Source organism: Triticum aestivum, chromosome 1A (genome assembly GCF_018294505.1).
Source record: "Triticum aestivum cultivar Chinese Spring chromosome 1A, IWGSC CS RefSeq v2.1, whole genome shotgun sequence".
NCBI classification, from domain to species: Eukaryota; Viridiplantae; Streptophyta; class Magnoliopsida; order Poales; family Poaceae; genus Triticum; species Triticum aestivum.
The window spans coordinates 129853032-129925120 of NC_057794.1; the positions used below are offsets into that span (position 1 = coordinate 129853032).

At 44.0% G+C, this 72089-nt stretch overlaps 1 protein-coding gene across 2 annotated transcripts; it reads left to right on the top strand.

The window, feature by feature from the left end:
- The first annotated feature begins 25220 nt into the window (after positions 1-25220).
- On the top strand, positions 25221-29424 carry LOC123040663 (E3 ubiquitin-protein ligase At1g12760). 2 transcript variants are annotated; one of them, XM_044463450.1, is made up of 7 exons: positions 25221-25472; positions 25547-25678; positions 25748-25807; positions 27201-27996; positions 28356-28481; positions 28562-28838; positions 29066-29424. In XM_044463450.1, the coding sequence occupies exons 4-7, from the start codon at positions 27365-27367 to the stop codon at positions 29291-29293; spliced, it is 1263 nt and encodes a 420-aa protein (XP_044319385.1). In that variant the 5' UTR covers positions 25221-25472; positions 25547-25678; positions 25748-25807; positions 27201-27364; the 3' UTR covers positions 29294-29424. The 2 variants fall into 2 exon arrangements, with proteins under 2 accessions (XP_044319385.1, XP_044319379.1); XM_044463444.1 differs by having other exon boundaries at positions 25754-25807.
- Positions 29425-72089: the final 42665 nt, after the last annotated feature.

Genomic DNA, 72089 nt, shown 5'->3' on the forward strand with positions numbered 1-72089 from the left:
ACACTCTCTCTCAGCTCACGGCTGGTCACAAATCCGGCCGGACAACCTCGACCGGGGCAGGGGTGTAGGTGCATCGTTCACGCTGTCGTCGGCGGCAAGGGAGGAGACCAACGGCTGCCCACGCATCTCGATCGGCGGACGTGTCGTTCTCTCCAAGAGAGCGCCGGCTCGGGAGGGCCTCGGACCCCTTCTTCCTCCCTGCGGTATTGTGGCCAAGATGCGGCCTCCCGACGCCGTCTTTGCCACATGCCGACGACCCTCAGGTATATATTCCTTCGAAACCTGCCTTGCTCTACTGCCCCAGCTCCCTTCGTGTGGATCCTTTTCAACTTCCGTCCATTGTTCCAAAGCCACCTAGACTTCTACTATTATTAGAAGTAAAGCTAGTTCATATAGTCGACTCAAAGCGTTGGTTCAAACAGGGAAGAAAGTGGGAAAGCTATAGCATGAATCTAGGACTTGGTTCTAAGAGGAAACGGGGGAAGTAGTAATATCTGTCACTGTTTAAATAACCGTATTTCGTATTTGCGCAAACAGGGATGTCTGTCTCCATATCGTTTCGGGATGTCTGTCTCCGTATCGTTTCTATCCGAGCAATCAAAAGCACACACCTCAGTTTTAGTACAACTGCGCAAAATGAGATGGCTATCCCTCGTTGCCGTCGTCTAACCTCCCGTCCTCAAGGTATCCCTACATTGGTAGTAACTAAGGTAGAATGACCAACGCAATCTAAAAGAAGCCGATTCGTACGTTGTACTTCCTGATTGCAGTGCAGGGACGAGCGAAAACAACTGCATCCTAGTCCGGAATGCACTTTCTACCGGTTCATCCATGGACCGAGGACTAGCTGGCACGGCTGCACGGCGGTTTTTTGGACAGGTGCGCGGACAAGAGGCATTGTGGTCTGCTTATTTCTGCAAATAGCGGTGCTTAAATTTAGTGAAATGCACAAGCATTTTAGCTGGTCAGTACACTGCATGGTTTAGTTCAACATTCCAGCTGAGACCACAATTATAATTGGTTATTCTAGAATGAGAGAACCTCACCCTGAATGGTGGCAACAAGAAAAAACCAGAGTGAACTCCAGGAAATTTAAGCCTGACGGGAGGCCCTTTGCTCAGAGAAGCCTTGCTTGTTTTTTCCTGATTTGTAAACCTTCTCACAACTTTGTCTTTTGTTGTGAACTAGTATATGTTTGTTATGTTCTATGAATCATTGAGATGTATAAAATTGCTGAACTTATGCTTTTCAAGTTTTTTATGAAGACGAGTTTAATGTGAGTGTTCCACATGAGCGCTGGACTAGTGTGTGAACGTTTGGAATTTATTACATTGTGGCCTCAATTAACTGCATGAACCACTGTAACAAGATACATAGTTGCTTATATGCCAGACAGCAAATTGTTGATTGTTAGCTGGTCGATAGCCTAGTGTTGAAGCGAGCTGAGCCAATGTGTCGTGTTTTGCACAACTGCTTACAAGTGGGGTAGCACCAACAGTGTTTACAAGTACTTGTGTATACGTCGGTGCACGGTTCTCGAATGAGTGCTCTATTTCATCAAAACACACACTGCTCGTATGATAAACCGTGACAACTTATGTCTTACCATGCCATATTCATGAAAAAACTAGTGAGGACGCATCTGTTTCGGCAACAATTACGATGGTTCTCACATGATTCACAGGCACACAAAAGTAGCAGCAGTTCCCATAGACGGATTCAAACAGAGTACTAGCCCCAGAGGGGTCGATAACAGGCAAGGTTCGGATAATTAGACACAATCCAAACTACTATTAAACACTAGCTGGGCAACTATTTCATGCCTCGATCTAATTTGGGCTGGACACAAGACGGACCTTGCCATGAACATCATCGAGGACGTCCTGCAGTAGCTCAATTCTGTGAACCTTCATGAAGACAACCTTGTGGCCTTGCCACTGATAAACTTGTTTATGGAGGCATGCCACATCATCTTCCTGCATAAGCTTGACAAGAACAGTATGCCTCACAAACGAAGGAGTAGCTTTGAACTTCTTGTGCTTCAGTACACCCTGGACAACACGCGTGACAACAATGAGGCTGGAATACAACTCTCCATTGGTATAACCGCAAATGGCTTCCAAGATCCAACAGCCTAAGAACTCTGTTTTCCTAGTGTGTATATTCAGGCCGCCCGCCTCATAGCGAGTGACATGTACAACCACACAATCCTTGTCTGCATCAGGGCTCTAATTGAAACAGAAACAAATTCTGAATTACTTTTCAGTATAAGAAACACAAGTTATTTAAACCACTATGTATAGCATGGCATCGAAGCTAATAAAATTTTGCATTATTAATCACCACATACTTCCTTTTCTAAAAAAATCACCACATACTTAGATGAAAAACCACAATCGAGATCGGCAAAGAAGGAAATCACCTTGGGCAGCTCAGTGGGGGGGGACACATCCTCGAAGGGGGAAAACTGCTCCTGTAGTGCCACGGGGGTTGTAACCTCAAACGGGGCGTTGACCATCTCAGTAGTGGCTGTGAGCGTACCTGGGGTCGGCTCGGTGGTTGCCTCCATCTTCTTGGAGCTCTCTGTCTCGTGGGGATCAGCCTCCCGCGTCTGCTCCAATATCAGCAGATCTTTGCCTGGTTCTCCTTGGTCCATCATGAAACTGATGAATACTAGGAGACCACTGAAAGGAGAACACAATCGCAATGACAATGAAACAAAAAAGAGAGTGAGGATCGGTTACTGGTTTGCAAAAGTTCTTTTTTTTCTCTGAACGGAAATATACCAACATCACGGATCCGCTTACCTTCCCTTCGTTCGGAGAGAAGAATAGTGGCAGATGTGAGTGTTGCCTTTCTTGAAGATGGTGAGGGAGAAGGGGATTCAGCGAAGAGTGGAATGATGGTTGCTTTGTCCGTCAAACTTAGACTGCGGGGAGGTGGGGTTTTGTGATACGACGGCTCGTTACTGCCGCGCTACGACCGGGGTGACTCTCTGCTTGCATACTGCCTTCTAATTTAGTGGATGGCATTTGGGCCCGCGTGCTGCATGGCCCGCATGTCGGTGAACAAAACTATAACGACATTCAGTAGAGGGAGATGTTTCAATGACCTAGGAGGAGCCAGAAGCAGTAGAGTGTCTCCACTGTACTAGTAGTAATTGTCTTTCTGGGTAGCTGTAGAGTGTCTCCACTCTACTAGTAGTAATTGTTTCTATGGGCTCAAGACAAAACAGCCCATCCACACTAGTAAATAGTAAAATCAATTCAAAAGCCCATATATTTACTGAATTGACGGATGGGTATGTCGAAGAGCAAAAAAAGGAGTTTCAGGTGGGCAAAAGAGCTTCTGAACGTGTCGGGCTTCTATTTACAACATATTGTGGTCATAATCCAGTAAATTTTACGACCCAGGATGTTCATTCTATGGACCTGACTAATCCATTTGACTATGACTGCCGAAAACAGTGCTAGAGTTAGATGTTGTTGCCCTTTTCAATTTGTTTTTTTATAAACCTGATGAATAATTAACCCTCGTGCTTTTGGACAGTTTGTAAGCTGGAGTTAGATGTTCCTACCCTTTTCAACTCGGCTGTGACTGTCATATTTTCTTTGAAACAAGGCAAATGGCTTGCCATTCGTTTAATTTAGAGTGAAATATTGTAACAAATCCCAACCAAGGGAAATAACATCACTCTCGCCGGCTGCTTGAGCTCACTGTGCATTACAAAAGCCAAGTGATTAGCCCCCACCAGCACCCACAAACTTATTTTGAACTAGCACATCAAATGGGCTGTAAATTTTCATAGGAAAGGTTGCATGACCGTGACAGATTTGGATTCTGACATTTGGGACCCGTGAGGAAATAGCCTATCCAAGGTGGTGTCAAATTACTAGCTAGTCAACAAACGATTCTGTCTACCAGCCGTTGCATTGACATCCAACATCTGTCGTGTATCTTCTATCTCTTGTCTTCTTCTTCCTCCAGCCGCCCAAACCAAACCACCCCGTCGGCTCCGCCTGCTCCCGCCTCCCATGGATGGCTGCGTCTCCGCCTCCCTACCGTACGTACCCTCCAATGTTGGCCAGTCCCTCCCTCTATTCCCCCACACGTCCTATTATTCTCCGGTGATGTCAGCCCCAACACGCACCCGCGCCCGAACCAGTCAACCCTCGTACTCCCCTCCGCCTGCGACTGGACCGGCGCATCTTCAACAGCTCCTATTTGTTCCGTATGAGGCCTCGCCGTCGTCCTCCGCCTTGCGGCCTTGGTTCGCTCGCCGTGCGCGGTGCGCCGCCCTCTTGCGTTGTCAACATCGTCAACAACCGAGAGGAACAAGGAGATGACTGGATGTGGAGAGGATGACAGTAGGGACCCACCAGCGTCATGGCAGTACGCAAGCAAGTGCCTTTATAGTACAAGCCAAAAATATGGTTCCTCCTAATGGTTGGACATCTGGGGCTCATGCCATTGTCAACGTAGTCAATAAACGAGAGAATTACACTACGAGCGGCTGACACCAGGGACCCAGCAAGTCGCGCATTTTTTTAGGAACAAGCAATTGTTATTTATACTAGTTTTAGCGACGGATCAGGGTAACAACGGGGCTGTGCGGGGGCTGTGGCCCGTCTAGCCAGGGTTTTATTTATGTTTACCATATCATGAGTCCAGTTGTGTTTTTTTCTTGCTGAAAATGGCTAGCTCAGTTCTATTTTGTTAAAAGAAATACCCAAACAAGGCCTACTTGCTTTATCGGCCCTGCTGGGCTACAAATCTTTCAAGACGAGGAGAGTTTCATTCGGTTTGCCCAGAAATGGGTTGTACATTTTTAAAACACATCAAACCGGGAATTAGTTTCAATTTTTTTCATTACAAGATCTTAAATTCCATTGATTTTATGTGTGGACAATTATTTGGATTTTATATTTATATAAATTATTTTCAAAATAGTTTAAATGTGAATCGATATTTCTGGATTAAAAACAGTTGACTGCACCGAAATATGCAAAATTTCGTATAATTTTTAACCGTGGCCACAATATGAGGTGTAATGCTAACAAAAAGAAGATGGGCTCCAAAAAAATTCTTGAGAATTAGCAAATGGGCCGTACATTATTAGAAATAATGGCAGATGGGTTGTATGTTGTTTTCCACGGATTTGAGGCTAACTTGTGCGCCTACTACAGGTTGACGCGTATGCTTTCATAAAAAAAAGGTTGATGCACATGCAACGCCCTGTCAACTTAGTCAACACACAAGAGTAGTGACTATTGGATGTCCATCCAACGGCCGTCGTGCTTCTTCAATCTCTGCTCTTCATGCTCCAGCCGCTCAACCAAGTGCCGACGGGACTTCCTGCTCCCTCCTCCCGCGGCCGGCTATGCTACCGCGCAGGCCTCACGACCCCACCGTACTCCCATCGCTGGCCTAGCCATCCCTCTACTCACCCACACATGTTGTTATTCTCCGGCGACGGCAGATGAACCAGTAAACCCTCGTACTCCTCCGCGTGGGAAACAACTGCTGAGTATTCCCTGGCTCCGTGTCATTCCCTTCCTAGGCCTCGCCGTCGTCCACCGCCCTGGTGCTCTCGGCGCGCCCTGGTCAACGTGGTCAATGAACGACATCCATCGGAAGTGGACTGTATATGGAGAGGCTGACAGCTGGGTCCACGGCCGCACGCAAGGAAATGCCTCCTTATTACGCACAAAATAATGATTCCTCCACCTGACAGCTAGGACCCACAGGAAGGGCCTCTGTATTTCACGAAAAAAACGTTCCCCCCGCTGATAGGTCGGACCCACCAGCTATATCTTCACACGGGAAGTGCCTCCTTATTACGCCCAAAAAAATGAATACCCCCTGCTAGCTGGGACCCACCATATTGTTGGGCTGACTTGTGGGCCTACTAAGTTGACGGGGACGGAGGGATTTGTCAACTTAGTCAATACTCCAGTGACCGTATGATGTCCATCCAACGGCCTTAGTGCTTCTTCAACCTCTGGTCTTCTTGCTCCAGCCGCCCAAAGCAGCGCCGGTCGTGCCGCCAGCTCCTGCCTCCCGTGGCCGGCTATTCTACCGCGGAGGCCTCACCGCCCCCATACTACTCCCACCACTGGCCAGGCCATCCCTCCACTCACCCACACCCCCTATTATTCTGCGGCGACGGCAGCCTCACACCGCAGCCGAACCAGTGAACGCTCATACTCCTCTCCGCGTGGGCATCCACTGTCGCGTCTTGCCCGGCTCCGCATCGTCCCCTTCCTAGGCCTCGCCGTCGTCCACCGTCGTGGTGCTCTCGGCGCGGCGTGGTCAATGTGGTCAACGACCGACTTCCATCGGAAGAGTACTGTACGTGGAGAGGCTGACAGCTGGGTCCACGGCAGCCGCAAGGAAGTGCCTCCTTATTATGCAGAAAATAATTATTCCTCCACCTGACAACGGGGACCCACTGGACGGGCCACAAGTATTTTGCGAAAAAAATAGTTTCCCCTGACTGCTGGGACCCACCGGACGGGCCACCGTATTTTGCGAAAAAACGTTCCCCCTGCTGTCAGCTCGAACCCACCGGAAGTGCGTCCTTATTACGCACAAAAAAATGAATACTCCCCCGGCTAGCTGGGACCCACCTTGGTGGGAGGCTGACTTGTGGGCCTACTAAGTTGACGGGGACAAAGGGCTTTGTTAACTTAGTCAATATGAACGATTCTAGCTCCAGTGACCGTACGATGTCCATCCAACGGCCGTAGTGCTTCTTCAACCTCTGGTCTTCTTGCTCCAGCCGCCCAAAGCAGCACCGGTCGTGCTGCATGCTCCTGCCTCCCGTGGCCGGCTGTGCTGCCGCAGAGGCCTCACCGCCCCTACTATTCCCACTGCTGGCCAGGCCCTGCGACGACGGCAGCCTCACACCACAGCCGAACCAGTGAACCCTCGTACTCCTCTCTACGCGGGCTTCCACTGCCACGTCTTCCCCGGCTCCGCGTCGTCCCCTTCCTAGGCCTCGCCGTCGTCCACCGCCATGGTACTCTCTGTGCGGCGTGGTCAACGTGGTCAAGGAACGACTTCCATCGGAAGAGTACTATACGTGGAGAGGCTGACAGCTGGGTCCACGGCCACAGCCCAGTTTTTTTATGATTTGCCAAGTAAGTCGCTTTGTCAGGCCTGTTGGGCTGCAAATCTTTCAAGACGAGGAGAGATATCATTCGGCTGGCTGAGAAAATGGCCCATCAGTAATGAGAAATGGAATGTACATTTTTAAAACACATCAAACTGGCAATTAGTTTCAAATATCTTTTTTTCATTTCAAGATTTTAAATTACATTAATTTTTATGCGTCGAGAATTTGTTGGATTTTATATTGATATACATTTATTTTTAAAATCAGTTTGAATATGAGACAAAATTTCCGGATTAAAAACGGTACAGACCGCACCGAAATATGCAAAATTTTGCATAATTTTTTAACCGTGGCCACAATATGGGCTGTAGTGCTAACAAAAAGAATATGGGCTCCAAAAAAACCTTAAGCATTAGCAAATGGGCTGTAAATTATTAGAAATAATGGCGGATGGGTTGTATGCTATTTTCCACGGATTTGAGGCTTTCCTAAAAAAAAGGTTGACGCACAAGCACCGACTGTTGGATGTCCATCCAACGGCCGTCGTGCTTCTTCAATCTCCGCTCTTCCTGCTCCAGCCGCTCAAACAAGCGCCGGTGGGACTGCCTGCTCCCTCCTTCCCGCGGCCGGCTGTGCTGCCACGTAGGCCTCACCGCCTCACCGTACTCTCATCGCTGGCCTAGCCATCCCTCTACTCACCCACACCTGCTGTTATTCTCCGGCGATGGCAGACGAACCAGTAAACACTTGTACAGTCGTACTCCCCTCCGCGTGGGAAACAACTACTGAGTCTTCCCTGCCTTCGTATCGTCCCCTTCCTAGGCCTCGCCGTCATCCACCGCTGTGGTGCTCTCGGCGCAGCGTGGTCAATGTGGTCAACGACCGACTTCCATCGGAAAAGTACTGTGCGTGGAGACGCTGACAGCTGGGTCCGCGGCCGCAGCAACGAAGTGCCTCCTTATTACGCGCAAAATAATTATTCCTCCACCTGACAGCGGGGACCCACCGGACGGGCCATCGTATTTCACGAAAAAAACGTTTCCCTCCTGACTTCTGGGACCCACCAGCTACACCTTCGCACGCAAGGAAGTGCGTCCGGGCAAAAAAACAAAACGGTTCGCCCCCCTGACTGTTGGGACACACCAGCTACATCTTCGCACGCAAGGAAGTGCCTGACAGTCGGGACCCACCTGGTCGAAACGTACGTAGCGTTGTCATTCTGGTCGTGAACGTGTACGTACATATATACTGGTGGATATAGAGGCGCGCACGTGTCGTAGTAGAGGCGCGCATGTAGCATGTACACGTACGTACAGCGGCCAGGGTGCAAGAAAAAATGCGGCCACGTATGTGTACATACAGGCGGGGTCTCGAACGCCTACTCGCGCATACATACGGCCAGGGCTCGTTGACATGGCTGGGTCGGAACAGAGAAACAGTGTCGTCGTCGTCGTGTTCATGGGGAGGCAACGGAATGTGTCGTGTTTATGAGGAGGTAACGAAATGTGTCGTGTTCATCGGGAGGCAACGGAACGCGTGGGAGACAACCGGCTGGGTCGGAATGGAATGCGTGGTCGTGTTCATCGGGAGGGCTTGGACGGAACAGGCGATGAAAACGAGGCCTGGCGTACCGCACAACGGAGGAAACGGCCTTGTGTTCGACCGACCATGTTTGAAACGGGATCCTGTTCATCGGGAGGAGTCTGGCATACCGCAAAACGGATGAAACGGACCTCCTACGGTCGAAACGGGGGTCCTGTTGATCGGGAGGGGTGTGGTGTACCGCAAAACGGACGAAACGGACTTGTGTTGGAGTGCTACGGTCGAAACAGGGGTCCTGTTCATCGGGAGGGGTGTGGCGTACCGCAAACGGGACTCCACGGGATATTGTTCATCTCCACCATCGACCTCCTCCAGCCTCCACGTGCTACCGTCGACCTCCTCCAGCCTCCACGGGCTCCTGTTCATCCAGCCTCCACCGCCCACTACTCTACTGGCTACTGTTCAACCACCCCTCCATGGGCACCCCTCCACAGGCACCCCTCCACCGTCTACTGTTCATTCAGCCCTCCACCACACCACGGGGTCCTGTTCATCCAGAGGCAACGCCACCGCTCACTGTTCATCCAACCCCCCCCCCCTCCCGTGCAACACTCACTATTCATCTAATCGATCGACTTTAGTTAGCAGCAGTAGCGAAGGAATCACTTGATCGGGTTCAGTTAACAGCCATCGATCGATCGCTCGGGTTCAGTTAGAGCCCAACGCCTCGCTCGGGTTCAGTTATAGCCAACGCCTCGCACACACGCGCGTACGTGTACGAGAGGAACGCACATCGCTCGGCCCCCGACCTCCCACCGTAACCGGGAACTCCCTGAAATTTTCCTCGCCCTCGCTTCTATCACGGTTTTTTCCGTCATGGACGGCCCAAAGAATGTCATGCAGTTGCATCTCCCGCCCGCCTAGGACGAAAAGCCCATTTTCAGTCATGATTTTTTGTCATAGAAGTAGGAGCCCACCACATCTATGATGATACCGGGTTTTGTCACAATTATCGTCATAAAAGTGTCATATGTATGACAGAAAAAAAATCATTCGGCCCAAAATGTCACGGATGTGTCTTTTTTTGTAGTGCAAGAGTGACATGTATGAAATAATTATGAACGATGGCTTTGCCACAAATACGATGTCAACTACATGAGCATGCAAAGTAATATGACAATAATGAAGCGTGTCATAATAAACGGACCGGTGGAAGTTGCATGGCAATATATCTCGGAATGTCTATGGAAATTCCATAATAGGTAAGTATGGTGGCTATTTTGAGGAAGGTATATGGTGGGTTTATGGTACTGGCGAAAATTGCATGGTACTAGAGAGGCAAGCAATGGTGGAAGGGTGCGAGTGCATATAATCCATGGACTCAACATTAGTCATAAAGAACTCACATACTTATTGCAAAAATCTATTGGTCATAGAAACAAAGTACTACGCGCATGCTCCTAGGGGGATAGATTGGTAGGAAAAAACCATCGCTCGTCCTCGATCGCCACTCATAAGTAAGGCAATCAAAAAATATCTCATGCTCCAACTTCGTTACATAATGGTTCACCATACGTGCATGCTACAGGACTCACAAACCATAACACAAGTATTTCTCTAATTCAAAATTACTCACTAGCATGACTCTAATATCATCATCTTTATATCTCAAAACAATCATAAGGAATCAAACTTCTCATAGTATTCAATGCACTTTATATGAAAGTTTTTATTATATCCCTCTTGGATGCCTATCATATTAGGACTAAATTTATAACCAAAGCAAATTATCATGTTGTTTAAAGACTCTCAAAATGATATAAATGAAGCATGAGAGTTCAACAATTTCTTTAAAATAAAACAACCACCAAGCTCTAAAAAGATATAAGTGAAGCACTAGAGCAAATGACAAACTACTCCAAAAGATATAAGTGAAGATCAATGAGTAGTTGAATGATTATGTAACTATGTGAAGACTCCTTCTAAATAAAATTTTAGATCTTAATTACTTTATTCAAATAGCAAACAAAGCAAAATAAATTGACATTGCAAGGATAGCACATATCATGTGAAGAAGCAAAAACTTAGGCTCAACCAAAACTGACCGATAATTGTTGAAGAAGAAAGGCAGGATGCCTATTGGGGAACCCCCAAGCTTAGATGCTTGAGACTTCTTGGAATATGAACTAGGGATGCCTTGGGCATCCCCAAGCTTGAGCTTTTGTGTCTCCTTAATTCCTTTCATACCGCAGTTTCCCTAATTCTTAAAAACTTCATCCACACAAAACACAACAGGAACTCGTGAGATAAGTTGGTATAAATCCATGCAAAACCTTATCATTCTCTACTGTAGAAAATCACTAAAATTATAATTTGACATTGCATACTAAGTGCCTCAGCATATTTAACACTCCTATCATCAACTAGAATCATTAAACAAGCAAACAGATGCAAACAATGCAATCATAACAGCAATCTGTCTAAACAGGATAGTCTGTAAAGAATGCAAGAGGAATCATACTTTTTAACTCCAAAAATTCTGAAAAATTACCACGCTGTAGATAATTTGTTGTTACTAATTGTGTAAAAATTTCAAGATTTTATCATGTTCTGATTACTCACAAATATTCAAAACATAACAGCAAACTTTTTGTTTTTAAAACAACAACATATGGACTTGCAAAATAAGCATGGTAAACGCTATGCTTGACCTTTTTATGGAATTAAAAGATGCAAAACATTACTCTAAATAACAGCAAGAAAATCCTAATAAAATAAAATGATGCTCAAGCAAAACACATATTATGTGGTGAATAAAAATATAGCTCCAAGTAAGGTTACCGATGAACGAAGACGAAAGAGGGGATGCCATCCGGGGCTGCCCCAAGCTTAGGCTCTTGGTTGTCCTTGAATATTACCTTGGGGTGCCTTGGTAATCCCCAAACTTAGGCTCTTATCACTCCTTATTCCGTAGTCCATTGAATCTTTACTCAAAACTTGAAACCTTCACAACACAAAACTTAACAGAAAACTCGTGAGCTCCGTTAGTATAATAAAGCAAATCACCGCTTAGGTACTGTCAAGACAAGATTCATAATTTTTTATCGCATGATGCCTACTGTAACCTATCATTTATACAATTTATATTAAGCAATATAAGCCATAGAAACTAGAAAACAAGCAAAGTATGCATCGAAAACAGAATCTGTCAAAAACAGAACAGTCTGTAGTAATCTGTAACTCTTGAATACTTCTGTAACTGCAAAAGTTCTGAAAAAATAGAAAAACCTAAGAAATTTTTTTATTAATCTTCTGCAAAGAGAATCAATATTTTATCATGATTATGTTAAAAATGAGAATTGTTTTCCTGAGAGCACAAGTTTCTGTTTTTCAGCAAGATCAAATCAACTATCACCGTAAGTCATCCCAAAGGTCTTACTTGGCACTTTATTGAAACAAAAATTATAAAACATGATTACTACATTAGGTTAATCATGTGAACACACAAAAACATTAGGTATAAATATTGGGTTGTCTCTCAACAAGCATTTTTCTTTAATGCCTTTCTACCTAGGCATGATAATTTCAATGATGCTCATATAAAAGATAAGAATTGAAACATAAAGAGAGCATCACGAAGCATATGAATAGCACATTTAAGTCTAACCCACTTCCTATGCATAGGGATTTTGTGAGCAAGCAACTTATGGGAGCAAGAATCAACTAGCATAGGAAGGTACAACAAGCATAACTTCAGTATTTTCAACACATAAAGAGGAAACTTGATATTATTGCAACTCCTACAAGCATATATTCCTCCCTCATAATAATTTTCAGTAGCACCATGAATGAATTCGACAATATAACCATCACATAAAGCATTACTTTCATGATCTACAAGCATAGAAATTTTACTACTCTCCACATAAGCAAAATTCTTCTCATTCGGAATAGTGGGAGTATTATACGAAACATGAATACTATAAATTGTTTCCACATTGAAAGAATAATATTAAGAAAAAGGGTAATCATAATTATGACAAGCTTTATAAATATAATCATCACTACTTTTTATAACATAAGTGACATCACAATAATCATCATAAGTAGCAACTTTGTTCTCATCATAATCAATTGAAACCTCTTCCAAGATAGTGGAATCATTACTAAATAAATTCATGACCTCTCCAAATCCACTTTCATAATTATCACAATAAGATTCAACACCTTCCAAAATAGTGGGATCATTAATTTCTAAAGTTGACACTCTTCCAAACCCACTTTCATCAATATAATCATCATAAATAGGAGGCATGCTATCATCATAATAACTTTGCTCATCAAAACTTGGGGGACAAAAAATATCATCTTCATCAAACATAGCATCCCCAAGCTTGTGGCTTTGCATATCATTAGCATCAGGGATATTCAAGAAATTCATACTAACAACATTGCAATCATGCTCATCATTCAAAGATTTAGTGACAAACATTTTAATGCATTCTTTTTCTAACACTTTGGCACAATTATCGGAATCCTTATTTTCATGAAAGACATTAAAAAGATGAAGCATATGAGGCAACCTCAATTCCATTTTTTATAGTTTTCTTTTATAGGCTAAACTAGTGATAAAACAAGAAACTAAAAGATTCGATTGCAAGATCTAAATATATACCGTCAAGCACTAATCTCCCCGGCAATGGCGCTAGAAAAGGGCTTGATGTCTACTACGCAACTTTATCCTTATAGACATTGTTGGGCCTCCAAGTGCAGAGTTTTGTAGGGCAGCAACAAATTCCCTCAAATGGATGACCTAAGGTTTATCAATCCATGGGAAACTGATACGTCTCCGTCGTATCTACTTTTCCAAACACTTTTGCCCTTGTTTTGGACTCTAACTTGTATGATTTGAATGGAACTAACCCAGACTAACGCTGTTTTCAGCAGAATTGCCATGGTGTTGTTTTATGTGCGGAAAACAAATATTCTCGGAATGACCTGAAACTCCACGGAACATCTTAGAAAAAATAAAAAAAATCCTCGCCAAAGATGAAGACGAGGGGCACACACCCTGTCCACGAGGGTGGGCCCCTCCCTCTAGGGCGCGCCCCCTACCTCATGGGCCCCCTAGATGCCCTCCGATGCCAACTCCAACTCTATATATTTGCTTTTGGAGAGAAAAATCAGAGAGAAGAAATCATCGCGTTTTACGATACGGAGCCGCCGCCAAGCCCTAAAACCTCTCGGGAGGGCTGATCTGGAGTCCGTTCGGGGCTCCGGAGAGGGGGGTTCGTCGCCGTCATCATCATCAACCATCCTCCATCACCAATTTCATGATGCTCATCACCGTGCGTGAGTAATTCCATCGTAGGCTTGCTGGACGGTGATGGGTTAGATGAGATTTATCATGTAATCGAGTTAGTTTTGTTAGGGTTTGATCCCTAGTATCCATTATGTTCTGAGATTGATGTTGCTATGACTTTGCTATGCTTAATGCTTGTCACTAGGGCCCGAGTGCCATGATTTCAGATCTGAACCTATTATGTTTTCATGAATATATGTGAGTTCTTGATCCTATCTTGCAAGTCTATAGTCACCTACTATGTGTTATGATCCGGCAACCCCGAAGTGACAATAATCAAGACCACTCCCGGTGATGACCATAGTTTGAGGAGTTCATGTATTCACTATGTGCTAATGCTTTGTTCCAGTTCTCTATTAAAAGGAGGCCTTAATATCCCTTAGTTTCCAATAGGACCCCGCTGCCACGGGAGGGTAGGACAAAAGATGTCATGCAAGTTCTTTTCCATAAGCACGTATGACTATATACGGAATACATTCCTACATTACATTGATAAATTGGAGCTAGTTCTGTGTCACCTTATGTTATGACTGATACATGATGAACCGCATCCGACATAATTATCCATCACTGATCCGGTGCCTACGAGTTTTCCATATACTGGTTTACGCTTATTCACTTTCCCGCTGCTACTGTTACAATCACTACAAATTACCAAAACATTACTTTTGTTGTCTTTACTTTTGTTGCCGCTACCACCACTATCATATTACTTTGCTACTAAACACTTTGCTGCAGATACTAAGTTTCCAGGTGTGGTTGAATTGACAACTCAGCTGCTAATACTTGAGAATATTCTTTGGCTCCCCTTGTGTCGAATCAATAAATTTGGGTTGAATACTCTACCCTCGAAAGCTGTTGCGATCCCCTATACTTGTGGGTTATCAAGACTAATTTCTGGCACCGTTGCCGGGGAGCATAGCTCTATTCTTTGAGTCACTTGGGATTTATATCTGCTGGACACTATGAAGAACTTGAAAGACGCTAAGACAACAATTTATCCCTCAACTACAAGGGGAGGTAAGGAACTGCCATCTAGCTCTGCACTTGATTCACCTTCTGTTATGAGTAAGCTAGCGGCACCTAAACCTGCTTCTGCTATTTGTTCCGATATGTCGCATGTTATTGATGATGCCACTTCTGCTACGCATGATACTTATGATGAAACTGCTTCTATGCCTGATACTAATGTGCCCCTTAGTGAATTTCTTGATGAATAAATTGCTAGGGCTGGAGAAAAAGAAATTATTGAATCTGAATACGATGATGAAAGTGATGATGAAAATATGCCTGTTATTCCTGAGGGCTATCTTTTTGATATCGAATCTTCTGCCGCTATTTTAGCTTGCAGGGATAGATATGAGCTTAAGAGGTTATTAGTTAAATGGAACAAAGAATCACTTAGAGATAAAATGAAACCCAACCCTGCTTTTGCTACTTCACATATATGTGTTCCTGATAAGGATTATGAATTCTCTATTGATCCTGATATAATTACTTTGGTTGAATCTGATCCGTTTTATGGCTATGATTCTAAAACTGTTGAGGCACATCTTACTAAGTTAAATGATATAGCCGCCCTGTTTACTAATGATGAGAGATCGCGTTACTTTTATATACTCAAAATATTTCCGTTCTCATTAAAGGGTGATGCTAAGATATGGTTTAATTCTCTTGATCCTGGTTGTGTGCGTAGTCCCCGGGATATGATTTATTACTTCTCTGCTAAATATTTCCCTGCTCATAAGAAACAAGTTGCTTTGAGGGAAATATACAACTTCGTGCAAATTAAAGAAGAGAGTCTCCCACAAGCTTGGGGGAGGCTTCTTAAGTTACTTAATGCTTTGCTTGATCATCCTCTTAAGAAACCCAAAATACTTGATATCTTTTATAATGGACTAACCGATGCTTCCAGAGATTACCTGGATAGTTGTGCTGGTTCTCTTTTCAGGGAAAGAACATCGGATGAAGCTGAAATTCTATTGAATAATATGTTGACAAATGAAAATAATTGGGCACCTCCTGAGCCAGCTCCTGAGCCAACTCCTGCTCCAATTACTGAGCCTATTCTTAAACCAACTCCGAAGAAGAGAGGTGTTCTATTCCTCAGTCCCGAAAATATGCAAGAGGCAAAGAAATCTATGAAAGAAAAAGGTATTAAAGCTGAAGATGTTAAGAATTTACCTCCTATTGAAGAAATACATGGTCTTAATATACCGCCTGTTGAAGAAACATATGATCTCAATTCTTTATTTACTGAAGAACCTCCTAATCCCGATATCCCGACACAGGTAGTAAAGGTAAATCCTCTCTATAGATATGATAAAGCTGAAGTCCCTCCTACTAAAATTGCTAGTCAGTGCTTGGATGAGTTTGATAACTTTATGTTTAAGCAAGACGACTTCAATGCTTATTTTGGTAGACAATTAAAAGAAAATGCTTATATGATTAGACGCTTGGGTGATTATATGGCTAATATTAAAGGTGAACTTAAACTTGTTAGCAAACATGCTTCTATGGTTACCACTCAAGTAGAACAAGTACTTAAGGCTCAAAAAGAAGTGCTTGATGAAATGAATAGTAAGAAAAATGATTATGCTGTTAGAGTGGCTACTAGAACTGGTAGAATGACTCAGGAACCTTTGTATCCTGAAGGCCACCCTAAGAGAATCGAGCAAGATTCTCAAAGAAATAATATTGATGTTCCTAGTTCTTCTAAAAAGAAGAAGAAGAAAAATGATAGAACTGTGCAAACTTCTAGTGAACCTATTGCTGAACCACCTGATAATCCAAATGATATATCTATGTCTGATGCTGAAACACAATCTGGTAATGAACATGAACCTAATAAAAATATTAATGATGATGTTCATGATGATGCTCAACCTAGTAATGACAATGATGTAGGAATTGAACCTGCTGTTGATCTTGATAACCCACAATCAAAGAATCAACGTTATGATAAAAGAGACTTTGTTGCTAGGAAACATGGTAAAGAAAGGGAACCTTGGGTTCAGAAACCCATGCCTTTTCCTCCAAAACCATCCAAGAAAAAGGATGATGAGGATTTTGAGCGCTTTGCTGAAATGATTAGGCCTATCTTTTTGTGTATGCGATTAACTGATGTGCTCAAAACAAATCCTTATGCTAAATATATGAAGGATATCATTACTAATAAAAGAAAGATACCGGAAGCTGAGATTTCCACCATGCTTGCTAATTATACTTTTATGGGTGGAATACCAAAGAAACTTGGAGATCCCGGAGTACCTACTATACCTTGCTCCATTAAAAGAAATTATATTAAAACTGCTTTATGTGATCTTGGAGCCGGTGTTAGTGTTATGCCTCTCTCTTTATATCGTAGACTTGACTTGAATAAGCTGACACCTACCGAAATATCTTTGCAAATGGCTGATAAATCAACTGATATACCTGTCGGTATTTGTGAGGATGTGCCTGTTGTGGTTGCAAACGTTACTATTTTAATAGACTTTGTTATACTTGATATTCCCGAGGATGATAGTATGTCTATTATTCTTGGAAGACCTTTTCTTAATACCGCAGGGGCTGTTATTGATTGCAACAAAGGCAATGTCACTTTTCATGTTAATGGTAATGAGTATACGGTACACTTTCCGAGGAAACAACCTCAAGTTCATAGTATCAACTCCATTGGAAAAATTCCATCGATTATAATTGGAGGTTTTGAATTTCCTCTTCCTACTGTCAAAAAGAAATATGATATACTTATTATAGGGGATGTGCATATCCCCGTTGAGGTAACTTAGTGTTATTCGAAATTTCTCTGGTTTCATGATTATCGGAATGAGTTTGTTAACAAGACTTGATCAACCTTGTTAGTGGATTCTTTTTGATGAGCATGATATGGATGAAACTAGAAGCACAACCTTTTGTACCCTCTCTATATTTTCTATTAATTAGTAGAAATAAAGTAAAAATAGTATTTTCTGTCTGTTTCCTGACTTATCCGTGCAATATAAAAATATCCTGAAAATAAAAGTCCTTAGAACGACATGCCAATTTAATATGATTTTTTGGGAATATTTGAGGATTTACTGTGCAAAAATTACCGCGGGAGGAGCTGCCACCTGGTCACGAGGATGGTGGGCGCGACCCCCCCTCTAGGGCGCGCCCCCTGCCTCGTGGGCCCATGGTGGCCCTCCTCCACTTATCCCAGCACCCATCTTCTTCCTCTGTCTCGCACAAACCCGAAAAACCAACTCAAGCACGAGTTCTAGCCACTTTTGCTGTGATTTTCGATCTCCTTGCTCAAAGCACCTCTCGCAAAACTGCTTGGGTAGATTGTTCCTTGGTATGTGACTCCTCCATTGGTCCAATTAGTTTTTGTTCTAGTGCTTTATTCTTTGCAAATTTGTGCTGCATAGGTGACCATGTTATTGAGCTTGCATGTCAAATTTATATGGTTCCAAGTAGTTCTAATGCTTGATTTAGGCTCTAGGCACTTGTAGGAGTAGTTGCTATCAGTTTTATTGAAGTTGGTTCACTTTTGTTTGAAGTTACTAAAAATTTCAGAATTTTTTAGAGAAAAACAATATGCTTAGGAAGATGTTCCAAGGTGGTTCTTCTAAGAAGCAAGGACCCAGGATTGCTATGCGCGATACTGACGAGGATCCACCAAGAGACGCTCCAGTACGGCCTTGCGAATGGCCGTCGGAAAATTTTATGGACCGTGCAGGAATTAAAGAAGAATTCAAAGCATATTTGCGCAATGCCAGTTTTGAGGATTTTGAGGCTAACAAATGCCCCCAGTATCATGATCTCACAAGTTCATTTGTGAGGAGGTTTGAGTATTCATCTTCGCGTAATTCTCCTTCAGTCATGTTTGATCTCTATGACAAATCTTATACCATGGACTTAGAGGATTTCACTTCTGCTTGCAAACTTCCATCATGGGGTAGTGTTAGGGATCCCCCTAAATCTGAATTTAGAAACTTTCTTGCTAGTATAACTGTGGGGGAATCTAGAGATATAACGCAGGCTACCATAGGGAGCATTCACTTTCCTGCTATACATTATTTTGCTCTCTTCATCGGTAGATGCATAAATGCTAAGGATGAAGCATGTCATATGTGTGTCCCTGATCTTAGCATTCTTAGAAGTGCTGTGTTAGGAGACCAATCTTATCATATGGGAGCCATTGCAGCTCGTAGGTTGCATCATAATAGACATAATGGAGATTTCTTTGGAGGAATTTATGCAACCCGCTTAGCTCACTTTCTTGAGATAGACATTCGTGAGGGTGATACGGAGTTGCCTCCTGCATATTTAGATTATAACTCTATGGCTTTGCACCAGTTTGTCGAGAGGCCTGAATCACCTCTCTTATATCGTTCAATTTTTGATAAACGACGTGTTTTCCGTATTACTCTCCCTGCTCCTGCCTTCTTTGATTCACAGACAAAAAGAAGATATGTTATTACCAGAGAGGAGGCAGAAGAGTACGAGAGGAGAGCGGAGGCAACTCGACTCCATGCTGCAGCTCAGCAGGGGATAACCGCTGCACATCAGTATGCTCCCAACTATTCTTCATCACAGTACGACCCCAACTACACCTATGGGTATCCGCCAGGCTATCCCTGGCAATAGACCAACTTAGGCCAAAAGCCTAAGCTTGGGGGAATACGTATTTCTCACCGACATTACATTTATGTCCACACACACTCGTTGCTAGATGTCGGTGCTCATACTCTTTCACTATAATATCCATGCTAGTTTATTTTCTTTTTCCTGCTTTCTTCTTGTGTGTTTGTTAAACCTTAAGAAAAACCAAAAAAATTAGTAGTAGTTTATTTTTCTGCTGTAGTAGTAATAATTAAAAAGAAAACCCAAAAATATTTCCCGTTCTTCTTTTGCTTGTTGGGAGCTTTCTCGTGTAAATAGTTTTATTTCTTTTCTTTTCTTTGGGGATCACTAGGAGAAGACCATAATTAAATTGTTGAAGTGGCTCTTATATGCATTATTGTTGATTTAACCAAGAGCCCATATTGCCTTGTCTTCTCCTGTTTATTGAATGCCTGCAGATTCCAGCTTAGTCCAATGCACGTACACTCTTATTATTATTCACACCGTTCGGTCATGCAAGTGAAAGGCAATTATGATGATATATGATGGACTGACTGAGATGAGAAAAGCTGGTATGAACTCGACCTCTTTTGTTTTTGTAAATATGATGAGCCCCTCGTTCTTGATTCAGCTTATTATGAATAAACATGTTTGCAATGACAATTAGAGATCGTAGTTGCTTGTGCCATGCTTGATTAGCTATGAGTTATAATGGTTTACCTTGTGTGCCAACATGCTATTGAGATGATTATGATGTGGTATGATGGGGTGGTATCCTCCTTTGAATGATTTAAGTGACTTGACTTGGCACATGTTCACGCATGTAGTTGAAACAAAATCAACATAGCCTTCACGATATTTATGTTCATGGTGGATTATATCCTACTCATGCTTGCATCCAATATTTATTAATCTTAATGCATGTACATGGTTGTTGTCGCTCTCTAGTTGGTCGCTTCCCAGTCTTTTGCTAGCCTTCACTTGTACTAAGCGGGAATACTGCTTGTGCATCCAATCCCTTAAACCCCAAAGTTATTCCAGATGAGTCCACTATACCCTCCTATATGTGGTATCTACCTGCCGTTCCAAGTAAATTTGTATGTGCCAAACTCTAAACCTTCAAATAAACATTCTGTTTCGTATGCTCGAATAGCTCATGTATCAACCAAGGTTGTCCTTATCTTTCGTGTTAGGCGGGTTATTCTCAAGAGGAGTGGACTCCGCTCCTCACTCACGAGAAAATGGCTGGTCACCGGGATGCCCAGTCCCATGCTTTATGCAAACCAAATCAACATTAATTGCAAACAAAACTCCCCTTGGGACCTGATGTATGTTCGAGACACTCGTTGTTTCGAGCAAGTCATGGACTGATGCTTGTTGGTGGAGGGGGAGTATAAACTTTACCATTCTGTTTGGGAACCGCCTATAATGTGTTTAGCATGGAAGATATCGCCATCTCTTAGTTGCTACGTTGACAATGAAAGTATACCGCTCAAAATACAATTTATCTCTATTGCAAAACCAAGCTCTAGCACCTCTACAAATCCCTGCTTCCCTCTGCGAAGGGCCTATTCATTTACTTTTATGTTGAGTCATCACCCTCTTATTAAAAAGCACTAGCTGGAGAGCACAACTGTCATTTGCATTCATCACTGTTAATTTATATTGGGTATGACTATGATTGGATCTCTTTTACCATGAATTACAATGTCTAGTCAGTCCTTGATCTTTAAAGGTGCTCTGCATTTATGTTTTGCGGTCTCAGAAAGGGCTAGCGAGATACCATCTTGTTATATCATATTATGATTGTTTTGAGAAAGTGTTGTCATCCGAGATTTATTATTATGGCTTGCTAGTTGATTATGCTATTGATATGAGTAATTATGAGACCTGAGCATTATTGCAAATGTGGTTAGTTATGATCTATGCTGAAAACTTGAATGTTGGCTTGACATAGTTACAACAACAAGAGCAAACGGAGTTTATAAAAGTTTTTCTTTCTTTCTTTCAGTTTGTCAACTAAATTGCTTGAGGACAAGCAAGGGTTTAAGCTTGGGGGAGTTGATACATCTCCGTCGTATCTACTTTTCCAAACACTTTTGCCCTTGTTTTGAACTCTAACTTGTATGATTTGAATGGAACTAACCCGGACTGACGATGTTTTCAGCAGAATTATCGTGGTGTTGTTTTATGTGCGGAAAACAAATATTCTCGGAATGACCTGAAACTCCACGGAAAATCTTAGAAAAAATAATAAAAAATCCTCGCCAAAGATGAAGACCAGGGGGCCCACACCCTGTCCACGAGGGTGGGGGCGCCCCCCCTCTAGGGCGCGCCCCCTACCTCGTGGCCCCCCTGGATGCCCTCCGACGCCAACTCCAACTCTATATATTTGCTTTCGGAGAGAAAAAAAATCAGAGAGAAGAAATCATCGCGTTTTACGATACGGAGCCGCCGCCAAGCCCTAAAACCTCTCGGGAGGGCTGATCTGGAGTCCGTTCGGGGCTCCGGAGAGGGGGATTCGTCATCGTCATCATCATCAACCATCCTCCATCACCAATTTCATGATGCTCAACGCCGTGCGTGAGTAATTCCATCATAGGCTTGCTGGACGGTGATGGGTCGGATGAGATTTATCATGTAATCGAGTTAATTTTGTTAGGGTTTGATCCCTAGTATCCATTATGTTCTGAGATTGATGTTGCTATGACATTGCTATGCTTAATGTTTGTCACTAGGGCCCGGCAACCCCGAAGTGACAATAATCGGGACCACTCCCGGTGATGACCATAGTTTGAGGAGTTCATGTATTCACTATGTGCTAATGCTTTGTTCCGGTTCTCTATTAAAAGGAGGCCTTAATATCCCTTAGTTTCCAATAGGACCCCACTGCCACGGGAGGGTAGGACAAAAGATGTCATGCAAGTTCTTTTCCATAAGCATGTATGACTATATACGGAATACATGCCTACATTACATTGATGAATTGGAGCTAGTTCTGTGTCACCTTATGTTATGACTGATACATGATGAACCGCATCCTGCATAATTATCCATCACTGATCCGGTGCCTACGAGTTTTCCATATGCTGGTTTACGCTTATTTACTTTCCCGCTGCTACTGTTACAATCACTACAAAATATCAAAAACATTACTTTTGTTGTCTTTACTTTTGTTGCCGCTACCACCACTATCATATTACTTTGCTACTAAACACTTTGCTGCAGATACGAAGTTTCCAGGTGTGGTTGAATTGACAACTCAGCTGCTAATACTTGAGAATATTTTTTGGCTCCCCTTGTGTCGAATCAATAAATTTGGGTTGAATACTCTACCCTCGAAAGCTGTTGCGATCCCCTATACTTGTGGGTTATCAAAGGCATAGGATGAAGATGGTCTCTCTCTCTAACAACCCTGCAACCAAATAAGAAAGAGTCTCTTGTGTCCCCAACACACCCAATACAATGGTAAATTGTATAGGTGCACTAGTTCGATGAAGAGATGGTGATACAAGTGCAATATGGATGGTAGATATAAGTTTTTGTAATCTGAAAATATAAAAACAGCAAGGTAGCAAGTAGTAAAAGTGAGCGAAAACGGTATTGCAATGCTTGGAAACAAGGCCTAGGGTTCATACTTCCACTAGTGCAAGTTCTCTCAACAATGATAACATAATTAGATCATATAACAATCCCTCAACGCGCAACAAAGAGTCACTCCAAAGTCACTAATAGCGGAGAACAAACGAAGAGATTATTGTAGGGTACGAAACCACTCCAAAGTTATTCTTTCTGATCAATCTATTGGGCTATTCCTATAAGTGCCATAAACAGCCCCAGAGTTTGTACTAAAATAACACCTTAAGACACACATCAACCAAAACCCTAATGTCACCTAGATACTTCAATGTCACCACAAGTATCCGCGGGTTTGATTATACGATATGCATCACACAATCTCAGATTCATCTATTCAAACCAACACAAAGAATTTCAAAGAGTGCCCCAAAGTTTCTACCGGAGAGTCAAGACGAAAACGTGTACCAACCCTATGCATAAGTTCACAAGTTCACAGAACCTGCAAGTTGATCACCAAAACATACATCAAGTAGATCACGTGAATATCCCATTGTCGCCATAGATAAGCACATGCAAGACATACATCAAGTGTTCTCAAATCCTTAAAAACTCAATCCGGTAAGATAACTTCAAAGGAAAAGCTCAATCCATTACAAGAAGGTAGAGGGGGAGAAACATCATAAGATCCAACTATAATAGCAAAGCTCGCAGTACATCAAGATCGTGCCAAATCAAGAACACGAGAGAGAGAGGGAGAGAGAAAGAGAGAGAGAGATCAAACACATAGCTACTGGTACATACCCTCAGCCCCGAGGGTGAACTACTCCCTCCTCCTCATGAAGAGCGCCGGGATGATGAAGATAGTCACCGGTGATGATTCCCGCCTCCGCCAGGGTGCCGGAACAGGGTCCCGATTAGTTTTTAGTGGCTACAGAGGCTTGCGACGGCGGAACTCCCGATCTAAGTTCTGTTCTAGGGTTTTGGGGATTTATAAGAGGCGTTGGCGTCGGGAATAAGTCAGGAGGGCCCACGAGGCGACGACAAGGACGGGGGAGGGCACCCTAGGGGGTGGGGCGCCCTCTGTCCATGTGGATGCCTCGTGGCTCTTCTCCGATATCTTTTCGTTCTAGTATTTTTTTATATTTTTCAAAAATAATCTCCGTAAATTTTCAGGTCAATTGGATTCCGTTTGATATTCCTTTTCTGCGAAACTCAAAAATAAGGAAAAAACAGAAACTGGCACTGGGCTTTAGGTCAATAGGTTAGTCCCAAAAATCATATAAAATGACATATAAATGCATATTAAACATTCGAGATAGATAATACAATAGCGTGGAACAATTAAAAATTATAGATACGTTGGAGACGTATCACGATCCTCAGGTGCATGGCATCGCTTCTTCTTTGAATTTGTATTCCAGACTTCAATTCTCCTCAAGTTTAAAGGAGCTCCGGTGTAGATTCCTACCGTCTTCTTGAGACCGTGACGTTAGGATTTCTCATCATGCGGTGAGACTTGTGTGAGTTGCTTTAGATCCATGTAAGGGTTCAACGACGACAACTGCGAGTGGTCCTTAGAGGCACGTGCACGAAGACTTCTTGGTTGTCATCGACAAGGTCAAGTCGGCTCCAGCAGTGCAGCGGCGACAACGGCTCGTTCCGACGACAGTAGTGGTCGTTATGTGGTCTCAGAATCTCGACGTAATTTTTATTAGGTTTGTACTGTTGATCCTTTTAAAGTTATTATCAACAATGGGTGTTTTTTTTTTCGTTTCACTAAAGAACAAGAAAGACCAACCTAATCCTGCATCTCACAGTACATTATTACCCACTCTCCCGTTGATGAAGTCATCGATCCAACTGCCATCTCGGCTCTCTTGCGCCAAACACCGATCCTCCGTTTGAAACCACTCACCATCTCCCACGTGGCCCATCGCCCATCCCAGCAATTCCGGTGAAGCGGCCACGTGCGGTTCTCACGCCGCTCACCACCTCGCCGTGCGATCCCTAACGCGCATCCAGCCAACGGCCACGATGTACACAGCTCGCCCTTCTCCTTCCCCCACCTCGAGCGGCCAAAAGATTCCTCCAAAATAATTACTCTACTTATTAGAAACAAAATCACCACAACAAAACACAATTGTTTTTCCCTTCCAAATATACGTCGTCACTCAACTTGGAGAAAGGGGAAGAGAAGTAGAGGAGGAGGAGGAGGACTGAGGAAGGAAGACGAATTCGACTCGGAGTTTTGGACTTGGCCATTTGGTATATTCCCATCTTCCCCTTCCCCGCCAGCTGGGTGCTTTCCGTTTAACTAATGGAGTTTGCTTTGGTCCAAGGGTTTGGCACCTGTTCCTTCCCCTAAGGCCCAATCTTGCCGTCCGGCGATTTTTCTTTGGATTTCTTTGGTGAAACCCTCGGCGGATGGTCGCTTGGGAGCCAAGCATTTGATTCGATCTTAAGTGGTCCAGGTACGCGTCTGGCGTTATTCCTCTGCTTTCTTCCGCCTTCTTCTCTCATGGATTCTTGAATCTGTCAAGTTTCAGGCGATTGGAGGAGCTGCTGGCTGCTGCTGTTCCCGGGGAGTGGATTTTCTTGAGGTATGTGGTGTTTCTGGTTCGGCTTGATCTTTTGTATGCGGCGGACTTGGTCCCTTTTTTTAGTCTCTGAATAACTGATGGAGAAAATGTGAGGGGAAATAGGCGAAAATCAGTTTAGTGTTTGATTAAGGCTGTATGGAACAAGAATATAGCTGTTAACTAGAGTACTTCTTTACTACACTAGAACATCGAACTTCAAAGAGCTTATAATTGGTGTTTGGATAATATAATTAGACGAATAGAGCGCCAGAAGATGCCACAGGCCCACAGCCTCGAATATACCTAAATCTGGAAAAAGTTTTTGGTTAGTTTGGAGGTCTGTTGTCATGATTTACAAGTTTTTAGTACAAGATGAACTCAGTTTGGGGTTCTTCATCTATTCTCAGTGAGATGTAGAGAATGCTCATGCTGATGATAGACTAGACTCACCCGTCTTTTGTTCCTGTGCTTTGTTCATCATTTAATTGAATTATCATTATTTGATTTGCTCTCTAAATCAACCCGGGAGATACAGATCGGCTTAATGTTGGTAGTATGCTATCATGAAAATCTTTGCATGTCTTCGCTGAACACCTCTTTACATTTCCCCATGTGATTACCTTGAACCCATGATGTTCTTTAGTCAGAAGTATTTTTATGTGTAAATGATTGTATACTCTGCTCAATTAAATAGAATGATTCACAAGTACCATCTCTGTTTCTAAATTAAACTGCCAAAACGTCTTATATTCAGGAGCATAGGGTGTAGTTCCTACTTTAAGTATATTATAAGCATTCCGTTTTAAGTTGTTAGAGAATGTTGTTCATCCATACGAGGTTTCAAACTTGGCCTCCATTTGTTACAAGTTTTGAGCATGATACTGAACCTGTATATATATGTATTGGTGAGCAATCCACTAAGGACATTCTACAATGATGATGTAATCCTTTCTCTGTTTCTGAGCAGAACATGCACAGTAACTGTGATGCTAGGGTTCACATCTATACACGGACTTGCAGGTCCCCAGGTCAAATTATGCAGTTAGGTTGAATTCCCATCAGAAACTGGTAGGATGGGATATAGGCCTCTGAAAATCTTTCAGAGAAACATCCTTTGTGCTATACTAGCTATTCATTCCTGCTTATCTGACAAGTGACAACTATGTATCATTATGCCAGTCAAACCGCTAAAATTACTGAAGTATTGTTTTCCTCGTATTATGGTGTCTGTACACAACTTAACCAGAGACAGTAAATAAATGCAGATTGAGCTCCCTGTTATAGATCAGTTGAATTGACCACAGCAAATATATGTAGATTGTTATTAATGTTAGTCAATTCTGTTTAGAGCTTCTTGCTTAAAGAGAGCTAGTTAAATATAGCTAATTGGCATCTGTTGTTCATCTTCTTTCAGGTGCAGTGAATCTGTCCTGCTGTCATAGGTTTAAAAAAAACAATTCAAATTGCCTGGCCTTGGATCAAGTCCATTTTCCTATAGAGATTGCCATCTGTCTTAAGTCAAAGCAGCTGTATTTCTGGCAAACACAACGAGCTAGTTTCATATGCAGCGTTCAGTTGATGGCTGCTCATCCTGTTGAATCAGAAGCAAGCAGTGAAACAGACAATCACCCTTTACTGATAGACCACATGGAAAATACTGCTCATCTTGAGATTGCAATTGAGAGCCCAAGGGATGATGTTGCTTCATCGTCAACCACTCGTCGGGAGGATAATGATGGTTTGGATCGATTGCCTCACATCTCAGAAAGTTCTTCGGAGACAACTACTGCATCTAACTCTCAAAGTGCTCCTCTAGCAAGAAGAGATGCTAATCGTGCTCGTCATCGGCAAAGTCCGTTGAATTCTAGTTGCTGGATCTCCATTGAGCTTGTTGTAACAGTTAGCCAGATTATAGCGGCCATTTGTGTTCTGTCATTGTCAAGGAAGGAACGTCCGCATTCTCCATTATTTGAGTGGGTCATTGGTTATACGGTAGGTTGTGTTGCTACTCTTCCTCTTCTCTACTGGCGCTATCTCCATCGCAACCGCCCAACAACTGGGCAAGAACCAGCAAGTCAGAACTTCCCTCCGAACAGCATACCTGAGTCCAATTCTCACACAACAAATTCGGCCCCTGGCATGTCTGAAGCTGGTTTTGTAACTGACACAAATGGAGTCTCGCAAAACAACGTGCTTACCAGAAATCCCAGGTAACATTGTCTTCAGTTCCATGATTACTTCAGCCCCTTTTAAATTTATATGCCTGTAGTCTAATTCATCTACTGTCTCTCTCTGTAAGACATGTGGAGAAATTGCGTTAAACCTCTATTTGTTGTGCTATTATGATTGCACAGTAGGATAACATAAATGGGGTAATGTGGACACAATCTGATGACAAAAATATACATGACTATTATTCTGCCAACGTTTTGTTAAAGTAAAGCTATCGTCCTGTGTGGAGGGCATTAGTATTCTCAGCACTTCTTTGGCTAGCTTTCTTTAGAGTGCAGCCTCTGAGTTGCTATGTTTTAAGTTTTAAACTGAGGTGCACCCGGACTCTTTCTTACAGGGCCCAAGCTTATGCCGATCACTTCAGGATGGCCCTTGACTGTTTCTTCGCCGTGTGGTTTGTTGTGGGGAATGTGTGGGTATTTGGTGGACATTCCTCTGCCCATGACGCTCCCAACTTATACAGGTGAGCTGCTAGCTTCCCGTGCTGCAGTATCTTTGCAACTCATTTATGTGTTCCATAAGTGTAAATCTTTTCTTTTTCAGGTTGTGTATAGCCTTCCTCACATTTAGCTGCATCGGCTATGCTATGCCTTTCATTCTGTGCGCACTGATATGTTGCTGCCTGCCCTGCATAATCTCCCTAATGAGCTTTCGTGAAGATCTAAACCAAAACAAAGGTGCTACTGCAGAAGCAATCAATGCCTTGAGAACATACAAGTTCAAAACGAAGAAGTCCCGTAACGGCGAGGGGATTGAAGTCGGCGGCGGAGTTGTTGCTGCTGGAACAGACAAGGAGCGGATTGTTTCTGCTGAAGATGCTGTGAGTTTTTCTCCCACACTCCTATCTACTCCCCTCATTCACTATTACAAGATGTTCTGGATATTTCAATATAGACTGAAATGAGCGAACAAACACACTAAAACGTGTCTACATATATCCCATTTAGAAAAAAGTTGGAACATCTTATAGTAGTGGGAGGGAGTATTACACAACTTTCTTACCTATACTCTTGATTTAAAGCCTGAGGTGCGTCCTTTGATATGCAGATTTGCTGTATCTGCCTAGCAAGATACTCGAACAATGATGATCTCCGAGAGCTTCCTTGCACCCACTTCTTCCACAAAGAATGCGTAGACAAATGGCTCAAGATAAACGCACTGTGCCCCCTCTGCAAAGCTGAGATAGACAGTGGCCCGACAACTGCTCCTGCCATTGGCTTTGGGCGTCGCCACAGTGACAACAGGGTAGGAAATGACATCGAATCGCAGCTGTAACTCTGCATTATCCATTGAGGGTGCAACATGTCCCTGATGTGGCTTCGACAGAGCAATTTGTAAATTATAAAATGAAATAGTTGACACAATGTACGGGCCCCCTTATATTATCGAACCGGCTCTTCACGGTCTGATTAGTGTCTCATTGTCAAAATATGTTCCGAAGATGGTAATTCAGGTTACCGGACATGAATTACGAGCCTTTGTTGGTTACTGATGGCAATCCTCCCGGTTTTAGCAGACTGGCTAGAGATGGTTAATAGCCATTTGTTTTTCCTTTGTCTAAATACCAGATGCTGATCAGAGCCCATAATAGACAGAAGAAGTTTGCTAACTTTGACTCTTGCAGATTACGTTAATGTACTATTTATGTTGCTACGTACTCCTTGCAGAAAGAAACCATAAATTACATTGTAGTCCCTCTGTTTCTAAATATTTGTCTTTCTAGAGATTTCAAATGGATTACCACATACAGATGTATATAGACATATTTTAGATCACTTATTTTGCTCCGTACGTAGTCACTTGTTGAAATATCTAGAAAGACAAATATTTAGAAACGGAGGGACTACAATGTATTTTATGGTTTTTGCAAGGAGATGGTAATATGATCGATGGCTGCAATCCATAGTTGATTGATGGTGCTGGCGAAAACAGCATCAAGAGAAGATGGCCGATCATTCCCTGAACTATTTTACTTCTGCTGTTGTTCTCCTTGATGGTGCTAAGCACAGAATAACCTCTGGCGTTCCCACATCATGCAGTACCCAGACCACACCAGGAAAGGTGGCCATCTTTCTAGAGAAGTATGGCTCTCCTTCTATTTGCGGATGACTCGCTTATACTTATGTCTGCTGATGAAAAGAATGCATTATGAGTTAGAACAATCCTTGACGAAAATTGTACGAGCTCAGGTCAGATGGTGAGTGAAGAGAAATGTAGCATCTTTGTCAGTCCCAATACTGATGTTCATTCAAGGGTACAAGTGTGTAAATTGCTAAATATCATGACAGAGTCCCCAAATGACAAGTGCGTGGGTTTTTGCCTGCAATGGTGGGAGTGGACCGTTCAGATTGTTTCCGCATCTTATTGATGGAGTTTGTGCAAGAGTTGCAGGGTGGAAGGAGAAATGCTATCAACAGGAGGAAAGTAATTGTTGCTTTAGAGTTGTGGATCAACCCATACGCGTGCTTGCAATGTTAGTGTTCAAAATCCCGAAAAAACGCTGTTTTGTTGCGCTGGTTTCATGAAGTCTTGGCACAACGATTTTCTGAACCCCGTGATGAACGAATCGTTCGATGGGAGCAGTTCCCACGCAATCGATCACCGGCTATTGGTGTCAAGTATTCATTGGGTAGCATGGTGAAAATTATGTATCCTAAGCTTATGGGTGCAATGGGATTTAGAAACCTAGAATATTTTAACCTGGGCATGTTAGCCAAACAATGATGAGAATTAATGGAGGAACCAAACTCTTTGTGTGTTTCTGCTCTAAGAGCGAATATTTCCTGGAAGGAAATTTGCTTAATGCAAAAGCAAAGAAGGGTTAATCAATGACGCGACAAGTATTATGGCAGGATTGGAAGCCTTTAAAGGATGATATGTTTGCCAATCCCAAGTGAACATATGGGAGGACAATTGGGTTATTTTGAGTCCAAATTTAAGGGTGAGAACACCCGAGAAGGTTTAATGCTGAATAAAGTTTCAAATCTCCTTAATCTAGAGATGAGTACTGTAACACCCACAATGCGGCTATAACTCCCACGTGTCGGGGCACGATTTAGAGGCATAGCCGCATGATAGACTTGTCGCAAGAGGGGTAATCTCCACACATCTCATGTACTGAATAAAAAAGGGATAAAGAGTTGTCTTATAATCGCCACTTCACAATACATAATTAAATCATACATCATCCAAAGTACAATCAAAGGTCCGACTACGGAATCAAAATAAAAGAAGACAACCCCAAATGCTAGATCCCCGATCGTCCCAACTGGGCTCCACTACTGATCAATAGGAAACGGAACACAATAACGATCAAGATCTTCATCGAGCTCCCACTTGAGCTCGGTTGCGTCACCTGCACTGGTATCATCGGCACCTGCAACTGTTTGGAAGTATCTGTGAGTCACGAGGACTCAGCAATCTCACACCCGTGAGATCAAGACTATTTAAGCTTATGGGTAGGAGAAAGTGGTGAGGGGAAGCTGCAGCAAGCACTAAGCATATATGGTGGCTAACATACGCAAATGAGAGCGAGAAGAGAAGCAACGCAACGGTCGAGAAGCTAGAAATGATCAAAAAGTGATCCTGAAACTACTTACGCACAATCATAACACAAGAACCGTGTTCACTTCCCGGACTCCACCGAGAAGAGACCATCACGGTTACACACGCGGTTGATTCATTTTAATTAAGTTAAGTGTCAAGTTCCCTACAACCGAATATTAACAAATTTCCATCTGCCACATAACCGCGGGCACGACTCTCGAAAGTTTATACCCTGCAGGGGTGTTCCAACTTAGCCCATCACAAGCTCTCACGATCAACGAAGGATATTCCTTCTCCCGGAAAGACCCGATCAGTCTCGGAATCCCAGTTACAAGACATTTCGACAATGGTAAAATAAGACTAGCAAAGCCGCCCGATGTGCCGACAAATCCCGATAGGAGTCGCACGTATCTCGTTCTCAGGGCACACCGGATGGGCAAGACGTTGGGTTGGCATAGACCCTGGTTGCCCAGGGGGCGCCGGACATCGCCCACGTTGGACCAATACTCAGAGGAGCACTGGGCCGAGGGTTTAAAATAAAGATGACCCTTGAGTCAGCAGAACCCAAGGGAAAAAGGATTAGGTGGCAAATGTTAAAACCAAGGTTGGGCCTTGCTGGAGGAGTTTTATTCAAAACGAACTGTCAAGGGGTTCCCATAACACCCAACCGCGTAAGGAACGCAAAATCAAGAAACATAACACCGGTATGACGGAAACTAGGGCGGCAAGAGTGGAACAAAACACCAGGCATAAGGCCGAGCCTTCCACCCTTTACCAAGTATATAGATGCATTAAAGTAAAAGATATAATAATGATATCCCAACATATCCATGTTCCAACATGGAACAAACTTCAGCTTCACCTGCAACTAGCAACGCTATAAGAGGGGCTGAGCAAAAGTAGTAACATAGCCAAACAACGGTTTGCTAGGAAGGTGGGTTAGAGGCTTGACATGGCAATATGGGAGGCATGATAAACAAGTGGTACGTAGCGCGACATAACGATAGAGCGAACAACTAGCAAGTAAAGATAGAAGTGATTTCGAGGGTATGGTCATCTTGTCTGAGATCCCGCAAGGAAGGAGAACGAGTCCATGAAGAAGACAAACGGACGTAGTCGAACGGATCCTCACAAACGCGACGTTACCGGAACTAACAAGAAGAAGCAACACCGGAAAGGAGCAAACAACATAGTAATCAACCATCACATAAACATGGCATGATGCACAACCAAGTATGATGCATGTCTGGTTTAAAGAGGCATGATGACATGACAAAGTGCAACAACCAAAACTACAAATTAAGTGGAGCTCAATATGCAACGAGTTGCATACTGACGAAACACCACATGACTTATTTAGTTCTCTCCCGTTTATGTACTCAACAATATTAAATGTTGAATAACATGGCAAGGGGTGAAACATGAGTAAAATACACAGTTAGGCATTTTAAGTGAGGCCGGAAACATCAAACAACAATTCCAGTAAATCCTCATGTGCATTTAGCAATTTAATGCAAACAACAATTCTAACCATTTTAAAAGTTGTTACCATGATGCGAATGACATGGGCAAGTTTTATGCAATTTTTTATGAAAAATTTGACATGAGCATATTATGAAGCATTTGTCATCGTGGCGGAAACGAAAGGCGTGCCACGGCAACGAATCTGAAAATGATGCCACGGCAACATATCGGTTCCGGCAACTCAATTGGGATGCTGGTGCAAAGGAACAAGTGTGGGTGCGTGAAACGTGCAAGAGTGACGGGGAGTGATCCCGGATACCGGGTGTCCCACATGTCGATGACGGTGCCAAGCGAAGGAAACAACTAACATTCACGGGAGGGTACAACATCCAAACATGCATCTCATACAACACGTGCATTCGTTCACGGGCGGTCGTCTCGGGGTTACACCTTCAAAGCGTGCAAACGGGACGGTTCTCGTTCGGTGCAACATAGAGGAAGTAGACGTTCTCGGGACGTTCGTAGTGGAAGTAGTCGTTCTCGCTTCGTAGTTTTACACACTCCATAGGTGTTCGGGGTCACAACGAGGAACTTGATGTCCATGGGGTCTTCGAGGGTTGACGGTAGTGGTACTCGGTCGTTTCGAAGAGGTACTTGGGGTCTTCGAACTTCCCGGTCTCGTCACTTGAAGGGGTACTTGGCATTTCTGCTACCCGGGTCATCAGTGACGGTAGTTGTTTTATGCATCGGACATCAAGGTTCTTATCGTTCTTAGCGATTCCGAAGGCGGCGGTAGTGGTACATGTTACGTAGTTGTTTAGGTCATCGGTAGAGGTACTTGGTGACATCCACGGGATCAGTAGTTGTACATGCGCGTAGGGGTACTTGGCGTTTCCGTGTAGCTGAACTTGAGGGGCATCGACGTCGTGGTCAACTTCGGACCTGGGGCTCCATGATGGCATCGTGGCAGTCTTGCAGCGACATCATCCGCAAGGGCGTTGGGAGAGGAGATGGTGGCGACAGAGGACGAAGCCAAGGAGCAGCAGCGTGAGGAGGGCCATGGCGGGCATCGGGGTTGAAGGTCGGAGGTGGTTGCGGCCAGAGCAGCGGCGGCCTTGGAGGCAGAGGAGGTCCGGCGAGGTAGCAAGCCGGTGGTGGGGAAGGCAGCAAGGCGGCGATGTGATGGAGGCGCAGAGGAGGGTGGCGAGGTCGAGGACAGGACTGGACGTTGACGAGGATCCCGAGGACGGATGGCGATGGCGACGCCGTTGCTGGCGCAAAGGCGGAGGAGTCGAGGAGGAGGCCTCGGGCGTGGAACGTGGGCAGCTGCTCGCTGGTCTTGGCGCGGGCGCCATGGATGGCCGGAGCAAGACATGTAGGGCGGCGTAGTCGTCGCTGATGCGAGGGGAGAAGGGCGACGGGTGATGCAGTGGGTCGAGGCGGCGAAGGAGCACGCTACAGGCGACAAAGGAGAACACGAGCGAGGCGCGAGGGGATCGGGGCGAAGCCCTTCCTGGCGCTGGTAGCGTGTGTGCGTTGGTAGCGCTGGAGGAGGAACGAGGAGAGAGATGGGGTTCGGGAAGGGGTTATAGGGTTAGGAGGTCCAGATGGGCCTTGGGCCGAATTAGTTGGGCTACTGGGAGGCCTAGCTGGGCTGGACTCTCTTCTCCCTCTCTTATTTCCTTTAACAGAAACACATTAGAGAGAAGAAAAGGAAGAGGGGGTTAGGGAAAGAATTTGTGCATGGGGGCTATTTTGTCGGACTCACAAAAATGTGTATGATCCCAAAAAAAATGAAGTGGCAAGATTGCAAGAATTGAATTCAAATTCATTTGAATTTAATTTAAATGGATTTGAATAGGAATGGGGTGTTTGAGAAGTCCAAAACGTTGGGAATTTTGGTGGAGATTGGAAAAGTGATGAAAGAATTTATGGACAACGTTTGAGGTCAAGATGTGAGATAACAAAGGCCTGGGGAATTACTTGCAAGTGTGTTCTGGTTAATTTCAAACTAATGGAATATTTATTATAGCTCCCTAGTATTGGGAGGATATGTTATAAAGAGAAAACACCATATGTACTTCCCTCGATTTAAATGAATCGAAGATCCATACAATTTAATTGGTTGAGTTTTAGGAATTGGTGCAAGATGACATGATGCAATGCACATGATGCTAACAAAATAAAAGCAACGAACCAAACAAATCACACGGCGAATCTCGAAAATCATGGAAGGCATCTGAAGCTCCGGTCGTAGGGCGTTACAAGTACATGGGACGAGGAGTTGATTCACTCTGTATTTTGGCCGGTTCACGTAGAAGCTATACCATATATCCACCTTGTTAGGTCATCTCTAATGCTGACCCATAAATCGGACACCGCATCCGCCGCAGACAGGAGGTCAGTTCGTGGATACGAATGCAGAAGCTGGCCATCCAATGAAATTCACATATATTTTAAAACAAGTTTAAACAAACCAGACAAAATTCATCAAATAAGTCAGATTTCATTAAAGTTCGAACATAATTTACATAAAAAGTTGATATTTCAGTCGTTTAACTAAAACTAAAAAAAAGCCTAAACCTTATACAGAATGAACACTTCATATGTGTGGCCGCACAGCCTTGCCGCACTGTCGTCGTTGTTCGTGTAGTCATCGTCGTGTTCCAGCGGCAGAAGGGCACCGGAGGGCTGCGACAGCCTTGACCAGTTGCTATCAGCCACTCGCGAAGGAGCCGTTAGGGCTCCTTCTGTGCGGTGCGAAGGGCCGCTGCGGCTAATGCAGATGGCGCCTGCTGAGATCCGACGGCGGCCTTGCCCTTGCCAAGGTTAGCGGAGGAGTCGCTAAGCGACCACTCCTTGCCGATCTTAGTGAGCTTGCCATCAAGGCGGCGGTGGCGCCTGGCCGTCGTCTCTGCGGTGGTGATGGAGCGGTCAAGGGCGCGCTCGGCGATGAGGTTTGGGTCGTTGCGGACCCATTCCAGTGCCATGTCGGACTTGGCGAACACGGATTGGCGGGCGATGTTGTGCCAGTTGTACCGTGCATGTTGCCTCGCCACATGCTCCTCCTCGAACACGATGAAATGCAACTGCAAGTGTCGCAAAATACAAAACAAGATAAGGCCTGACCCAGCCCAACTCAAGAAATAAAATACAAGCTGAAACCAGGGGGTAATGTTGAGCGTTTTTCTACTTATACGTTGAATATTTGAGATTAACCTTGAACATTTTTCAATAGCATGATAAGTATTTTTGAAATAAAACATGAATATAGAAAACATGAATAACTTTTTTATCATATATCTTGACACATGCTTGCATTTTTTGAGTATCAAATAAACATAAAAAGGAAAAATGGAAAAATAGAAGAAAGAAAAAGGGAAATGAAAAAGAAAAAAGAACCAAAAAATTGGTGGAAACCATATCTTAAGAAAAATTGTGAACAACTAGTATCCTGAAACCACTAGTTAAGGAGTACCCCTTGCAAAGATCCCCCCCACACACTTCCTCTGTTTGACAAGGCGCACTGCATGTGAGCCAATTCTCGCAACTTGAGACTCTTCCCTTTTTTAGATTCATTTTTCGAGAATGTTTTATCTCTTGAACTATGCGTCCAAGTACTGAACCGTTTCACTGTTGAATTTCTCACACTGAGATCTTCGGCACTAGATCCCATGTTAAGGTTTTGACGAACTATTTTTTTTCACGAAAACGGAAAAACAGAAATCAAGAAAAAAGCAAAGAAAAAAACATTTAAAACCAAATAAAAAACCAGTTAGCACAAAAAAAAGAAAAAAAATGGAAACCCGAAAACAAGGTTGCGGGTTTTCACATTTTTTGGAGCACACATTCTGTTTTTCCTTTTTTTCTCGTAGAAGCACAACTGTATTTCTCATGAAAGTGTTGGGGAACGTAGTAATTTCAAAAAAAATCCTACGCACACGCAAGATCATGGTGATGCATAGCAACGAGAGGGGAGAGTGTCGTCCACATACCCTCGTAGACCGTTAAGCGGAAGCGTTATAACAACGCGGTTGATGTAGTCGTACGTCTTAACGATTGACCGATCCTCAGCACCAAACGTACGGCACCTCCGCGTTCAGCACACGTTCAGCTCAGTGACGTCCCGCGAACTCACGATCCAGTAGAGCTCGGGGAAGAGTTTCGTCAGCACGACGGCGTGGTGACAATGTTGACGAAGCTACCGACGCAGGGCTTCGCCTAAGCACCGCTACGATATAACTGAGGTGGATTATGGTGGAGGGGGGCACCGCACACGGCTAAGAGATCAACACATCAATTGTTGTGTCTATGGGGTGCCCCCTGCCCCCGTATATAAAGGAGCTAGGGGGGAGGCGGCTGGCCAAGGAGGAGGGCGCGCCAAGGGGGGAGTCCTACTCCCACCGGGAGGACTCCCTCTTTTCCTAGTTGGAGTAGGAGAGGAGAAGGAAGGGAGAGAGGAAGAGAAGGAAAGGGGGGCGCCGCCCCCCCTCTTTGTCCAATTCGGACTAGAGGGGGAGGGGGCGTGCGGCTGCCCTTGGACACCCCTCCTCTTCTCCCACTACGGCCCATTAGGCCCAATATACTCCCCGGGGGGTTCCGATAACCCCCCGGTACTCCGGTAAATGTCCGAAACCTCCTGGAACCCTTCCGGTGTCCGAACATAGTCATCCAATATATTGATCTTTATGTCTCAATCATTTCGAGACTCCTCGTCATGTCTGTGATCATATCCGGGACTCCGAACTACCTTCGGTACATCAAAACACAAAAACTCATAATACCGATTGTCACAAAACTTTAAGCGTGCGGACCCTACGGGTTTGAGAACTATGTAGACATGACCGAGACACGTCTCCGGTCAATAACCAATAGCGGAACCTGGATGCTCATATTGGTTCCTACATATTCTACGAAGATCTTTATCGGTCAAACTGCATAACAACATGCGTTGTTCCCTTTGTCATCGGTATGTTACTTGCCCGAGATTCGATCGTCGGTATCTCAGTACCTAGTTCAATCTCGTTACCTGCAAGTCTCTTTACTCGTTCTGTAATGCAACATCCCGCAACTAACTCATTAGTCACATTGCTTGGAAGGCTTATAGTGATGTGCATTATCGAGAGGGCCCAGAGATACCCCTCCGACAATTGGAGTGACAAATCCTATTCTTGATCTATGCCAACTCCACGAACACCATCGGAGACACCTGTAGAGCACCTTTATAATCACCCAGTTACGTTGTGATGTTTGGTAGCACACAAAGTGTTCCTCCGGTATTCGGGAGTTGCACAATCTCATAGTCATAGGAACATGTATAAGTCATGAAGAAAGCAATAGCAGTAAACTTAAATGATCAAGTGCTAAGCTAACGAAATGGGTCAAGTAAATCACATCATTCTCCTAATGATGTGATCCCGTTGATCAAATAACAACTCATGTCTATGGCTAGGAAACTCAACCATCTTTGATCAACGAGCTAGTCAAGTAGAGGCATACTAGTGACACTATGTTTGTCTATGTATTCACACATGTATTATGTTTCCGGTTAATACAATTCTAGCATGAATAATAAATATTTATCATGATATGAGGAAATAAATAATAACTTTATTATTGCCTCTAGGGCATATTTCCTTCTGAAAGCAAATCTATGCTTCTTGTTAAAGCATAATATTTTTTCGGATTGCTTCTTGCGGAAGCAAATCTATGTTTTCACGAGAAGTAATATGTGCTTCTTGTCAAAGCACATATCTTTTTTCCTTTTTCGTGCTTCTGGAGGAAATAAATTTGTGCTTCCACAGGAAGCAAAGAAGCAAATATGTGCTTCTTGAGGAAGCACATTCTTTTTTTTATAAGCACATGTGTGCTTCTCGCGAAAGTAAATATGTGCTTCTGTGGAAGCATGGAATTTCCCTTTTTCGAGAAGTACAACTGTACTCCCGTGGATGCATGAAGCAAATCTTTATTTCTCGTGGAAGCATAAATATTTTTGCCACGTAAAATGAAATTTATTCAAAAACTAGAAAACTCAGGCGAAAACCAAGAACCCAAGAATACCAAAATAAACTCATCTAAAACATGAAAACACACATAAAAAACATATCTAGAGGGAGTGCTAGCACACAACATCTAGCAACGATTGAGCGCACCACTTGGCGTGCTTCCAAGCCACCAAAGTTACCCCTGGAGGTTGGAGGTCTCCCGCAATGGCTAACCTCCAGTTTTTTTTAATAAACCAGGAAGCTTTATTGATTAGAAATTAACCATACATCATTTGTGAGTGTTGTTACAATTTCATTTACAGGTTTCTCAAACCAATCAAAAATTAAAGAAAATCTAGTAATCTAGTGAGCTCATAAGCAATTTTATTTGCTCCTCTGTTACATTGTTCAAATCTAGTAGTAACAAAGTCACAGGCATAATGAAAACAATCGTCGAAGATTGCCACCGCCGCACCCGCCGACTGTCCTCTGTCCTGCATGGTATCAATCACCTTCAGGTTGTCCAAGTTAATAATAAGGCGATTGCACCCCGCCCTTTGCGCCTGTGTAAGGCCAAATTTGAGTGCTAAAGCTTTCGCCATCAACACAGCCGCACAGTAGTCAAGTTTCTCATTCCCTCCAGTGATTAATCTGCCTTTTTCATCTCTCAGAACTGCCCCCATCATACCCCTAAGCAGATCATGATCAAAAGAAGCATCAACATTTAGTTAAAAAACTAAGAAAAAACTTATCTAGAGGGAGTGCTAGAACACAACATCTAGCAGCGATTGAGCACACCACTTGGCGTGCTTCCAAGCCACCAAAGTTACCCCTGGAGGTTGGAGGTCTCCCGCAATGGCTAACCTCCAATTTTTTTAATAAACCAGGAAGCTTTATTGATTAGAAATTAACAATACATTTGTGAGGATTATTACAATTTCATTCAGAGCTTTCTCAAACCAATCGGAAATCAAAGAAAATCTAGAAATATAGTGAGCTCATGAGAAATTTTATTTGCTCCTTTGTTACATTGTTCGAATCTAGTAGTAACAAAGTCACAGGCATAATGAAAACAATCGTCGAAGATGGCCGCCACCGCACCCGCCGACTGTCCTCTGTCCTGCATGGTAACAATCACCTTCAGGTTGTCCAAGTTAATAATAAGGCGATTGCACCCCGCCCTTTGCGCCAGTGTAAGGCCAAATTTGAGGGCTAAAGCTTTCGCCATCAACACAACCGCACAGTAGTCAAGCTTCTCATTCCCTCCAGTGATAAATCTGCCTTTGTCATCTCTCAGAACTGTCCCCATTGTACCACTAAGCAGATCATGATCAAAATCAGCATCAACATTCAGTTAAAAAAACTAAGAGGACAAGACCAACCCCCCTCCCTTTTCATAGTCGCCTTGGGAGATGATGCATTTACAAAGTTTGACGTGTGGATTAGAATCCCCAAAATATGAAGTGCATTTTGGGTTATCTCCTTGTGCACTAATTTCCGTCTTTCCCACCATAGACACCAAGCTGAAACAACAATTATTCACACATTGTGGTAACCCATTATACACAATTCTTGGTCTGGAAGAAGAAGTAGTACTCCAACACCACCTCTCCAGCACGATCAACCTCACAAGCTCTATTGATAATATCATTCATCCCCGGCTTTCTCCAAACCTCCTTTGCTTCACTTGAAAGTGCGTTATATCGACTAGAGGGGGGTGAATAGGCGATTTTTATGAAATTATTCACTGAGGAATTTGCTGGTGAGGAAATTCCTTACCGAAGAACTACTAGCAGCGGAATAAGTACTCAAAAGTAAACACAATAGAATACAAGCATAGTCACATTATGAAATGAAGACATGCACAGAGTACAGGAAGCGTAATCACAGGATAACACAGGATGAAGACAAACAGACTGAAGAAATTGAACTGAGGAAATTGAGAAAGTCTTCAGTCAAAGTCTTCAAACACAGATATGAACAAACACACAACACAGTTATGAGGAAATGAAAGAGTTGAGGGAGTAGAACCAGTAAGCTTGGTGAAGACAATGATTTGGTAGACTAGTTCCAACTGTTGTCTCAGTTGTACGTCTGGTTGGAGCGGCTGAGTATTTACACTCAAGGACACACAGTCCCGGACACCCAGTCAAGGACACTTAGTCCAAGACACCCAGTCCTCACCGTATTATCCTTGAACTAAGGTCACACAGACCTCGTCCAATCACTCGTGGTAAGTCTTCAGGCGACTTCCAAACCTTCACAAACTTGGTCACCCGACGATCCACAATTCCTCTTGGATGCTCTAGACCATGACGCCTAACCGTCTGAAAGAAGCACAGTCTTCAAAGGTAACAAGCGTCGGATCCACTTAGGATCAATCTCTTCAGTGATGCTCAATCACTTGCGGTTTGTAGGTGTTTGGGTTTTGGTTTTTTGGTTTTTCCTCACTTGATGATTTTCGCTCAAAGTCCTCGGAGGATGGGTTGCTCTCAAATGACAAGTGTCAGTTTCTCTCAGAGTAGCCAACCAGCTAGTGGTTGTAGGGGGCGGCTATTTATAGCCTAGGGAGCAGCCCGACATGATAAGACATAAATGCCCTTCAATGATATGACCTTTAGGTGGATAGATATTTTGGGACAGCTGGCGCATAGCACAGCAACGGTCGGAATTTTGAGTAGCAAAATCCTCAGGGCTATCATGTTCCTCACTGTGTAGGCAATCCGCACCGGCGAATTCCTAACTCCTCAGTCAGGACAAATTCCTCAGAGACCAGAAGAACTTCGTCTCTGTCACTGAAGAAATTGACTGAACTGTATGAGATTTCCAATGGCTTCACTCGAAGGAATTGGTAGGTGTAGGATTTTGAGTTGAGCATCACATGGAAAATTTTCCTTAGTATTTCCTCGACCCCCCTTAATAGTATGGTGTTTCCTATGACTCAAGAAAGAGAAAAACAAAACTATGAAAACGAAAGTATTCAAGCTTCATATTCCTCGCATGAATATCAAGTCTTCATGGACACACCAATTTCTTCACTTTCAAAGTCTTCATGAAAGTCTTCAGAAATACCAAAATCTTCAGTCGAAGATATTCATTTTTAGGGGTCGACTTTTCCTGTAAATATCAAACTCCTCATAGACTTATAGACCTGTGTACACTCACACACGCATTAGTCCCTTAACCTATAAGTCTTCAATACACCAAAATCACTAAGGGGCACTAGATGCACTTACAATCTCCCCCTTTTTGGTGATTGATGACAATATAGGTTAAGTTTTCAACGGGGATAAACATATGAAGTGTAAATACTGATATTGAGGAATTTGATTACAAGATATAGAAGAACTCCCCCTGAAGATGTGCATAGTGAGGAATTTGCTTTTGAAGCAATGCACACTTGAAGAGTTGAATCATGGAGATCTCCCCCTATATCTTGTAATTCATACACGCATTTAACATATAATATGAAGAATTTGAAATGCATGATGAAATATGGTGCCTGATGAAATTCAGCATGCGTGCAATAATATTAACGAGGAATAAGCATGCAGAATAGTGCATCAAGAGTATCAGAGCATAGTGCATCAAAAGTATCAGAGCACCATCGGGTTTAAGATTACAACTCGATCCAATAAAGTTTCAGAAGAACGAGAGTTGTAACTTAGCAAAGAAAATGCCCATATAGAAGACCCGCTTGAAGACTAACTCATATTTCTCCCCCTTTGTCATCGAATGACCAAAAGGATCGAAAATGAGGACTAATGCCCCTGAAGGTAATCATGTTGATGAAGGAGCGCCAGCGTTGTTGGGGTCGTTGGTTGATGTAGGGCCTGCCGCAGTGTCGTCCAAATCTTCATGTTCATCAATGTCGCACGATGAAGAATATGAGCTGGCCACCAGAGAAGGAACCTTGACCTTCTTGAATTTCTTCGGTGGAGGTGCAGACCAGCCAAAATCTTCATTAAGACCCATGTTCTTCTGATCTTCTTCACCATACAGATGTGAGAGGATTGCCCAGGTGTGACCGAAGACTTGATGGAGGTAGTAGTGGTTTTTCTTCACTGCATTGTGTGTGGCAGTCATGTTGTGAAGAAGTGAAGCAAACTGACGCTTAACCCATTTGTGATTTCGATCCACCTTCTGGTGAAGACTAAGCAGAAGTTCACGGTCAGTCATCACGCGCGGAGCAGTGGCTTGAGGAGTGGAGTTGGGTGCATTGGCAGAGTCATGTGTGGCAGAGTCATCATTGGTGGAATAAGATGCAGCTTTGCGAAACTGACCATCCAATGGACGAATGCCTTCATCAATTACAGCTGGTGCCTTGCCCTTTCCATCAACCGAGGAATATGTCTTCTTGAGGACTTCAATTGGGGGCAAGTAGCTGAGATGATTCTGGAAATCAGCTTTGTAGTTGAGTGAAGACCTTGTCCTGAGGAATCTCATGATCCAAGGTGCATAAGGCTTCAACTCAAATGGAGACAGTGCAACATTGGCCATAGTCCTCATGAAGAAATCATGATAATTGACAGGAATGCCATGAACGATGTTGAATACCAGATTCTTCATGATGCCAACAATTTCCTCATCAGATGAGTCGTTGCCTTTGATGGGACTGATTGTCCTCATAAGAATACGATAGACAGTTCTGGGCACGTACAACAATTCCTTCACGAGGAATTTGGTTCTTGGTGCTTAACCTGGCTTCAAAGGTTTCATCAACACCTGCATGTAATGATGTGTGATCTTAGGTTCACTGTAGATGCAGCGAGCTTCTTCAAGGGGAGGACTGAGTGGTAGAGCATGAAGCAATTCAGAGGCTAGTGCAGTGTAGTGAGTGTTTTCAGACATCCAGTCCAGCACCCATGAATTCACATCTTCAGCATCTCCGGTGATGTGCAGCATTGCATAGAATTGAAGAATCAGTTCTTCATTCCAATCGCAGATGTCAGAGCAAAAGTTGAGCAGTCCAGCATCGTGAAGAACACTGAGGACTGGTGCGAAGCACGGCAGAGATTCCATATCCACGTGAGGAATATGCTCATGGTAGAAAATCTTCTCCTTGTTGAACAGCACTGAGGAATAGAAATTGGCTTGACTAGCAGTCCAGAAACACCTCTTCCTAATGCGAGCAGAGTCACACGGGTTGTAATCTTCAAAGAATACGTGCTCGCCGAAGAAATCATCAGCCTTGAACTTTTGCTTGCGTGAGAATGGGTCCTTTGGCTTCGGCAGAGGAGTGTCAGTGAGTTGCATCATGACCTTAGGAATCTCAATCGCAGGTTCTTCAGGCTGAGGAATTTCTAGTTCCTCCTCAGTGGCAGTCTGTGTCGTTGGTTGTTCAGTAGTTTCTTCAGCGCTAGTGGCTGGAATTTCCTCATGGACAGATGCAGTGGGATGAGTTTCTTCAGAGCCCATGTGAACAGTTTGTGTGGGGGACTGAGGAATTTGCTGTAGAGGGGTGAACATTGGAGTTTGGATGCTGACTTTCCCAGAATTCATCACTGATTACGGGTGTGGAGCAGCCAATGTCCACATCTTCATCTTCCATTTCTTCAATGCCAGCCTCTTCAGCTGTGAACTGAGGCATAGGCGAGGAGATGATAGGTGTTGAAGGGATATCATCCACTTCAATTTCTTCATCAATTGGTTCAGACGAAGCAACAGAAGGAGTTTCTTCATTAGATCCGCTGGGGATCACATATTCTTCATCAAAAGGAACAAGGTCCTTTGATGGCCTGGTTGAGATGGGAACAGCATCAATCTGATTTGCAAATGAACTTGTCATAGGCTTCATTTTCTTCGGAGCTGAAGAATCTGAAGCAACTGATGCTTTCCTTTTCTTCACTGCAGCAGGCTCTGCAGCCTTGGTCTTCTTCACATCTAATGCAGATGGAAGGATTGGAGTTGAAGTTGGTGCAGGAGCAGCTGAGGAATTTGGTTGATTTTCTTCAGGCACAACTGATGCGGTTGCCCTGAGTTCTTCAGTTTCTTCAAGCACACCACTACTGGGTGCCCTGGCAATTTCTTCAGCGGCTGGAATGCAGTCATCAGCCCTGGAACTCACATTATCTTCAGCAGCCTGATTGTCATCAGCGGTGCTAGCATTTTCTTCAGTAGGCTGAGTAGATGCTTCAGCCTGAGGAATTTCCTGTTGCGTTGGGGCTGCAACATTGGAAGTGAAGTTATCCTCAAGTTTCACAAAATGAACCTTGGCTCCAAGCCAATCAGCGCGATATGCTTCAAAGTCATCACTGTGTTTCTTAATCTTAGTCTGAGTAGTGACAAGTTCTTCAGTTGTCATAGAGACAACATTTTTCTTCAGATAGCGCTCTTTCTTGTACTGTGCTTTCTTGATCTGCCTGGCCTTCTCAAATTTCCACTTTTCTTCTTGATGAAGTGGGTCGGCATGTGACTCTGGCCAGGAGTCAGCTTGAAGTCAGGCAAGGGAGTGTTGGGGTCCTTGTGCCAATCATCAATGTAGTCGAGGATCAGCTTGGGATCCAAAAGCAGTGGCACCTCTGATCCTTTGGCTCTAGCAGCCCTAACTTGCCTGTCTCTGATGATTTCTGCAAGTTCATCATCATCAGCTTCGTCTTCATCAGACGATACTTGGAAAGCGACTTGCTTCTTTTGAGGACTTGGGTGTGGACCTCGTCCAGCAGTGGCCTTTGTCTTGAGCAGTGAGGGGCCAGCTGAGGAACTTGGTGCAGCTGAGGAACTAGCTGAGACACCTAAGGCAATTGAGATGCCGGCAGTCCTTTGGCACGAAACGAGATGCACAGGTGCTGAGGATTTGGTCGGAACAGCTGAAGGATTTGGCGGAGGAGCTGCGGACTTTGGAGGAATAGGAGCAGCATGAGGAATTGGCCGTGAGGGCTTTGATGATTCTGACCGTGAGGGCATTGTTGAGGAAGCACTTGGCTTGCGCGCAGGCTTATTTGACATAGCCTTCTTTGGCTTGACAACAAGGACCTCAGCAGAGGCAGCAGCAGCAGAGTCTTCATTGAATTTCCTCACCGCTTCTTTGGCTTGCTTAGCCAACTTGCCTTGGCGCTTGGCCCATTCATCAGGATAGTCCTCACTGCGCTTGAGGCTGGTGGGATCTGCTATTTGGCCAGGTGCCAATGGAGCTCTTGGGCATGGAGGATTGAGTGCGAATTTTTTCATGTACTTAGGAGTGACATATCTGTACTCCCTCCATTCTCTTGCCCATCTCCTCTCTATCTTCTGAATGCGCACTTTGCGCTCATTCTTGGTTTCCTCAGTAGGTGTGCAGTACCCAGCATATATGTCATCAGGGATTTCAAACGTTGTATTTACCTCAGGCCTCTTTCCTCCCTTCTGTGGCCTTTTACCATCAGCCATTTTCTTCAGTTGAGGAATTTGAACAATTGAATTCTCTGAAGAAGTATGCAACTTTTCTTCGAGGAACGCTGCAAACGAGTTAAGTTGATAAGAACCTAGTGATTCAGCAGCTGACATGTGTACCTGTGAACAGAGTATAGTTGCGAGGAATTTGGAGAGGTCATATGCATTCTCAGAAGGTTTTTCAAAATGAACAAGTTTGAGGAATTTGACCAGATGAGTCTTGAAGATTTTCACTAAGCGTTCTTTGTCTTAGGTTCCAGAGTTGTATAGATCGAGGATCCACACAATTGAGGAATCTTGAAGAAAAATGATGCTTAGAGAAACGAATCAAGAACAGATGACTTTGTGAGGTGTTCAGTGTGTGAAGATATGAAGAAAAACACTTTTGAAGATTTTTGTAGATAATCATTCGAATCAACGAGGGCAGTAAAAGTAACTTTTATTTACCCTGGACGAAGAACACGATGAACTGGAGTGAGGAGATGTGAAGTTCGTCTGTGCAGATCTTCCACGCCCTAACTTGGCGGAGGAAGACGGCTACGCCATCGGCGGAGTGAAGATGTCCACGGTCGGCGCGAGTACGTCGGCGACGAGGTCGAGGCAGTGAAGCTCTTCCTCACCGGCGGAGATGAAGTAGCGGCGGCACTAGGGTTTGAGAAGCTCGAGCTAGAGAGAGAGGTTGAGCGGAGTAAAAGAAGTGAGGAAGGGAAGGAGGGGTATTTATAGCCACGGTGAAAAACTGCTCGCCTGAAGAAATTGGACGAACGTGCCCCTGACCCTTCTCATTCGCATGACATGTGTCACCCACGTAGTGAGAGGTGGAGATCGTGTTAGATCGTGGGTGAGTGGATAAGTGTATCGAGGGATGCGGAACGGTTTGAGCGGCAAAACCGAAAATTTCGATAAGATAGGTTTTAAAGTTCCATTCGCAATTTCTTCAGCTAACAAGGACACAGTGAAGATTTTGAACGAGTTTCAAATAGAACGCACATGAAGAATTTGTGAACAGATTGGGTTGAGTATAGCATAGAGGGGAAGGGTCCGATCACATTCACTTAGCAGAAAACCAACTTGAAGAAATAGCAATAAGTGAATGCTGTAGAGGACATAAACTCATATATATATATATAGCCAATGAAGAAAAATGACGGAACCAGTGAAGACTATGCAAAGTTGAAGAATATGAATAATTTGAGGAATTTCAACTTTTGGTGGTGGCGTGACCCACCGTATAAGAATGATGATTTCAGACACCGCGTACAATTATCGTAGGGTTCTGAGAATCAAATTCTTCGTTAATTTCTTCATACTAAGAGTGTTATTCTTCATTGATTGAAGAAAAACGTTTTTTCATGTGTTGCACATCTAAGTCATCAATTTTGCATAAGTGTTAGGATGAGTGTCCTTTTCATAGAACATTCGAAGATTCTAGGATATTTAGCTCACACCGCAACTTGCTAAATCTCTTCTCATCCAAGGGCTTTGTGAAGATATCGGCTAGCTGTTCGTCAGTCTTCACATGCTCAATAGAAATGTCGCCCTTCAACACATGATCACGAAGAAAATGATGACGAATCTGAATGTGCTTTGTCTTCGAGTGTTGAAATGGGTTGTGAGCAATCTTGATGGCACTCTCATTGTCACAGAAGAGAGGTACATTCTTCATGTTGACGCCGTAGTCCTTAAGAGTTTGCTTCATCCATAGCAATTGGGCACAACAAGAACCAGCGGCAATGTACTCAGCTTCAGCAGTAGATAGTGATATGCAGTTCTATTTCTTCGAGGACCAACAGACCAAAGATCGTCCGAGGAAATGACATGTACCAGATGTTGACTTGTGATCCACATGATCACCAGCATAGTCAGAGTCAGAATATCCAACAAGATCAAAAGCCGAGCCCTTGGGGTACTACAATCCAAGTGTTGGTGTGTGAGCTAGATATCGAAGAATATGCTTCACAGCCTTATGGTGTGTTTCCTTCGGTGCAGCTTGAAATCGGGCACACATGCAAACACTAAGCATTATATCTGGCCTAGATGCACATAAGTATAATAAGGGACCTATCATGGAGCGTATACCTTATGATCGAAGTCAATACCATTTTCATCAGTGCACAAATGGCCATTTATTGGCATAGGAATTTTGACACCTTTGCAATCTTGCATGCTGAATTCCCTCAGTACATCCTTGAGGTATTTCTCCTGAGATATGAATATGCCATTGTGTTGTTGACGAATTTGAAGAGCTAAGAAGAATTTCAACTCTCCCATCCTAGACATTTGATATTCTTCACTCATCATATAGGCAAATTCATCACTATAACGTTGGTCAGTACAGCCAAAGATAATATCATCAACATATACTTGGCACACAAACAATTCACCATCATAAGATTTAGTGAAAAGAGTAGGGTCGAGTGAACCGGGTTTGAAGCCTTTCTTCATGAAGAGTTCCTTCAAAGTATCATACCAAGCCCATGGGGCCTGCTTGAGGCCACAGAGGGCCTTATTGAGTCTGAAGACTTTGTCAGGATTCTTTGGATCTTCAAAACCTGGGGGTTGAGCAACATATACTTCTTCCTCAAGCTTACCATTGAGGAATGCACTTTTCACATCCATTTGATATAGAGTGATATCATGATGGTTAGCATAAGCAAGTAATATGCGAATAGCCTCAAGTCTAGCAACAGGTGCAAAAGTTTCATCGAAATCAATTCCTTCAACCTGTGTGTAGCCTTGAGTTACAAGCCGTGCCTTATTCCTCACCACAAGGCCATTTTCATCTTGCTTGTTGCGGTAGATCCACTTTGTGCCGATGATATTGTGCTTGCGAGGATCTAGACGTTTGACCAGTTCCCAGACATTGTTGAGCTCGAACTGATGTAATTCTTCTTGCATGGCCTGAATCCACTCAGGCTCCAGAAATGCTTCATCTACCTTAGTGGGCTCTGTAATAGAGATAAAAGCATACTGCCCACAAAAGTTAGACAAATGTGAAGCTTTTGAGCGTGTGAGAGGACCTGGCGCTTTGATGTCATTGATGATCTTTTCAACTTGCACTTCTTTTGCAATGCGAGGATGAGCTGGTTGTCGTTGAAGAATTTGATCAGCATTTTCTTCACCACCATTTTCTTCAGCATTTTCTTCAGGTGCATTAGCTCGACGTTCTTCATGTTCTGGAATGAATTCTTCAGCAGATTCTTCAGTAGGAATGACATCCTCAGTAGCCTTGAACTTGATAGTTTCCTCAGGTGTTGGTTCATCTATCACAGTAGGTAGGTGCTCTCTTTGCGAGCCCTTAGTTTCATCGAACCGCACATCTACAGTTTCAACAACTTTGTGAAGAACGTTGTTGAAGACTCTGTAGGTGTGCGAGTCCTTTCCGTAACCAAGCATAAAACCTTCATGTGCTTTCGGTGCAAATTTTGAGTTGTGATGAGGATCTCTAATCCAACATTTAGCATCGAAGACTTTGAAATAACTTACATTGGGTTTCTTATCAGTGAGGAGTTCATAGGCAGTCTTTTTGAAGAATTTGTGAAGATATACTCTGGTGATGATGTGGCATGCAGTATCAATTGCCTCAGTCCAGAAACGACGAGGCGTTTTGTATTCATCAAGCATAGTGCGAGCCATCTCAGTAAGAGTCTTGTTCTTGCGCTCCACGACGCCATTCTGCTGAGGAGTGTAAGGAGCAGATAACTCATGAGTAATACCAAGTTCATCAAGATAGTCATCGAGACCAAAATTCTTGAACTCAGTGCCATTGTCACTTCTGATGTGCTTGATCTTCACACCAAAGTTGGTTGAAGCCCTCGAGGAAAATCGTTTGAAGACTTCCTGCACTTCATGTTTGTAAGTAACAAGGTGTACCCATGTGTAGTGAGAATAATCATCAACAATAACAAAGCCATATTGAGATGCTTCATTTGAGATAGCAGAATAATGATTAGGACCAAAGAGATCCATGTGAAGCAATTCAAATGGGAGAGTGGTGGTCATGATAGTCTTCACTGGATGCTTGGCCTTGGTCATCTTCCCAGCTTCACAGGCTCCGCATAGGTGATCCTTGAGGAATTTGACATTCTCGATGCCAATGACATGCTTCTTCTTCACAAGCGTGTGGAAATTCCTCATGCCTGCATGACCAAGTCATCGATGCTAGAGCCAACCTTCTGAAGCTTTTGCAAGTAAGAACACGGCTGGTTGTGGTCCTGTAGAGAAATCAACAATATACAGGTCTCCTCTCCTAAAGCCTTTGAAGACTTTGGAATTGTCAGCTTCCATAACCACAACACAACGGTACTTGCCAAAGACAACAACCATATCAAGATCACAAAGCATTGAGACAGACATAAGGTTGTATCCTAAGGACTCAACAAGCATGACGTTGTCCATGTGTCGATCCTTTGTAATCGCAACCTTACCTGGACCCAATACCTGACTTTTGCCTTTGTCAGCAAAGATGATATGCTTCAGATGCGACGGAGATAAGGGAGCATCCATCAATAGATTCTTGTCACCAGTCATGTGGTTTGTACATCCACTATCGAGGACCCACTCAGTGGCTTTGGGTTGATCATCCTGCAGATGAATTAGTGCAGCTTACAAACTCATATACTTCATCAGTGAAGAATATGACATCAATTCATCAGATCAATTTCATCAAGTAAAAGAACTGATAAAGCAATATGAGGATGTGAGAAATGAAAGTTCATTTCTTCATGATTAGCCTGCATCCTATCAGGCATGCTCAGGTCTCCAGGAAATTCTTCAGACGATTATGTGCGTCTGGAGACCTGACCCTACAGAAGAGATTAGTTCTTTTTCTTCACCACCCACATCTGAAGGGGTGGCAAAGAGTTCATTTTGCAAGCTCCATACGAAAAGGATGGCATGGAAGCCAGTCCATTTCGTCTCACATAAGAGGGGTTAGAGTAAGCATAAGAGTATGCAGAGAAATTCTTCGAGGACTTATGGACATAATGATTTGGAGAATAATGCACATATCCATAATCCTTAGATCTTCCCTGCGAAACAGACGGGTTAGCACGATGATGTTCATATGAGGACTCTGCTCCATATGAGGAATTTGGTCCATATGAAGAATTTGATCTGGGGTTCCTATTCTTCACAGGTGGCGTCATGATGACATTCACCTGAAGATTATCAAGACATCTTTTGGGAACCCAGATTTTCTTCATAGGGGAGCCGTTCCTGCAGTTAGTGCCAATATATCTATCAAATACTTCACCATTATGATTTTTGAATAGCTTATAGTTGGAGTCAATTGACTCATCATCAGAATGAGGAGATTCACATGCAAATCCAGATAAGTTAGATGGATCAACTGGAGGTCCCTTTGCATCAACCCATGTAGTTTTGGGGTACTGCTCAGGCTTCCAATATGTACCATCAGCATTGAGTTTCCTCTCAAAGGCGATACCCTCTTTCCTAGGGTTCCTGTTGAGGATATGCTTTTTAAGCACATCACAAAGAGCTTGATGCCCTTTGAGGCTTTTGTACATGCCTGTCATATACAATTCCTTCAGCCCTGCATCGTCAGTGATACTAGCAATGTACTCAGATGAGGAATTAGTGATAGCAGAGGCATGTGAAGAATTTAAAACATTAGCAGCATTTGAACATTCAGGTGAAGAATTAGCAGATTCACGTTTAATGCACTTCAAGCATGGAGGAACAAATTCTTCCTGAGATGCGCTGATTTGTTGAGCAAGTAATGAATCGCGCTCCTTCTGAAGATCTTCATAACTCACTCTTAGCTTCTCAAGGTCTTGCTTTCTTTGAAGAAATTCATAAGAAAGCTTCTCATGATCCGATAAGAGAGTGTTATGATGACTTTGAAGTTTGTCAAGCTTGGACTGAAGTATCTGAAGATTTTCAGTCAAAGTTTCAGTGCGATCCATTTCTTCACCCAACATATCATCACTTTTATTTAGCATGTTTTGAACCTTTTCTAAAGCCCTTTGTTGTTTTATAGCAATCTTAGCAAGTTTAGAATAGTTGGGTTTAAGGTTTTCATCAGATTCATTCTCACTTGATTCAGAGGAGGTATATTTGAGTACCTTGGCACCCTTTTCCATGAAGCAATAGGTGGGAGCGTAGTCATCATCGCCTTCATCAGCCTTGTTGGTGAGGTCATTTTCTTCAGTGTTGAAGATAGACTTGCTGACGAATGCAGTAGCGAGAGCAAGGCTCGCCACTCCGGGTTCGGACTCCTCAGATGACTCCTCTTCCTCATTTTCTTCAGATTCAGCCTCAGAGTCCATTTCCTTGCCAATGAATGCCCTGGCCTTCTTGGAGATGCTCTTCTTGTGATATGAAGGCTTGGATGATTTTGATGATGAGGATTTTGTGGATTTCTTCTTTTTCTTCGCATCATCAGAACTGTAATCCTTGTATTTCTTCTTCTTTGATTCCTTTTCCCACTGAGGACAATCTTGAATGAAATGTCCAAGTTTCTTGCATTTGTGACAGAGCCTCTTCTTGTAGTCACTGGATGAGCAATCATTGCTCCTTGAGGATCTTCCAAGGCGACCATGTCTTGAGAACTTTTGGAACTTCTTCACTAGCAGAGCCAGATCATGGCTCAGTTCTTTAGGATCACCAAGGCTGCTACCAGAGTCTTCATCTTCGGACTCAGATACTGCCTTGGCCTTCAGTGCACGTGTTCTGCCATAGCTTGAACCATAGAGATCTCTCTTTTCAGCAAGTTGGAACTCATGAGTATTTAGCCTCTCGAGAATATCAGTGGGATCAAGTGACTTGTAATCAACACGTTCTTGTATCATCAATGCCAGAGTGTCAAATGAGGAATCAAGCTATCTCAGCAATTTCTTCACCACCTCATGGTCAGTGATGTCAGTGGCACCAAGTGCTTGAAGCTCATTTGAGATGCCAGGGAGGCGATCGAAGGTTTGTTGAAAATTTTCATTGTCGAGTCTTTTGAAGCGGTTGAAGAGATTGCGAAGAACATCAACCCGGGAGTCACGCTGAGTTGAGACTCCTTCATTCACTTTGGACAACCTGTCCCAGATAAGCTTTGCTGTTTCCAAAGCACTCACTCTGCCATACTGTCCTTTGCTCAGATGTCCACATATGATATTCTTTGCTTGAGAGTCGAGTTGCTTGAATCTCTTCACATCGGCAGCATTCAGAGAAGGTGTGACTAAGGGAACACCATTTTCCACAACATACCAGAGATCGTTATCAATTGCTTCAAGATGCATTCGCATCTTATTCTTCCAGTAGGGGTAGTCCGTCCCATCGAAGGTAGGACACCCAGCAGAGACCTTGATCATTCCTGCGGTCAACATAACTAAAACTCCAGGCGGTTAAACCAAAATCACACAGAACAAGGGAGTACCTTGCTCTGATACCAATTGGAAGTGTGTTATATCGACTAGAGGGGGGTGAATAGGCGATTTTTATGAAATTCTTCAATGAGGAATTTGCTGGTGAGGAAATTTCTTAGCGAAGAACTACTAGCAGTGGAATAAGTACTCAAAAGTAAACACAATAGAATACAAGCATAGTCATCATGATGAAATGAAGACAGGCACAGAGTACAGGAAGCGTAATCACAAGATAACACAGGACGAAGACAAACAGACTGAAGAAATTGAACTGAGGAAATTGAGAAAGTCTTTACTCAAAGTCTTCAAACACAGATATGAACAAACACACAACATAGTTATGAGGAAATGAAAGAGTTGAGGGAGTAGAACCAGTAAGCTTGGTGAAGACAATGATTTGGTAGACCAGTTCCAACTGCTGTCTCAGTTGTACGTCTGGTTGGAGCGGCTGAGTATTTAAACTCAAGGACACACAGTCCCGGACACCCAGTCAAGGACACTTAGTCCAAGACACCAGTCCTCACCATATTCTCCTTGAACTAAGGTCACACAGACCTCGTCCAATCACTCGTGGTAAGTCTTCATGCGACTTCCAAACCTTCACAAACTTGGTCACTCGGCGATCCACAATTCCTCTTGGATGCTCTAGACCATGACGCCTAACCGTCTGGAAGAAGCACAATCTTCAAAGGTAACAAGCGTCGGATCCACTCAGGATCAATCTCTTCAGTGATGCTCAATCACTTGGGGTTTGTAGGTGTTTGGGTTTTGGGCTTTTGGTTTTTCCTCACTTGATGATTTTCACTCAAAGTCCTCGAAGGATGGGTTGCTCTCAAATGACAAGTGTCAGTTTCTCTCGGAGCAGCCAACCAGCTAGTGGTTGTAGGGGCGGCTATTTATAGCCTAGGGAGCAGCCCGACATGATAAGACATAAATGCCCTTCAATGATATGACCGTTAGGTGGATAGATATTTTGGGACAGCTGGCACATAGCAAAACAACGGTCGGAATTTTGAGTAGCAAAATCCTCAGGGCTATCATGTTCCTCACTATGTAGGCAATCCACACTGGCGAATTCCTAACTCCTCAGTCAGGACAAATTCCTCAGAGACCAGAAGAACATCGTCTCTGTCACTGAAGAAATTGACTGAACTGTATGAGATTTCCAATGGCTTCACTTGAAGGGATTGGTAGGAGTAGGATTTTGAGTTGAGCATCACATGGAAATTTTTCCTTAGTATTTCCTCGACCCCCTTTAACAGTACGTTGTTTCCTATGACTCAAGAAAGAGAAAAACAAAACTATGAAAACGGAAGTCTTCAAGCTTCATATTCCTCGCATGAATATCAAGTCTTCACGGACACACCAATTTCTTCACTTTCAAAGTATTCATGAAAGTCTTCAGAAATACCAAAATCTTCAGTCAAAGATACTCATTTTTAGGGGTCGACTTTTCCTGTAAATATCAAACTCCTCATAGACTTATAGACCTGTGTATACTCACACACGCATTAGTCCCTTAACCTATAAGTCTTAAATACACCAAAATCACTAAGGGGCACTAGATGAACTTACATCACTACACAGAAAAAGCATGTGCTATGTGTCTTCTACACCCTCGAAACATGTAGGGCAGATGGGTGAGACCTTCATATGTCTATTAGCGAGCGTAGCCCGACATGGAAGCGTACCATGTAGCGTATGTTGGAAATATGCCCTGGAGGCAATAATAAAATGGTTATTATTATATTTCGTTGTTCATGGTAATTGTCTATTGTTCATGCTATAATTGTGTTATCCAGAAATCGTAATACATGTGTGAATACATAGACCACAACATGTCCCTAGTGAGCCTCTAGTTGACTAGCTCGTTGATCAATAGATGGTTAAGGTTTCCTAACCATGGACATTGGATGTCATTGATAACGGGATCACATCATTAGGAGAATAATGTGATGGACAAGACCCAATCCTAAGCATAGCACAAGATCGTGTAGTTCGTTTGCTAAAGCTTTTCTAATGTCAAGTATCTTTTCCTTAGACCATGAGATTGTGCAACTCCCGGATACCGTAGGAATGCTTTGGGTGTGCCAAACGTCACAACGTAACTGGGTGGATATAAAGGTGCACTACGGGTATCTCCGAAAGTGTTTGTTGGGTTGGCACGAATCGAGACTGGGATTTGTCACTCCGTATGACAGAGAGGTATCTCTGGGCCCACTCGGTAAGACATCATCGTAATGATCTCAATGTGACTAAGGGGTTGGTCACGGGATGATGTGTTATGTAACGAGTAAAGAGACTTGCCATAACGAGATTGAACAAGATATCGGTATTACCGACGATCGAATCTCGGGAAAGTACTATACCGGTAGACAAAGGGGATCGTATATGGGATTGATTGAATCCTTGACATTGTGGTTCATCCGATGAGATCATCGTGGAACATGTGGGAAACAACATGGGTATCCAGATCCCGCTGTTGGTTATTGGCCGGAGAGATGTCTCGGCCATGTCTGCATGATTCCCGAACCCGTAGGATCTACACACTTAAGGTTCGATGACACTAGGGTTATAGGGAAAGTTTGTATGTGGTTACCGAATGTTGTTCAGAGTCCCGGATGAGATCTCAGACGTAACGAGGAGTTCCGGAATGGTCCGGAGACAAATATTTATATATGGGAAGTCCTTATTCGGTCGCCGGAAGTGTTCGGGGGTTTATCGGTATTGTACCGGGACCACCGAAAGGGTTCCGGGGGTCCATCGGGAGGGTACACCTGCCCCGGAGGGCCCTATGGGCTGAATATGGAGGGGTAACCAGCCCCTAGGTGGGATGGGCGCCAAACCCCCTAGGGCCCATGCGCCTAGGGTTTGGGGGAACGCTAAAAGGGGCGCCCCCCTTGGCTTGGGGGGCAAGCCTCCCCCCTTGGCCGCCGCCCCCCTCTAGATCCATCTGGAGGGGCCCGGCCCCCCTCTCCCTTGCCCCTATAAATAGAGGGGAGGTAGGAGGGCAGCCGGATCACATCCAAGGCGTAGCCCTCCCCCTCCCCAACACCTCCTCCTCCTCCCGCGACGCTTGGCGAAGCCCTGCCGGAGCACCACGCTGCTCCAACACCACCACACCGTCGTGCTGCTGCTGGACGGAGTCTTACCCAACCTCTTCCTCTCTCCTTGTTGTATCAAGGCGTGGGAGACGTCATCGGGCTGCATGTGTGTTGAACACGGAGGCGCCATTGTTCGGCGCTAGGATCGGAATCAACCGCGATCTAAATCTCCACGAGTACGACTCCCTCATCCGCGTTCTTGTAACGCTTCCGTGTTGCGATCTTCAAGGGTATGAAGATGCACTCCCCTCCCACTCTCGTTGCTAGTTTCTCCATAGATTGATCTTGGTGATGCGTAGAATTTTTTTTAATTTCTACAACGATCCCCAACAGTGGCATCATGAGCTAGGTCTATGCGTAGTTTCTATGCACGAGTAGAACACAAGTTGTTGTGGGCGTCGATTTTGTCAATTTACTTGCCGTTACTAGTCTTATCTTGATTCGGCGGCATCGTGGGATGAAGCGGCCCGGAACGACCTTACACGTACTCTTACGTGAGACTGGTTCCACCGACTGACATGCACTAGTTGCATATGGTAGCTAGCGGGTGTCTGTCTCTTCCACTTTAATCGGATCGGATTCGATGAAAAGGGTCCTTATGAAGGGTAAATAGAAATTGGCATATCACGTTGTGGTTTTGGCGTAGGTAAGAAACGTTCTTGCTAGAAACCTATAGCAGCCACGTAAAAACTTGCAACAACAATTAGAGGACGTCTAACTTGTTCTTGCAGCATATGCCGTTTGATGTGATATGGCCAAAAGGATGTGATGAATGATATATGTGATGTATGAGATTGATCATGTTCTTGTAATAGGAATCACGACTTGCATGTCGATGAGTATGACAATCGGTAGGAGCCATAGGAGTTGTCTTAATTTATTTATGACCTGCGTGTCAACATAAACGTCATGTAATTACTTTACTTTATCACTAACCGTTAACCATAGTAGTATAAGTAATAGTTGGCGAGACAACTTCATGAAGACACGATGATGGAGATCATGATGATGGAGGTCATGGTGTCATGCCGGTGAAGATGATGATCATGGCGCCCTGAAGATGGAGATCAAAAGGAGCAAAATGATATTGGCCATATCATGTCACTATTTGATTGCATGTGATGTTTATCATGTTTTTACATCTTATTTGCTTAGAATGACGGTAGCTTAAATAAGATGATCCCTCGCAATAATTTCAAGAAATTGTTCCCCTAACTGTGCACCGTTGCTAAGGTCCGTTGTTCCGAAGCACCACGTGATGATCGGGTGTGATAGGTTCTAACGCTCGCATACAACAGGTGTAAGCCAGATTTACACACGCAATACACTTAGGTTGACTTGACAAGCCTAGCATGTACAGACATGGCCTCGGAACACGGAAGACCGAAAGGTCGAACATGAGTCGTATAGAAGATACGATCAACATGAAGATGTTCACCGATGATTACTAGTCCGTCTCACGTGATGATCGGACACGGCCTAGTTGACTCGAATCATGTATCACTTAGATGACTAGAGGGATGTCTATCTGAGTGGGAGTTCATTAAATAATTTGATTAGATGAACTTAGTTATCATGAACATAGTCTAAAACTTTGCAATATGTCTTGTAGATCAAATGGCCCACGCTAATGTTGCCCTCAACTTCAACGCGTTCCTAGAGAAAACCAAGCTGAAAGATGATGGTAGCAACTACATGGACTGGGTCCGTGACCTGAGGATTATCCTCATAGCTGCCAAGAAAGCATATGTCCTTGAAACACCGCTAGGTGATGCACATGTTTTCCCATCAACTCAAGACGTTATGAACGCCTGGCAGTCGCGTAGTGATGATTACTCCCTGGTTCAGTGCGACATGCTTTACAACTTAGAACCGGGGCTCCAAAAGCGTTTTGAGCAACACGGAGCATATGAGATGTTCCAAGAGCTGAAAATGGTTTTCCAAGCTCATGCCTGAGTCGAGAGATATGAAGTCTCTGACAAGTTCTACAGTTGTAAGATGGAGGAGAACAGTTCTGTCAACAAGCACATACTCAAAATGTCTGGGTTGCACAGCCGCTTGTCTCAGCTGAGAGTCAATCTCCCGGATAACGCGGTCGTTGGCAGAATCCTTCAGTCGCTTCCACCTAGCTACAAGAGCTTTGTGATGAACTTCAATATGCAGGGGATGGAAAAGACCATTCCTGAGGTATATTCAATGCTGAAATCAGCGAAGGTGGAGATCAAAAAGGAACATCAAGTGTTGATGTTGAATAAAACCACTAAGTTCAAGAAAGGCAGGGGTAAAAAGAACTTCAAGAAGGACGGCAAGGGAGTTGCCGCGCCCGGTAAGCAAGCTGCCGAGAAGAAGCCAAAGAATGGACCCAAGCCTGAGACTGAGTGCTTTTATTGCAAGGGAAACAGTCACTGGTAGCGGAACTGCCCCAAGTACTTAGCGGATAAGAAGACCGGTAATACCAAAGGTATATGTGATATACATGTTATTGATGTGTACCTAACCAGCGCTCGTAGTAGCTCCTGGGTATTTGATACCGGTGCGGTTGCTCATATTTGTAACTCAAAACAGGAGCTGCGGAATAAGCGGAGACTGGCGAAGGACGAGGTGACGATGCGCGTCGGGAATGGTTCCAAGGTCGATGTGATCGCCGTCGGCACGCTACCTCTATATTTACCTACGAGATTAGTTTTAAACCTCAATAATTGTTATTTAGTGCCAGCTTTGAGCATGAACATTGTATCTGGATCTCGTTTAATGCGAGATGGCTACTCATTTAAATCTGAGAATAATTGTTGTTCTATTTATATGAGAGATATGTTTTATGGTCATGCCCCGCTGGTCAATGGTTTATTCTTATTTAATATCGAACATGATGGTACACATATTCATAGTGTGAATGCCAAAAGATGTAAGGTTGGTAATGATAGTCCTTCATACTTGTGGCACTGCCGCCTTGGTCACATTGGTGTCAAACGCATGAAGAAACTCCATGCAGATGGACTTTTGGAGTCTCTTGATTATGAATCATTTGACACGCGCGTACCATGCCTAATGGGCAAAATGACCAAGACTCCGTTCTCCGGAACAATGGAGCGACCAACCAACTTATTGGAAATCATACATACTGATGTGTACGGTCCAATGAGCGTTGAAGCTCGCGGTGGTTATCGTTATGTTCTCACCCTCACTGATGACTTGAGTAGATATGGGTATGTCTACTTAATGAAACAGAAGTCTGAGACCTTTGAAAAGTTCAAGGAATTTCAGAATGAGGTAGAGAATCAATGTGACAGGAAAATAAAGTTCTTGCGATCAGATCATGGGGGAGAATATTTGAGTCACGAATTTGGCACGCACTTAAGGAAATGTGGAATTGTTTCACAACTCATGCCGCCTGGAACACCTCAGCGCAATGGTGTATCCGAACGTCGTAATCGCACTCTATTGGATATGGTGCGATCTATGATGTCTGTAAGTGCATCTAGTGCCACCCCTAGTTGGTTTTGGAGTATTGATGACAAACCTAGTTGAGGGACTAATGTGTTTGTGAGAATTGCAGGATAACACAGGTAGAAAGTCCCTCAGTGATTCGTTTTCCTACCACAGATGACCCCTAAAAATGTATGAAGACATTGAAGTCAAAGGTGGTATGTGAAGACATTCACATTGAAGACCATGACAAGAGAAGACATCGCATGAAGACTATGGAGCGCGAAGACTTAGATCTTTCATAGTTCTTTTTCTTCTTTGTTGAGTCATAGGAACCACCGTACTGTTAAGTGGGGTCCAAGAAAACTAGTCAGAATGACTGAAGTGATGCTTAACCAAAATCCTATGTCTTGGAGTGAAGACTATGAGAGCGAATCTTTTTCAGAGTTGGACAAGTCAGCTTTGCTTATAGCCCAAGTAAAGTTGTTGTGTGTGTTTGAAATTTGACCGTTGGAACACATGTCAGTTCCTTAGTGACTCAGGATCATTTCGGACAAATCAGGTCGGGTTGCCTAGTGGCTATAAATAGCCCACCCCCTACAACCATAAACGGTTGGCTGCTCAGAGTTAAAGTACGGCTTTTGTCGTTTGAGAGCAACCCACCTCGAAGCCTTTGAGAGAGAATTCCTTGAGAGGATAAAGCCCTAACCACCCAGAGCCAAAGAGTGTTAGGCATCACTTAAGTATTCTTGTCTGTGTGATCTGAAGACTTATTACACTTGAGGACTGTGAATCCTCCAGCCGGTTAGGCGTCGTGTTCTGAGCATCCAAGAGTCATTGTGGATCGCCGATGAACGAAGTCTGTGAAGGTTTGGAAGTCTACCTTGAAGACTTACCAAAGTAATTGGGCGAGGACTGGGTGTCCTTAGCTCAAGGGGAATAAGGTGAAGACGAGGTCTTCTGAGTTGAATCTCAGCCTCCCTAACCAGACGTACAGTTGTCACAGCAACTGGAACTGGTCCAACAAATCATTGTCTTCAACGAGTCACTGGTTTCATCCTTCCCTTCCCTTTACTTATTGTTGGTTCTTGTGAAGTCATTGTACGATAGCATCACCATTCGACTTCACTAAGTGATTATGTGTACTGATTGGCTTCTCAACATCTTCCTACCTGATCCTTACTGCCTAGCTGCTATTTGTCATTGTGCTTTCACTTCATTGAATACATGACTATGGTTTGCCTAGTGTAGTCTACCTTCCACTGCATGATAATAGGTTTATGTCTATCGTTTGTCTTCGAAACTTACATGTTTTGAAGACTTTCATAAAAATCGCCTATTCACCCCCCCTCTAGTCGATCACTAGCACTTTCAACTGGTATCAGAGCAAGGTACTCCCTTGTTCTGTGTGATTCGGTTTAACCACCTGGAGTTTTAGCTATGTCGACTGCAGGGATAATTAAAGTCTCCGCTGCATGCCCCATCTTCGATGGAACTGAATATCCCTACTGGAAGAATAAGATGCGCATGCATCTTGAAGCCATTGATGTCGACCTATGGTATGTCGTCAAGAACGGCGTTCCCAAGGCTGGAGAAGGTGTCACTACCGCTGATGTCAAGAAGTTCGTTCAACTGGACTCTACTGCCAAGAATATCTTCTGTGGTCATCTGACCAAAGGACAGTATGGCCGCGTGAGTGCTTTGGAAACATCTAAGCTAGTCTGGGACTGGCTATCCAAAGTCAACGAAGGCGTCTCAACCCAGAGAGATCAGAGAATCAGTGTCCTTCGCAACCTCTTCAACCGCTTCAAGAGAAATGACAATGAGAATGTCCAGCTCACGTTTGATCGACTCACTGACATCACAAATGAACTTCAAGCCCTCGGTGCTACTGAGATCACCAAGCATGAAGTCGTCAAGACACTCCTGAGATCACTTGACAGTTCATTTGACACCCTAGCCCTAATGATTCAAGAACGTCCTGATTTCAAGACACTCGATCCGTCTGACATACTTGAGAGGCTCAACACACACGAGTTTCAGCTTTCTGAGAAAAGAGACATCTACGGTCCCAACTATGGGCGAACTCGTGCCTCGAAGGCAAAGGCTGTCTCCTCATCTGAAGAAGAATCTGACAGCAGTTCTGATGATCCTGAAGACATTGGAAGGGAGCTTGCTATGCTTGTGAAGAAGTTCCAAAAATTCACCAAGAAGAAAGGCCTCAGAAAGTTGTCACGATCAAGCTCAAGGAATGATGAAGCTTCTGCTCATGACTACAAGAAGAGAACATGTCACAAGTGCAAGAAACCTGGCCACTACATCTCTGAGTGTCCACAGTGGGACAATGAGAACAACAAGAAGAAGAAGAGCAAGGAGTATGACTCTGACGACAAGAAGAAGAAGAAATACTCAAAATCTTCTTCCAAGTCTTCCTCCAAGTCTTCATCACACAAGAAGAGCTCATCTGGCAAGGCACGTGCGTTTGTTGGCAAGGAAATGGACTCTGAGGATGAGTCCGCTTCTGAGGAGGCAGAGGTGGAGTCTGAGGAGGAGTCTGATTCTGGCATTGCAAGTCTGGCTACAGCATACGTTGCCAAGTCCATCTTCAACACTAAATAAAATGACTTCATGACCAACACCGATGCAAATGATAAGGACCCTTCCGCTCCTTCCTACTGCTTCATGGCACGTGGTGCCAAGGTAAACACACGCACTACTCACTATCAAACATCTAGTGATGATGACTCTGATTGTGGTTCCAAACCCAGCTACAAAACACTTGCTAAAATTGCAACTGAGCAACAGAAAACCATGGAACACATTCAAAAACTGTTAGACAAAAGCGATGATCTGTTAGACGCTGAAATGACTCGATCTCAGTCCTTAATTGAAGACATAAAAAATCTTCACGTTAAGTATGAGGAACTTGAAAGTCGTCATGAAACGCTCTCAACAGCTCATGAAAGGCTTTCCTATGATTATCTTCAAAGGAAGCAAGATCTTGAGAAATTGAGAGCGGCTCATGAAGATCTTCAAAAAGAAAACGAGTCACGTCGCGCCGAACAGATCAGTTCAGCTCAGGAAGGATTTGAACCACCATGTCTTAAATGCATTGAGCGTGATAACGCTACTTCTGTTGCTGAATGTTCTACTGCTGCCACTGTTGCAATATCTTCAACTGTTGATGTGGAAACTAACCCCTCTGCTGAGGACACCACTGCTATTGCTGATGAGAATGCTAGGTTGAAGACACTGCTGGAAACAGGGATGTACAAAAGTCTCAAAGGGCATCAGACATTATGTGATGTCCTTAAAAGGCAGATCCTGAACTGAAACCCTAGGAAAGAGGGTGTTGGGTTCATAAGGAAAATGAATGCTGATGCCTCTTACTGGAAACCTGAGCAGTACCCCAAAACCACATGGGTTGCTGCAAAGGAACCTTCAGCAGATCCATCCACTCTATCTGGCTTCACTTGTGCTAACCCCATTGTTATTGATGAATCCTTTGATGCAAACTATAAACTATTTAAGAATCAGAATGGTGAAGTGTTTGCCAGATATATTGGTACTAACTGCAGGAATGGACCGCCTATGAAGAAGATCTGGGTGCCGAAAAGGTGTTTGGAGAATCTTCCTGTGAATGTCATCATGACACCACAGGTGAAGAAGACAAACCCCAGACCACAGGCTTCATACGGTCCAAAGGCTTCATACAGACAGAGGACTCACCTGAGTCACACTAACGCAAATGTTTTGCAGGGAAGCCATACTCAGGCCTATGAATATGAGCGTGGTTCATCAAACCGCCATGTTCATAAGACCAAGAACTATTCTGCTTATTCTTATGAATACTATTGTCCACCTGCAAGACTTTTTGCTAGGGCCCCAAAGCCAAAGTTCTCAGATGCTGCACTTAGACTTATTGCTTTGAAGCCACCCCTGAAGATGTGGGTGGCTAAGAAAGCTTAACTCTCTTTTGCAGGGAAAGGTCTCCAGCCGAAAACCAAAATCGTCTGACACTATTGTTGGGGACCTTAAACATCTTGTAGGGCGCAAGATCAAATGCCCAAATGGTCTTACTATGTACTTTGTTTCTGAATCGCTTGCAACTTGCCCTATCAATCCTAATCTCGATCTAAGCTTTAATAATCCACTGGTTCGTCAAATGTTTTTGCTTCACAATTCTCTTCGTGAAGCCTATCCCCCTAACTGCACTGTAGGGTACGACACCAGCTGCTTCAGAATGGATTATTGATAGTGGGTGTACAAATCACATGACTGGCAAGCGAAGCCTTCTCATGGACTCAACTTTACGTCCATCAGACAAAAGTCACATCACATTTGCTGACACTGGTAAAAGCAAGGTATTGGGTCTAGGTAGAGTTGCAATCTCAAAGGATCAACACATGGATAAAGTCGTGCTTGTTGAATCCCTTGGTTTCAACTTAATGTCTGTCTCAATGCTTTGTGATTTAAACATGATTGTGATGTTTGGAAAATATCGTTGCCTTGTACTAATGGAATCTGACAAGTCTCTAGTATTTGAAGGGTATCGAAAAGATGATTTGTATGTTGTAGATTTCTCAGCAGGACCACAACTTGCAGTATGTCTTCTAGCAAAAGCTTCTGAATGCTGGCTCTGGCATCGAAGGCTAGGGCATGCTGGCATGAGGAACCTCCACACCCTTGCAAGGAAGAAGCATGTCATAGGCATCGAGGGCGTAAAGTTCAAGAAGGATCACTTATGAGGTGCCTGTGAAGCAGGAAAGATGACGAGGGCCAAGCATCCCTCGAAGACAATCATGACAACGACTCAACCCTTCGAACTGCTACACATTGATCTTTTCGGTCCCACTCATTACTCAACTCTTACTACTACTGCTTGTCTCTATGGCTTTGTCATTGTTGATGATTATTCAAGATATACTTGGGTGCATATAATCCTTTACAAGACTGAAGTGCAGGATGTCTTCAAACGCTTCGCCAATCGAGCAATGAACAACTATGGCGCCAAGATAAAGCACATCAGAAGTGACAATGGCACTGAATTCAAGAACACTGGCCTAGATACATATCTTGATACTTTGGGCATCACACATGAATTCTCAGCTCCGTACACGCCACAACAGAATGGCGTCGTCGAACGCAAGAACAGAACACTTATTGAGATGGCTCGGACGATTCTTGATGAATACAAGACTCCAAGAAAATTCTGGCCTGAAGCCATTGACACTGCATGCCATATCATCAACTGTGTTTATCTTCACAAGCTTCTGAACAAGACATCCTATGAGCTCCTTACTGGCAAGAAGCCAAATGTCAGTTACTTCAGAGTATTTGGCGCCAAGTGCTGGATCAAGGATCCACATCACACTTTAAAATTTGCACCAAAAGCACATGAGGGTTTTATGCTTGGATATGGAAAGGATTCGCACTCCTACAGAGTCTTCAATCTCTTTCATTACAAAGTGGTTGAAACAGTGGTTGTGCAGTTCGATGAAACTAACGGCTCACAAAGAGAGCACCTGCCAAATGTGCTAGATGAAGTTCCATCCAGTGAATCAATCAAACTTATGGGAACTGGAGAAATCATACCTTCTGAAGCTCAACCTGAAGAAGAACTTATCATCTCCGCACCTGATCAACCTGAAGACAATGCTCAGCCTGAAGACAATCCCTCTAACAATGACAATGATCAGCAAGAGCAAAAGCTTCGTCCTGTACATCCTCGTGTTGCAAATAAAGTACAGATTGAGAGAATAATCGATAGCATCAATGCACCAGGTCCACTCACTCGTTCAAGGGCAACACAGCTAGCAAATTTCTGTGGGCACTTCGCATTCGTCTCAATAATAGAACCTAAGAAAGTTGAAGAAGCCTTCATGGAACCTGAATGGATTCAAGCTATGGAAGAAGAGCTTCGACAATTTGAGCTGAATAATGTATGGGAACTGGTTAAGCGTCCTGATCCTCGGAAGCACAATATAATAGGCACCAAATGGATATATCGCAACAAGCAAGATGAGCATGGTCAAGTTGTCAGAAACAAAGCTTGTCTCGTTGCTCAAGGATACACTCAAGTTGAAGGGTTTGACTCCGATGAAACATTTGCTCCCGTGGCTAGACTTGAAGCCATACGCATACTGCTGGCCTATGCAAATCATCACAACATACTTCTATATCAAATGGATGTGAAGAGCGCTTTTCTCAATGGCAAGATTGAAGAAGAAGTGTATGTTGCACAACCGCCTGGCTTTGAAGATCCAAAACATCCTGACATGGTATACAAGCTCAACAAGGCACTGTATGGCCTCAAACAAGCCCCTCAGGCTTGGTATGACACACTCAAAGACTTCCTGAAGAGCAAAGGCTTCAAATCTGGTTCCCTCGACCCACTCTCTTCACGAAGACATATGATGGTGAACTGTTTGTGTGCCAAATATATGTGGATGACATTATCTTCGGCTGCACCAATCAGAAATACAGTGAAGAGTTTGGATATATGATGCAAGAGCAATATCAGATGTCCATGATGGGTGAGCTGAAGTTCTTCCTTGTTCTTCAAATATGTCAGCAACGCAACATCATCTTTATATCTCAAGAGGAGTATCTCAAAGATTGCCTGAAGAAGTTTGGTATGCAAGACTGCAAAGGCTTCACGACGCCAATGCCAGCCAAACATCATCTGGGTCCCGACGACAATGGTAAAGAGTTCAATCAAAAGGTATACCGCTCCATGATTGGTTCTTTACTTTATCTATGTGCATCTAGGCCAGATATTATGCTTAGTGTTTGCATGTGTGCTCGATTCCAAGCAGCACCAAAGGAATCGCATCACTTAGCTATGAAGTGAATTCTTTGATATTTGGCTTACATCCCAACTCTAGGATTATGGTATCCAAAGGGCTCAGAGTTTGATCTGGTTGGATTCTCGGAAGCTGATTATGCTGGTGACAAGGTGGATCGCAATTCTACATCAGGCACATGTCACTTTCTGGGACGATCACTTGTATGTTGGTCTTCAAAGAAGCAGAACTATGTATCTCTCTCCACTGCTGAATCTGAATACATTGCTGCTGGATCTTGCTGCACTCAGCTTCTGTGGATGAAGCAAACACTCAAAGACTATGGCATTCATCTGAAGCAAGTGCCACTCTACGGCGACAACGAAAGCGCCATCAAGATTGCCAACAACCCAGTTCAGCACTCGAAGACAAAGCACATTGAAATTCGTCATCACTTTCTCAGAGATCATGTTGTGAAGGAAGATATTGATTCATACACGTCAACACTGAAGAGCAATTGGCAGATATCTTCACCAAGCCCTTGGATGAGAAGAGATTTTGCAAGTTACGGTGTGAGATAAATATCTTGGAATCCTCAAATGTCCTGTGATCAGGCACACATCCTAACACTTATGCATATTGATGACTTAGATGTGCAACACACGAAGTAAAGTATATCTTCAATCAATGAAGACATACATTCTAAGTGTGAATACATTAATCTGGAGTTTGACTTCGGAGCGCCACGATAATTGTGCGCCGTGTCTGGGTCTAATACTTCCTATACGGTGGGTAACGCCACCACAAAATTCGTCTGTTTGAAGTGTTTTACCCATGGTGTTACATTTGCTGTGTCTTCACATTTGGTTTGGCTTCAATCTCAACATGTCTTCATGATTATCTTCATTATGTTGATCATATATATATATATATATATACTAGTGTTCTGTCCTCTACAGCATTCACTTATAGCTATGTCTTCTTGTTGAATCTTTTGAACTAAGTGAATGTGATCGGACCCTAACCTCTCTATGCTTTCTATCTCAAACTCTATCTCTCCAAATCATATGCATTCTATTGAAACTGTCGAATATCTTCTCTGCGTCCTTGTCAGCAGAAGATACAGAGACAAATATTAAGTCCGTTTTCAATGCTAATTCCTTCACCTGAAACCCGGAGAAGTGGGAACGACCACCCGACAATCCAGGCGTGCGTGGGAACGTGGAACAACCTCCGATATGTTGCATGATGGCCACGTGTTCTTCAGATGTGAATCGCCAGGGGCACCTGTGTAATAACGCTGTGTCGTCCCTGTCCCTATAAATACACGCCTCACCACAGTCATTATCCTTTCTTCCACTCTCGCACAAACCCTAGCGCCACCGCTAGCCCTCGATGACGCCTGCGACAAAGCGCTTAGCTGCCGCGACCTCTCCGACGCCGTCTTCACGCCGGCCGCGGACATCGTCTTCTCCGCCGTCGCCGTAGGTGTCCTCCGTCGTCAAGTTAGGGCACGGACGATCGAACTGCTCGGCCTCCTCTTCCACTCCGTCTAGCAGTTCCTTGTGTGGTAAATAAAACTTCCTTTTTATGGCCCCTTTGATCCTATAGATTCGTCACTTTCTACCACAAGCAGTTTCTGTTCACACAAGTTGGATCCACTTCATACTGCATCTCATATTATGCCTAGTATGTTCACTTATGCTTCACAAAGTAGTTAGATTCCTCACTTGTACCGATCTGTGGATTCGTACAAATCTGGAACCAACTCCTTATCTATGAGTGAATGTCTTCGCACGATGAGGTCAATGTCTTCTAAACTGATTTATCTTCAAAATCTTCTGAGAATGCATATGACCTCTTCCCCTTCACTCGCACCTTAATGTTGTCACAGGTACATGTCCGTGGGAGAATCCCTTGCTTCCATAGTCTGCATTCATTTGCAGAATTCTTACAGCATCATATAAATTCTCCCGAAGCCAGATCCTGTTTGTCCAGCAAGCGAAAGCCCTTGAAGCCTTTAAACATATTGAAGCCATTCAGTTTAAAGTTCATGGCTGCAGAGAAATCAGCAAGGAAGGGTGGCAGAAAGCATCGAGGTGAAACATCAAGAGATCTGCCCGATGACCTCTCAGAACTGTACAAGACAGAACCAGAAGAGGATTACAATCAGCGCAAGACACGAATCCAATGGATTCGATGATATTGGGCAGAACAGTGGTTCAAGTACGGGTTTGTAACAAAGGAATATGCTAAGAAGAATGCCATCAAGCGACCATGGGGAGACATCCTATAAAGAAATCTTCAACCCAGGTCCAAAGATGAAGCCATTGAACAAGGCTTCTATCCCTGCATGGTCCGTGGACCACAGCCTGCGGATGCTGACCCATTGTCACTGCTATGGTGTCGTGACGACAATCTATTCAAGCGCAACTTCCAGTTTGCCCAGAATTCGGCGAAGCAGAACAAGAAGTCATTGGGACTAGACTTCAACCCTGGTCTCTCTGCTCCCCGTGCCGATGGCACCCGCGAAGCTGAACCCAATCTTGTTGGGCCCTTCTACAACCTGGAAGGTCTCATCACTCATATCGTGGTTCAAGGGACAACTGTGGATGAGCCTGCAGATGATGCTAAATCTGATGAAGCGCCTGCAGCGCCGAAGCCAAAGAAACTGAAGCATCCTAAAGCTTCAAAGCCTGCCTCAGCACCAAAAATCTCACGGGCGAAGCCACTGGCTACTGCACCTCCTGAAGACAGTGTGCAGTCTGAAGATCTGTCACGCATCTCCAAGCCCCGAGATTCAAGATGCATCTGCCACACACCAGCCAAGAACTGACTGCTGCTGCTATTTTGCGCAACGATGCCATTGATCTGTCCAGTGATGAAGATCTGGCAGATGACGCTCTTGAGCAACTGATCAAAAGCAAAGAAGAAGCAGAAATCTTCAACAATTTGCCTCTCTTTGACGTGGCAATCATCCACGACTTCATCGATGAGTGGTTTGACACGCCCAACCTCAGCTTTGAAGACCTGCAACTTACCATTGGCCTCATTGTCGCCTTCCATGGCGCCATTGCTTCAGAGCTAGCTTTAGCTCAGCGCATCGTCGAACTGAAGCAAAAGATTGACTTTGAGAAAGCTCAGTTCAAGAAGCATATGGCCAAGCTCAGCGTGCAAGAGGTCCAGAACTTCAAGATCATGCTGCACAAGCTCAAAGAAGCCTTTCTCAAGAAGCGTGACGAAGCTCAAGGCTCTCATGAGCGCATGAAGAGCCTGGCTGACAAGTGTGTGCAAGCCTACAATGAGGCTGAGAAGCGCAAGGCCCTTGGGCGTCCTGGCATCGACCCCAAGATGGCTGCAAGGACGAAGAAGAAGCTCGCTATGGCCGAACCCGACGCACCAAGGCAGGAAGCACATCCCATTGTCTTCCCAGCCAGCATGACTGGCCCGAAGCCAAAAGCCAGGTCTACCGCTTCAGAACTGAAGAAGACGAGGACTGCTGAGGCTGAAGCCAGAAAGAGGAAACATCCTGAAGCCTCTGCTGCTGCTCCCTCCAAGAAGAAGTGCAAGACCAAGAAGGAACGGGCTGCTCCCATAGATCCCCTGGTTGTTGAACCTATCTCAATGGTTCGCCCTGCATCTACACACCAAGAGCGCCAACTGATTGTCCATGAGCCTGCTTCCACAGAGGCTCATGAAGCTGAAGACATTCCAACAGTTGATCCCACCGCTGCTGAAGACATTGGTCACCATGACAATGTTGATGATGATGTAGTTCTTCCTCAGATCGAGCACCAACAGGTATCATCGCCTGTGCTTACGCACAACGAACTCATCAGCATTGGTCGTCCTCTGACGCCAATTGCTCAGGATGCATCATGGGCTGATCACCCACAACAACAAGTCACACCACCCAGGCAAGAAGAAGAAGATGACTTTGAGGCCCAGCCAACTCCATCTCCAAAGGCATCGCTAGCGTTACGCAGGCTTCGCAAAGGACCAAGGTCTCAAGTCTCCGAGTCTGAGGCTAAAACTGCTGAAGGCATTCCGACTGCATCAGCCGATGACACCCAAGAAGAAGAACATGTCCCTACTCCCCCAACTACTGAACAAGTTGTTCTCGAGGAGAACGTGTCTGTGCCCGACCTCCAACTCATCAAGTGGAGGTAGAAAATATTGAGGCTGCCACCACCAACACGAATGAAGCCACTGACGTTGTCATGGCTGAAGCAAATGTGGAGCCTACACCAACCCAAGAACCAGAAGTCAGCGAAGCCAATGATGCTACTGCTTCTGTTCCTGTGCCTGCTGCTGGTCCTCAGTTTGACTATCATATTGAGCATAGGCCTCAGGTACAGAAGCCAATGCCAAGGTTGCCCAGGTTTCCAGGTCCTGCATCAGCACCTGGATCCTTTAATGTCAACGGCTTCAAAGCAGACAACACCTTCTTCAACAGTTCCAAGAACCCCTACTCAAGGGAAAGAATATCTTCTTATCGGTTCTGGAGCTATCCACAGCGAAGTTATTACTCATGCATTCTGTACAATCAAGGTCGCATCTTCCCTCATATGCGTCTTGACACCAAAGCAATAACTGGTCTGCCCTGCTTGGAAGAAGCTCTGGATTGCTTCAAAGAGGTTGGATTGTTGCCTTTTGTCACCGACCAAGAGCACTGGAATGAAGAGTTGCTGCTCCAATTTTACGCCACACTTCACATACGTGGTTACAACAGAGATCCGAAGACTTGGGTCCTTGAGTGGATGACAGGAAATGTTCATCATGAAGCCAAAGCCTTTGATATCATTGAGCTCACTGGTCTGCCCACTCCTGGAGATCTCTATGAACCTGGATGTCAGCTTCACAGTGAAGCTATGGAGAGCATCTTTCAGAAGCCTGAACCGAACATGAGTCAGATGCTCAGTATGATGAAGCCTTTGCCACAAGATGCTACATATCCTAAGGAGTTCTTTGTTGAAGACCTTGAGTATCTGCCAAGGACTATCTATCACATTATA

Excerpts from the sequence above, each read along its gene's own strand:
- LOC123040663 (XM_044463450.1), top strand. The coding sequence starts at position 27,365 with ATGGCTGCTCATCCTGTTGAATCAGAAGCAAGCAGTGAAACAGACAAT. Across the intron at positions 27,997-28,355 it reads GTGCTTACCAGAAATCCCAG|GGCCCAAGCTTATGCCGATC; the intron begins GTAACATTGTCT and ends TCTTTCTTACAG. Across the intron at positions 28,839-29,065 it reads TTGTTTCTGCTGAAGATGCT|ATTTGCTGTATCTGCCTAGC; the intron begins GTGAGTTTTTCT and ends TTTGATATGCAG.